The 62,631-nt window shown below is 40.6% G+C and overlaps 1 protein-coding gene across 3 annotated transcripts; it reads left to right on the top strand.

Annotated features, from left to right (window-relative positions):
• The first annotated feature begins 463 nt into the window (after positions 1-463).
• Positions 464-48,248, top strand: OGDHL (oxoglutarate dehydrogenase L). Of its 3 annotated transcripts, XM_038141006.1 has the most exons (24): positions 635-689; positions 4,247-4,693; positions 5,006-5,240; positions 11,840-12,013; positions 15,170-15,272; positions 18,542-18,657; positions 20,380-20,534; positions 23,149-23,295; positions 23,888-23,978; positions 24,484-24,663; positions 25,042-25,170; positions 25,541-25,720; positions 25,990-26,142; positions 27,499-27,601; positions 28,207-28,335; positions 30,321-30,471; positions 32,508-32,635; positions 38,853-39,031; positions 42,665-42,736; positions 43,552-43,677; positions 44,305-44,377; positions 46,440-46,603; positions 47,140-47,294; positions 47,997-48,120. In XM_038141006.1, exons 3-24 carry the CDS (start codon positions 5,034-5,036, stop codon positions 48,118-48,120), a joined length of 3,039 nt encoding a protein of 1,012 aa, XP_037996934.1. In that variant the 5' UTR covers positions 635-689; positions 4,247-4,693; positions 5,006-5,033. The 3 variants fall into 3 exon arrangements, with proteins under 3 accessions (XP_037996935.1, XP_037996933.1, XP_037996934.1); XM_038141007.1 differs by lacking the exons at positions 635-689; positions 4,247-4,693 and adding an exon at positions 464-599; XM_038141005.1 differs by lacking the exon at positions 4,247-4,693 and having other exon boundaries at positions 590-689; positions 47,997-48,248.
• Positions 48,249-62,631: the final 14,383 nt, after the last annotated feature.

Consider the following 62,631-nt stretch of genomic DNA (forward strand, 5'->3'; position numbering starts at 1 on the left):
TGTGTTTCCTTGAGACACTTCGTACGTCCCTTGGCAAACTTCCCATCTTCTTCCCGCCACACTTCTGCACAGGAGCGCTGCGAGCAGCTTGTCCATCGGACGGGTTTCCTTAGGCGTTCCCTGGCGCAGGTGCTCGCAGGTGCTCGCCGGCGCGGTGCTCTCGCCTGAATTTACGCGTTCGGGGAGGGCTCAGGGCCGGGAGCATCGAACGCGTTCTGTGCCCCGCGATGGCGCCGGGGGCTGTGAGGGAGCCGGGGCTATAAGGGGACCGGGGCTATAAGGGGACCGGGGCTGTGAGGGAGCCGGGGGGCGTGGAGGGGCCGGGGCTGTGAGGGAGTCGGGTGGTGTGAGGGAGCCGGGGGGTGTGTCGGGGGGGCGTGGGTGTGTCCCGGGGTGTGTCCCGGGGCGTTCCCCGAGGGGCGGGGGCGTGTCCCGGGCTGTGTCCCGTATCCCGGGCTGTGTCCCGGGTGCGTCCCGGGGTGTATCCCGTGTCCCGAGTGTGTCCCGGGTGTGTCCCGAGTGTGTCCCGGGGCGGTGGTGCCGGTGCAGCGCCCTCGGCCCCGCCCCGCCGTGACCTCAGCGCGCCTCACGTGATGCAGGTGCGGCCCCCGCCCCGCCGCTCCCTCCCTTCCCTGCGCGCCCTCCGTGCCGCGCTCCGCGGATGCGCTGGAGCCTCCGCGCCCCCGCAGGTCTGTCCGCGCCGGTGAGGGGCGGGGGGCGGCGGAGCCAGGCCGGGCCCGGCTGCGGTGCAGGGCCCGTCCCCCGCGCAGGCCCCCGGCGCGGCGGGGCCTCTCGCCGTGAGGCTGAGGGGGTCGCGCCGCAGGCCGGGCCGGGCCCCGGAGCGTGGGGTGAGCGGCCTGGCCCGGCCCGGGCTCCGGTGATGTCTCAGCCCCGTCGCAGGCGGGAGCGCCTTGACAGCCCGGCAGGCTCCGGCCCCCGGTGGCCAGGGCGACCGGGACACCGCGTCCTGGCGTTGCGGGGAGGGGCCTGAGAACAAACCCGACCCTCCCAGATCCTCCCCTCTGCTCCGCTGGTAGCCTGGAGCCTGTGGTGGTGTCATCCCTCGGGTAGCCGCTGAAGGCGTTTCTCAGGCCAGGGTAATAAATCCGTTAAGTTTCATTGCACCGAGACGCCTCCAGTGCCCGGGACTCGCGCGGTGCGCCCCGGGGCGAGCGCGCCGCTGGAAAACCTCCTGCAGGTCAACTTTCTGTGTGGAGAGTTAGGATTCCCCATACAGCGCGGCATGTCTGTGCTGGGGGAAAAGAAACATGGAGCGCGTGTGTGCACATGTAGTGCAGGAGGTATCCCTGAAGTTGCCTTATTTAATAAGGATATTCCCTGTATCTGTAATTTAAATTATCTGTGATAATCTTCTGGAGCAACTTTATCATGTTCATCCTTTTTTTTTTTTCAATGTCAGCCTTGTTTTATTTGACATACTCAGTCTTAAGGAGAACTTTAGGAGTAAGCTGTGTGGGGGATATTGTGGGAAATGACCATGATAGTGGATGAAGAACTATTTTTATGAAATATGGACCAGATTTTTTAACCATCACTTTTGCAGAACATAAAGAACATTAGCAGCAGGGCTTCACATGGATTAAGAAACTCAATGAGGACACTGACAATACCAGGAGGATATTAATTCATATGTGCAGTGTATTTATTCTGAAAAGAGCTGGATAAAAACTTTATTATCAGGATTGTCTGCTGTCTGTTTTCCACATGCTTCTATGACCCTCTAGAAACCCGGGTAGAATAATTCCCAAGGCTATCAATGACATTAGGGCACTTCTGGAGGTGGAAGTGCCAAGGTGAAAGCTAGGTCGTTGTTTGAGACAGAACAGCTGCAGGAATTTTCAGCTACTCAGGGCTTCCGTTCCACCATTTTGAAGGTGCTGTGGTGCATTAAATATCAGGTTGTCCTTGTGGTTCACTGCTTCTTTCTTATTTTTGACCTCTGGTAGAGATTTAATTAATGCCATTCTTTATGTTGCTCTTAGCTCAGCTTGATCCCTTTCCAATCACTGTTTTCATTTCAGGGTTGGTTTGGGAAACATAGTGGAGTGGAACAGGTCTAACTGCTCCCGGCTCCTGTGCGCTGTCCTGGGTGCTGATTTCTGACTGACAGTCTCAAGGCTGAGTGGGCTGGGATGGTCTGTGATCACGCTGGTGGTCTCTGGTTTGTTTAGCTGCTGACAGCCTGACATCTGTGCTGAAGAGTGATGTGTGCAGAAGGAAAAACTAAGAGGAAGTCAGGGCTTTTGAGTCATATTAATCTAACTGAAATCTGGCTGGAATGACTTAGCTCCTGTATGCTTTTATAGATTGCATATTCAGTAGTTATTGCTTGAAGTATGGCTCTGACCCCATTTTGAAATTTAAATGGAACCAGAGGGAAGTGGCTGGTACCACTTACAAGCTCTTTTTTACCCTGTTATATATTATGTCATTTGCACCCACTTTCCAATCTCCCTGACAAATTTTTCTTATTCTCTTATGTGTTCTTTACTAACTTCTAGAAGAAATAACTACACATTCTTCAGGCAGACATATGGAGAAAAAATGTAAAATTACCGGCGCTTAAGAAGCTTGCTGCTGCAGTATGATAAACTAGGGAAAATGTTCCTCTCTTTCTCTTCTCTCTCAAGTCTGTACAAATTTAAGTGAGAATAGGTAATCCCTTAGGGGAGTTAGTGTATGTGTGCAGAGGTTTTGTAGCAAAGGGTGAGATTTGCATGCAGTAAGGTAGGTGTAGTAATAATAATAATAATAATAAATTTCATGACAATGGGCATAGACAAAGTTGTAAGTGCCATGGTGATCTCTCTGTTCTTACAGTTATAACATGTTGAAGCCTCACCCAGTTTTACAAAATGACATCATGAATGCTTGCTGTTAAATCTTACAGAGAATTATGCGTGCAGACAGTACTTGAGTTCTGTCAGTGCTCTTGCAGTCACTGAGCTCTTGCAGGACTTAATCTGCTTCCAAAATGGTGCTGCTGGTGTTCCTGTTCCTCCAGTAGCCCAGGAACCTTGGGCAGAGATGGGTATTGAGACAGGTGTTGTAATAAGCTTTGAGCCTGTGAAGTGGGAAATGACCAGGGAATGTAAGCAGGTAGGAAATAACCCTGATGAGTAGGGAATCAGCATACCATGGCCCAGCTGTTGCAGATTTGCTGCAAATGCCAGGTGGAGAGAGAAGAGCGTGTGGTTTTGAGGAGCTCATAGGTTTAAATGAGGACTGGGTGCTGGTTTCAGTGCTGCTGCCTTAGAAGAATCCTTTCCATGTGGCTGGGCACATGGAAAATGTGGACAAGTGCTTGTTTAGAGCTCCCAGCAAGTGGATGATGGCTGCTGCTCTCAGGAGCTACAGCTCAGGTCTGCTGGTGAGTGGGAGTGAAAAGGCTGCAGAAGCCTTGAAAGAGTAGACAAGGGAATCTAGTATGATCAAGGACAGTTCACTGCTGGGATGATAGGTAAAGGTAGTGGCTAAGAAAAGGATCTAGTTATCAGCTTTTAAAATAGACGTTGAGCTAAAAATGTAATGCCAGAGAAGAACAAGCAGTAATACTCTTTTATTTAGTAGGAGCCCTTTTTCTTTTTTTCTTTTTTAGGATCAATATTAACTTTTGAATTGGATGATGAAAAATATAGCTATTCCTGTCCCTTAGAAAATTAGGCATTTTATAACCATGTATTTTGGTTTTTGAAAGGAGGCTGTAAGAGGAGAAATAGTGAGAAAATAATTTAATGGGATTTATACACAGAAAATGTTTATTAAGTTTTTTCATAGTATCTATTTTTGAATTAGAGATGAAGAAACTTTAACATGTAATAGGTAGCATTAAAAATTTTTCTATTACTCAAAATAGCATTATTGTTTTAAAAAAAACTTTTAAGTTCATTTGGCAGCTCAGTACTTTTGTTTTTAGCAATTGTTCAGTCATGCTAAGCAATGAAAGATCTTAGGTTTTACCTTGGACCAAATAAATTATTTCTCCAGATGGACAGCTAAACAAATGAGAGATACTTTGGAGTTAAATCTGAATTTTACTTGTTCTAAATTAATATCTTATCCTTCATGATTTTGTAGCTTTCTAAAAACTTTCAAAATGAAAGCAAAATTAATAATTTCTTTTCACCCTATTGCTCTTTCTTTGCAGTTTTAGCAATTTCAGCATTAAGATTATATTATTTTGGGACTAATTTGAAGATGCATTTGTTCTTTTTTAATTTTGAAGGTGAGCACTGATTCCCTTTGCTAGCACTGGAGCTGATCGTGTTCAGCATTCAGAAGATTCAACCCTTATTGTGGGAAACCAAATTGGAGAATTGAATTTCTCAATTCAAAATTGCATGGAATCTGCTGTCCTTGTTACAAAGCTCGTACGAGATCATTGGAAGCACAAGATAAACGTTGCCAGTTAAGAAAACAAATTAAAGTGAACCTTTTCTCAGTGTTTCACTGTTTGATTGAAGGCTAATGTCAATATGAACACTTAACTAACACTTCTAATTATTTGGTCAGCTCCGTTACTCGTGGCAGAGATTCGAGGTAGCGGCTTCTTGTTTTCCGCAGCACCTGTGGCTGCCGCTGTTTGCTGACCCCAGCCCAGCGTGACTGGGTAAAAGGCCACAGCTTTCCAAACAGAGGGAAAGCACTCGGGGTTGCCTGGAGCTCCGGAGAGGTCAGTGATTAGCAGCCCCATTTGTTGCAGGGAGCTGGGCCCGGGGGCAGGCGGTACAAATGGCGATTGCTGCAGGGAGCAGGTGGCGTTACCAGCTGCAGGAGCTGGGAGAGGAGCTGGCTGCTCTGGGGATGGCCAGCAGCAGCCACTCCACTGCTGTGGCTCTAACTCTGAAGGGAGCTTCGTGCCTAGGCCTGAGCTTTGTACTAGGGCACCGTAGCCAGAAACCTCAGTTTTTGCTGTGAGGCTGAAATGTGTCTACAATTCATTGGCTTTTTTTTCTGATTAAGTTTGGTTTTATTTTATTAATAGACTTGGATCGTCTGGCTAATAAACAAACATGAGTCATCTGAAGTTGTTTGCAGCTACGCTGAAGAGGCATGGCTTTAAACTTCTGGAAAATCAGGATATAGCCAGAAGGGCATTTTTACATGGCCAACGGTATGTTTCATCAGGAACCTCAGAGCCATTCCTGAGTGGGAGTAATTCCAATTACGTGGAGGAAATGTACTGTGCATGGCTTGAAAACCCTAAAAGCGTACATAAGGTAAGTCTAAAACTCGACTGTAAGAGTGGAATAGGTTTCTTTTACTTTTTCACATGCTTTTTAATAAAAAGTTCAGGAAAAGGTGTTGTGTGAAATGAAAAACATGAAATTAATTTCCCACCTATTGATTGGTGTAAGACGTGATATTGCCACTCTGAAAGTACAGGGGAGGCACAGACATGGTGAGCAGAGTAGAAAGAAGGATAAGTACAGACCAGAAACAGCTGCTCTGAAACTTTATTCCTCCATGGGAATGCTGGTCAAGCAGTCAGTTAAGTAATTCGTTACATCCAGAAGAAGACCCAAGAATAAAATATATTTAATTTTTTTGATTATAGTAAGGCTGCATCAGAAAATATATTTAAATAATGTGTTGGTGTTGGTACTTCTAAGCTGTCTGAAGAAGACGAATGTTTGGTTGTCTTTGGATTAAACTATCAAAGTTGTAACCTTAAAACTGAATCTGAAATTGTCAGAATATTCTTCTGAAGTATCTTGAAAAGTATTTTGTTTTGTATCTTCCTTCTCTCTCCAGGCAATTGACATTTGTTTGCTTTTCTAAAACCTCTATTACCCAAATCCTTTCTTGTGGGCAAAATACGTAGGCTTATTTTTTAACAAGCTTTCTGCTGACAAAGAGGGCTCTGTTGTGGTGATACCTGTATATAACTTAAGAAGTTGATGAGAAGTCTGATCAATTCTAAGACAGACAAGTTGTTTTCCAGGAAGTAATGTGAATTGTGCCCAAAATGTTTACCAAATTGGTTGTCCGTTCCCTTATTCTCAAGGCAGGTATATCAAAACGTCACTTAGTAGTTGTTGTTCTAAGTCTGATAATCTGCCTAGAGTGTGAGGAAGGCGTGCATGCCAAGGGCAGAAGCTAAAAAGGAAACCAATAAAGGTGGTTTTGTAGCTGTTTTTTATTTTGGCTATTGTGTATGAACTTAGTCTTGTTGGAAGAGGACATGTGCAGTGCCAACCCTGAAGACTGACTCTTATTCACATAGCAGATTGATCCTTGGTCTTTTATGTTACACCTGAGCTTGGGATGGAGAAACCTTCTCCGGGAATGGCTCTTTCTAGTCTGACTTTGAGTCCTTGTCCTGTAGCTGCCAGCTGAGCTCCACCAGTGTGGGGTGGGATAGCACGTTGTGTGAGTGCACTGAATTTCTGCCAAGCCCTCATGGTGTGTCAAGGCTGTAGATCGATACCAACCCTTTCATACTGGGGATACTGAAGGGATGAACTCATGCATAAGGAGTGTGTGGTGACATCAAAGTGACATCTTGTTTTTATTGTAGTTATGTTATATTGGCGTCTGGCTAACTTCTTTCCTTTTAGATGAATGAAATTCCTGGTTGAGCCCCTTTGCAGCGGAGTGCATTTTGCTGCTGGGAAGCCCTGCAGGCGTCTCTGTGGGTGGGAAGTTCCCCTCGGTGCGGGCAGGGGAGTGCGGGGCCCGCCGCAGCGGGAGCGGGGCGGCAGCGCTGGAGCGCTCCGCCCGGAGCTGGCCAGGGTGCTGAACCAGGCTCGGGACAGTCAGAATTGCTAAAAATCCTGCCGGAAGGCCATCCAGCTCTTCTGGCAGTTCAGGCGCAGTCTGATATGGATCCTGTTGAGGTGATGCAGGTTGTGGGTTGAACAGCAAGCAATTAATGAGTTTACTGGGGAATGCAGGATGTGGCTTAGGGAGTGGATCCCAGGTGATTCAAGATGCATTTTTGTCGTGGTTTAACCCCATCTGGCAACCACTCAGCCACTTGTACTTTCTCTCTCACACACATGCATGAATGGGAGAAAGAATTAGCAGAGTGGAAGTGAGAAAACTTGTTGATGGTGATAAAGACAGTTTAATAAGGAAAGCAAAAGCTGCGTGCACAAGCAAACAAGCAGAACAAAACAAGGAATTCATTCACCAATTCCCGTGGGCAGGCAGGTGTTCAGCCATCCCCAGGACAGCAGGGCTCCAGCACATGTAATGGTGACTTGACAAGACAAACACCATCACTCTGAATGTCCCCCCTTCCTTCTTTCTCCATGCTGATCATTATGTGCTTTGGAATATCCCTTTGAGGGAACATTCTTTGAGGGATATCAGTTGAGGTCAGCTGTCCTGGCTGTGTCCCTCCCAACTCCTTGTGCACCCCCAGCCTCCTCACTGGTGGGGTGAGGAGCAGAAAGGCCCTGACACTGCGTAAGCTCTGCTCAGCGATAACAAAAATGTCTCTATATTGCCAACCCTCTTTTGAAATCCAAGCCAGTTACTGTGAATTAACTATCCCAGCCCAAACCAGCATGATTATAAAACTGTGTGAATTCTTTCCTAGGTTAACTGTGTTTAATACACTTGCGACAGTAGCAAACTGAAATAAATTCACTGTGTCCCTGATTTATGAGGATTGAAAGAATATGATGGATGGAAATAATGGATTATAGCTATTCTTGCCTAAATTATTAGTTTTTTCGCAGTCTGTGAGAAAAGGGGAGAAGGAGAAGAATGCAAATTAATTTTACTTTGTTTCATCAACAAAATTAATTTTTAGTTTTAGTTTCTTGAACTAAACTGAAATTTTAGTTTAGTTTCTTGAAAACCAAGTTTTAGTTTCTTGAAAACCATCTCATTCAACTGGCTGAAAGCTGCAAATACCTTCCCAAGATTTTTTGTTGACAGAAATTGTTCAATTTGAGCTTTCATAAAACAAGTTTTAAAATGTTAAGGGTTGAAATCACCCTGTTTTCTTAAAAATGCAGAAAAATTTGTGCTGTGATTTTTGACTGTAAAGTTGTGCATTTGTCATTTGGGTATGGAGAGGAGAGGAAGTGTTGGAAAATAACGTCAAGAGATGCCACATGGTGTTGATTATGGTTTTGTTAATGATTTGGCTCTCTTCAGGCCACTCATTTTCATTGTTTTATTCGGTATGTCCAGCATGATTTAGAGAACCAGCTTGTGCATTTAGACATTGCATTCTCTTTCCTCATTTTCTTTTTATACCTTATTTCTCCTCATGTTTTTTCTTCGACAACCCTTTTTCAGAGGAGATGTGCTTCCTCATCGATTAGATGGAAAAGCTTGATTTTTCCTGGGCTTTAAAAGTCCTACTCTATTCACTTGTACTTAGAAACTCCAATTATCAGGGCTCCTGAACTGATTTCCCTCTCAGAAGATTTGACTGGGCATGTCTTCCCATGTATGCTTATTTAGAGATGTTTGAAGTATGGCTGTCACATTCCAAAGCGTTTCTAACATTTTCTTCTTTCTATATATATCATGGTTGTGTATCAAGGAATATGCATATATATTATACATGTTTTATATATATAAGAGTTTTTATTATTTGTACAAATCCATTTCAGATGATTTCCTGCTTTTCCTTGCCTTTTGAATTTCCTATCATCAGAGTAGCCAAAACAACAATCAGAATAAAGTGACGTGTGCTCTGAAAAAGGCATCATTATTTCTCCTTGAAGCTTGGTGTCAGGGCCATAGATCATAAGAGAGAAGCTTGACAAGGCTCAGTTATTACTATCACAAGATTAATTACAAAACTGCATGGTTTGCTATGGAGTACATGATGCCTGCCATGTTGTCCTGTGTGCAGCTGCTCTGCCCTCAGAGTGCGATCACCTCCTTGGTTTATGGTCTAGGAAAAGATGTGGGGGATTGTTTTGCTTTGACTTCATTTTATTAATTTTCTTTTTTAAATGATATAGTGGTGCTCAGTATGTGCCTTCTAAGGCTTTCCTGTTCTCACTGTAATTGATGAATATTGTGATGGCACTAGGAAAAACCCCAAACCATCAAGATAAAGCATATGTTACTTGTTATTCTAATTGCAACACTGTTTATTATATGACAGTAAAATATTGACACTGAATCACTTGAATTGTGTTATATTACTTGAGAAAATAATGGTTAACTACAATATAGATTTGCTGGCAGAAGGAAAGAAAATGTATCATCTATCACTATAGTAATTTTTTGTGACTGTATTTCTGTATTATAAATCTCCTCTACCATTTTCTTGACGAACTTTACTAATTTAGTAGAGAAGCTGCAGGTTTGCAGTGAGAGCAAGCTGGTCTTCTATCTGTTCAGTCACATGGCAAATGCTGTTGCCAAAGACTGACATTGATACACAGAACTTGAAGACTATAATCTGGTATCAATCTTGAAAGACACTATAGAAATTTGTAGAGGCTTTGATGGATGTGTATCTAGTAAAAACTAATTTTCTGTAGCCAAATGATGTATTTTCCCTCCCCTCTGATTAAATGTCAAGCTTGTCCAACAAATCAATAAGTTCAAAAATGTGATAGGAAAAAGTAGTCTGGGTCCATTCTGTCTCAGCTGGCTGCATCTTCAGATGGAAACGTTTTCTTTGTATTTGTGAATTTGCATGAAGAAAGAGCCCCATACTGATTCTCCTTAAACAGATCACTTGTTGGGCAAGTCTTTTTGGAGTTTGTTAACAACTCTCTCAGCACAGCACTTGTCTAAAAACACATTCAGTTGTTTGTGGGACTGTGCTGTGATAACTTTTACATGTAAATGCCAAGTTTTAGTCAAAAAAGGAACAGTTATGTTATTATCACCATTGTGTATGTATCATGGTATTATAAAAAGTTAGGAAGAAACCTTAACATAAGCAAAGCAAATTCTTTTTTAAAACTTTGAGTGTGAAGAGATGTCATGAATCCAAGTGTGTGTTAGGAATTTCCTAATTTATTGTTTAATGATAATTTGTTACTGTGTATTGCCCAAATAATTTCTCCAGTCTAAGTAGCTTTAGTGGTTAAAAAAGGGATTATGATTGTTTTTCACAGTCAGGGGTCTCCAGGCTCTCAGACTGGGTGCTGTGTAGGCATGGAATAACAATGCTGTCCTTAACACAGACCAGGAAGGTGTACAGAGACAATCCCAGCTGAAATACAGTCACACTAATAGGCTCTTGTAGACCACTTATAGTATGTAAATTCAGACTTCTAATCTCAGTGTGGCTGCCAAGATGTCAAGGTAAGAAGCATATAGGAAACAAGCATAAATAAGAGAAGGGAGGAGGAATGAATTCCTCATCAGTGTGTCTGGAACTGGCCACCACACATGATCTGTCTGCCTTAATTTGTCAGGACATGTAAAAGCCAGGCTATGTTTAGATAAGCCTGTGTAAGAGCAGGGTGATAAATTAAGTTTACTGTATTTGTATTGATGCAGCTTTGTATGAATAAAGAAGTAAGAGGGGTGCATTAAAACAGTGTTTCTTGGGCAGTGACCTCATGCTAATGATGAGATTCCCACCCAGAGATTCAGTGAATCCCCCCCACTTCCACAACTGGAACCTGGATGGTTGGGTGATGTTTGTCTCCTTTATGCTGCTCTTCTCATGGTGTTTCTGAACACCTTAGAGCTTTTAGAAATTTCAGTATGAATTTTATTTTGTTAAGGAAAGCAAAAAGGATTTGTAAATATTTTTCCTTATGTCATGCTTGTATTATGTTATTTTGATTCTTTTGTGGGTTCTGTAATGCATATATTAAGTAATCTTTTAAAAAGAATTGCTTTGGACTACTTTTTCTTTTTTTTCTGGCACTTGGTTCTTTGAAATGTAATGGAAAGCTGCAAGGCTCGCAGCCTTGCAGAAATTTATCTCTTGAAGTTCTTCTATTCCAGTCACAAAGATATGTAAGTTTTAAAATAGCTTCCTTTTTGTTTTCTGAAGTTAGCCAGCTGAGAGAAGTGTTTTACACAGACTTCCTTCTTTCTGAGTACAAGTGTCTCACATGTTTAGTCCCATTCTGCTCTCTGTTAGCATTCATATATCTGATACCGTTCTAACCTGGCACGGTGACCACCTCATCAGAATGAAAACAGTTCAGAAAAACAAGATTGGGGCATATGTGAATGAAGAGGCTTGTGTAAAAGCACAGAAGGAAATAAAAGGATCTCTTGTTTGTTGTGATTCGGTTTCTGAGATAAGGACTTTTCAAAACTTATGACTTGTATCTGAAACCAGGCCCATAATTTCTTTCATGGTGAGGTAACCTAACCTAAGCTGGTGAGGAAAGGATCTTCGAACAAAAGTCTCACTCAAAAAAGCTTTAATTGAAGTTTCTTCAAGAAAAGCTGTTAAGGACTGATTCTTATTTAGCATAATCAGTGGGTGTCTTGAAGTACCATAAATTCTACAAGTATCGTTAAAGGAATGGATTTAGTTTGTTAAGGTTCTTTGTTTTATGGGCTTGATAGCTCTTTACCAGCAGCATTATATTGTAGCCATTCTTGGTTGTCTGAATAAACAGCACAATTAAAAAGAGCTGTGTGATTGGATAATATATGAAGATGCTTTTACAGTGCTGTGTGCTGCAGAGTTTTCTGCTGAGCAAGCTTGATGTAAGAAATGAGAGGAAAAGTGTTCTGTGTAAATAAAACACACAGTTCTACTGAGACTGGGACATACCAGTGCTCTTTTTCTTGCTGTCTGTGAGCAGAGTTTAACACTGTAATGCAGTGAGGTTCCATTTGCAGTTTGAAAGAGCTGCTTTGGATGAGACTTTTGTTTGAGTTTTTGAATATTTCTCTTCTCTGTACACATGTCCAGTCCTGGGATGTGTTTTTCCGGAGTGCTGCCGCTGGCCAAGCAGCCCATCTGCCAGCTCAGCAGGAAGGCAAGGGATCGTTTCTGCAGAGCCACGGCCTGGCCCCGACACCGGCCACGGCTGAAAAGGTTGTTGAAGACCACCTCGCTGTGCAGTCACTGATAAGGGCATACCAAGTAAGTGCATTGTGGGGTAGGGCTGGGAAGGCCTCTTCCATGCAAACACCCTTCTTCCTTTTTATGTTCTCATTTGTACTCTGGTTTTAACTACTGTCTTGCTTCTAATCCAAAAGGCCTTGAACTAGACAGCTTTTCTTTCCAGCACAGTGTCTGAACATGGAGGTGTTGGATTCAGACTGGGTTGATCCTCTGGTTTAGCAAACTCATAATCCAGATTACCCAGAGACCTGACTTTGGTCATCTGACTTAGCCCAGAAGGACTTTATGGAGACAGCGATTTGTGAAAGTCTGTCTTCACCTCTGGGAACGTTCGTACTGTGGTTCTAAATGTTACTGCCCTTCTTTAGGAAAGGATGGAATGTCTTTGCCTTCTCATACATCTAAGGTGAATCTTCAGATTCCTGATTTGAGAAGGATTATAGGTAAAAAGAGAGAGGAGAAATGATGAATTAACTAGAAACTGAATTTTGGGAGGCTGACAATACTGAGTTTGGGTTAACTTTGATGGATTCTTTTAGAGAGCTGTTCATCAAAATTGATTTTGTTTCACACTCTGGTTTTTAACCCTTTTATTAAATTAAGAAATTAAGTCTAATTTCATTATTTGTCCTCTAAAAGAAGAAGGAATTTGGAAATAGGACAGTGGGTTTTGTTAGATGGCTTCCAAAAAAAAAAAAAAAGTTTAAATATTTTTGTTTAGACTTGTATTTAGTATCTTACTTTCAATAAAATGCTTACAAATGATGTAAAAAAAAAAAAAACAAAAATAACCAACCCATAAAACTAGATCTATGTTTAACAAAATATTCCACAAGTATTTTTAAATTAGTAACTTCCCAGGAAGTTTCCTACAGTTTGATTTGAGCAGATCTATCTGTTCCTCCCTGCCCTAAATACTTTAAATCTGGTTTGGTGTCATGAGAGGAGTAGAAGAGGAACTCCTTAAAAGACCTTCTTTTGTACACAAACCATTGTCACCATTGAGTTGTAGGATTGTTGTAAAAGAGTAGAAATGGTTGTGAATATAAAGAATATGTGAAATTTGCTTAGAAATAGATATGCAGAAAATAACCAATTTTGCAGTAAAAATTTGGTGAAGTATCAGAGAAAATTGGAGAACATTAGGCGGCTTTGAATCAATTTACTTGAAAATAGTCCAGGGATTGCCATTTTGCTCTCTGTATTTGTCAAGTGATGGAACAGAAATGTCTGTAGAAATGGCAGGCACCCATGTGTCTGCAGCTAACAGTCACAGAGGATTGCCTAAGGCAACTGTCTGCTTTTTAAAAGGTATTTAGTACCCTCTAAATTCAGCGCTGAAGGGGTATGATAATTTGTGACCTTCCTTTGCCTGATAATGAAATGGAGAAGGATACAGAATTTTCATTTCTCAAACTGTCAGTGTTTTATGGTTTTGTGGTAAGCTGCTTTGTGTTCTGTTGAGCTGGACTTTAAGAAAGCAGTTAATCTGTTGCTTGTTCTAACAGAGAGCACTGGACACACTGAAAGAAGGATTTTCAGTGGGATGTGTGTGCTTAACAGAAGTGAAGCTGAGAAATCAAGGTCTAGTTTCTGGTAGTCTGTACTTGCATTTATCATATGGCAATCAATGAAAATTTTCTATGTATGTGTTTTCACAAGGTTGATCTCTGATTTTTGCAGATGTTACTTTCACTGAATACAGAAAATAGTATCAGGACTTAGTAAAAATGCCTTGATATTGAGGGAAATACTGTCTTTTAGTGAAAGACCAACCTACTCCTGGAATAATATGGCACAGCATTTACTGCTCTGCCTTTCTGGGTTTTGGCAGTCCTGCTGATCCTCTTCCTATTAATACTGAGGAGCAGATGTAACTTAGGGAGGTGAATTCTTTCCTGTTGATGATGTTTGAGACCGAATTGTTTGCTTTGTAAAGTCAGATAAACTTAGTGCTGCTGTAAACAGTCAGATGGCACAGATGTTGCTGTGGGCATCATTTGACCTGTCAGAGTTTCATTACTGGTGATTCATGAGATGCAAAGAATCACAGAAATCAGGCTGAGATTAGAGGGCTGGTAGTTCCAAAAAAGATGCCATATTTCTGGTTTCTTATGACTGGAAACCATTTTGTTATAAACTCTCCTGCAAATATACAATAATTGAACAGTGTTTTTACAGGTCCCTTCTTGATGAAGCACACTGTAATCATATTCTATTACTGTGTGATGCACTTCACTGTTAATGTGGCCCTTGATAATTTTGGGGTTTTTTTCAGGGACAGCTAGGATACCAGTAGTGTGAATGAAATTCTACCCAAGGGATGCAAATTTGTTGTTAAAAAGAAGAAGTATAAGGATAAATTTTTAATATATTCATCTATACAAAGCTTTTAATGAGTTAATTTGGTATATGAGAGTCACGTAAGAGGCATATTAAAAATGGTTTTATATTTGTGGCTCTCTGGGATCAATTAGTTATTTCTGCTGTAGCAATATTATATGATAATTCACTAGTTTATAGCAACTTCTGGCATGCATTAACACCAATCACACTGATCATTGAAAGCTGGCTAAATTCCTCTCTCAAATTGTGTTCTTCAGTGTCTTGAATATCAATTCTATCAGATCAGATTTCTGAAATTTCATGAATAGATGCTGTCAGATGCTATCTGATTTGGAGCAGAGCTCGGGAAGACTGATCCCTTCACTTCCAATATAAACTACTTTAGCACCAATCTGGTTTAAGTCAACAATTCTGTATTTTAATATAATGCGGGTGCAGAAAGGAGGATTTAGGCAAAAATACAAAATAACTGAATTGGCAAATGGTAAGATCTCTTAGGCTCATCATAGTTACTTAATTTTACCCAGAGACTGAGAGGGTACTCTCTAGTAGCCTTTTTCACTAAAACTCCAGTGTAATCCCAGTTATAATGGTGTGTCAGACATAATGAAGATTAGGTTGTAATGTGTAATTTTTGATAGAGGTATATATGTAATCAGTGGTATAATGATTATTTTTTGTTCTCATGGGAAAACTTGGGAATATGTACCTTGTCATCACATTAGTGGTGTTTGCCTGTTCAGCTTAATGGGAGAGATATCACTAACTTTTTCCCTTTGTCTGACTTTTAGTGTGATTTCATTTTACTCTACTTTCCTCCTTTTTCAGATCCGTGGCCATCATGTGGCTCAGCTGGATCCCCTTGGAATTCTGGATGCAGATTTGGATTCGTTTATTCCATCTGACCTTATCACCACAATTGATAAACTTGGTGTGTAAGCTGTGTGCCTCCTTATTGAAATGCTCATTTGTGTATCCCTGCACTGAGGAGATTTCCTAAGACATTGCACAGATTGCTAGAAAGGCTTGAGTTGGAAGAGACCTTAAAGATGACCTAGTTACAGCTCCCCTCTATGGGCAGGAATGCCACATTTCAGGGATGCTTCTACCTTTTCTGCTTGCTGATATCATGACATAGAGCCTTTGAGCATCTGTAAGGAGGCTAAAATTTCAGGATGAAGGAATTGCTACTCTGAGATCACAAGTGAGGTTCCTGTGATTTCGTCTTCTGATGAAGTGATTGTTATAAATGCTCTATAAACCCTCTAAATATTTTATTTTTGAACCACACCAGAAATTAATACTAACCAGTACATTCTGATAAGAGTAATCTATAAGAGAAGTCTTAATTACTCTTACAGCATTACACTTCATACTTGTTTGAACTGGCGACATCTGAAGGGTAGTCAGGGGGGAAACCAAGCAATAAATAAAGCACTGGACAGAGGAACTTAGGGTAAATTTCATACCAAATTTGGAATCTAATGTCTGATACTGATTCCTTATATGTGTCTTGAAGAAGTGTCTTTGAAGTTAACAGAAGAAAATATGGAAAGCATAGAATTCTTCATCTGTGGATAGAAGCCAAGGGTGATTATATCTTCTATTATAAACTTCAGTTTACTGCTAAAGAGGGTGCACTGGGGTCTGCTTTTGCAAAGGTTGTTCTCATTGTTAGGAGGGCTTGTGTCTGAGAAATCGGCACTGATCAATTTCTTTGCCTCTCTCTACTTGAATAAAAAAACACCTGATTGATTTTTCTCTGCTCTTCAATCTACCTGGTTAGTTTAAAATGTGGTTTTCAACTTGATGAAGACACTGAATCAATTTTTCTTTGATGTGTAGGGAAGCTTTTTCGATAAGACATAAAACATAGTGCAGGAAGTAAATAAAACACTCTCTGCTTAATTTTACTATAAGCATATCTACTCTTTGCTGCTCTATTTTCTATTTCTGGTGTAGGGAAAGAAGCAGTTCTGATCATGTAAAGAAAGTGGATGCCTAGGACTAGAGGGGTGCTTACACAAATTGGGTCTTCTCTCTGAAGTTTGTCAGCTTTAATTAAAGAAAAGTACCTACTAGGAAACACATGAGGCATTTACTGAGCAAATATAATTAATTTGGAGCATGGGTGACTACTAGCATGTCAGTACACATTTCTTTACACTCTACAGATAATTTAGTACAGGCTGTTGTGACTGATCAGAAGGCATCCACTGAAGCCCTCATGCCCATAGGAAAAATATGCCAGACCTCTGAATGAGATGGGGGGGATGTGTTTTAGAGTGTAACTGAGGAGATTTCACTTTGTGAAGGGAAGCAAAATTTCTAACCCAGTCTTGGCACAGCTAAAATAGAAGAAGATCTCAAATGCCTATCCTTAGTGTTCCAGGCAGGAAACTTTTGAAACGTTTTTGGCAGGACAGAAAGTATTTTAATATTTTATTTTTCTGCGCATTTTCTTTGTCCCATCTTCTGGGTGTTTTTTGTTTTGTTTTTTTTTTTTCTGAGAAACCTTGTGGTAGGAAATTTCTTCTGAGAGTTGCTTCTGAAATGCTTCTAAACATACCTACTGCTTGAGTCACAGTATAGAATTGCTTTCAGGATTTCAGTAAGGGTGTATCTCTTTAAACACAAGATGATGCTTCAGTAAATATGTGGTGCTGTGGTACAAAGCACAGATGTTCTGTGTGTGCCCAAATTACTCCTGTACGTGTTCTGCTTTATGCATGAGAGGACATCAAGAGCCTTTGAAGTCTGAGGGAAAGTCAGCAAAAGTGAAGAAATAAATGCATTGCTTTGTTTCAAACAACACTAAAGGCCCTGTCATCCCCTGTGTCACTCTCCCCTCCTGCTGGGAAAAAACCTGTTACGATACCAAAAAGGAGAAGTAGTGGTACCCATGCTTTTTTGGCCGCTCTAGGTTTGAAATCTAAATACATTATTAAAACCAAAATTACCATTTTACACTTTTTTATTTTTAAAGCAGAAAAAAGTGTTATTTACTAACAGTGCTGTATAGTAAAAGTGGTAGCAATGCATTCCTATGGCCTGTCTTCAATTCTTTCGTGCCATTATTATTTCATCCTTAATTTGCTGCTTTGCTTTTATCATCAGAGAAGTCACTTAACATTTAAGCACTTTATTGATTTAAGAGTTATGTGCATGCTGTTTTATCAGTGTTCAAGTGGATGTCTACAGCTTATCTGGAACCAAGATAAAGTGTTCAAAATTAAAAATGGAGGTGTTTTTAATTTTTCAAATATTTTTACATCTGTAGTTTGAATGTATATATAAGCTTCTATAACTGTGAGTGATGTGTATTTTAAGTGTTGTACCTTTGCTTTTTACGATTATAAGAAACTATTTTTCCTTCCTTCCTTCCTTTATTTAACAGGTCTAAGGTAAACTTGTATCATACCAGGCCTTTAACTTGCATTCACACCAGTCTTTCAGTCTTGTCTGTTGTGTAGTTTGGCTTTTGAAACTGCATAATAGGTTAAATATTTTCTTAAATAATATTCTCAGCCAGAACAAGTTTAGATGTGTCCAAATCAAGATAGGTCAATGTAGTTAAACAAGTTTCAGGTGGTGGGGGTGTGGAAATCTGTGTGTTTTATAAGGGGTCACTGCCTGGGAGCTAGAGCTGTATAGGTCATTACACAGCGATTTCAAACTAATTTCCCTAAAAAGAGAGAGTGAATGGAAATACCTTGACAGTTCTCCAGAGTGCTTGTACAGCATTTTATTGGACCTGTTGTGCATTCTCTCGGTCTGCCTATTAATGTAAAATGCTTCCAACCAGCTGGTTCTGTTGGTGAGAAGGGATTCTTTTTGGGTTTGTTGCTCATGATAGAGTTGGTTATTTTATTAAACAGTGAGCTGTAAGGAGTAGTGTGGAAAATTGATGATGTGTGTCTTAATATGGTAAAATATAAAAAAGGCTGGAATGATTCTAATTTCAGTTGTTTCATTTGAGCATTTAAGAAAGAATCAAGTAATGACTATTTAATTCAAACACTCTTTTTAAAATCCAGAATAAAATCCATTTTACTAATGGATACCTTCAGAATATTCACACTTTCAATTTTTAAGTACCTTCTTTCTTAATACTGCTTTATTAAATACAATTGAAAACCAATGCTGGTTTCCTTTTTGTCTCCCGTTCTGCTTTGCAAATCAATAATGAACCTGTTGCAGGGTTTTATGGTTTGCACGAATCAGATTTGGACAAAGTCTTTCAGCTGCCAACAACCACCTTCATAGGAGGAAACGAGAACAGTCTGTCTTTGCGAGAGATCATCAAACGCCTGGAGGTCAGTGGGACATGTTTTCATTTTGGAGTCTTTTCATTCAGACCAAAGGGAACTTTTTCCAGGTGTCAGTCACAAAATTCCCATATCTTCTGCTAGTTATTAATGGAGCATGTTATGGATTCCAACGACATTAAAAATAACCTTTGGACTATTTCTAGAGGTTGCAGCACCACTGGTGCAATTAGCTGGATATTGGAAATACATAGATTAAGGATGAGTATAAAAGAAGTGAATATGGTAGAATATTAATGCCAGCCCTCTCTCTGGAAAGAACTGATATTGTTTAAAAGGAGAAGAGCCTTTAGAAATTGTCTTTTAAGTGTTTTAACACAGATAAAACACCTGTGCACACAGTGTTCAGGACATTCAGGGGTTGCTTTCAGATCCCCAGCTCTAGTGAGACCTTTACTTGAGGAAAAATATGAAGGCTGGGTACCAAATTCATGAAAGCTCACCTGTAGCTTGTAGACTGTGATGGTCCTTGTTTTCCATCCCCAGTCTTTTTTCTAGAGTTTCATTATCTGGCAGGTGACATGGTTTATGCCATAGGAAGTCATCAAAGCTAAAATAATTCAAAGAAAAACTAATTGAAGGAATAAATGTAATTAGAGGTGAACTCCAAATAGCAAAGCAGCAAAGAGGAATGGTAATGAATTTGTAGGCTGCCGAGTGAGTCATTATTGGATATTCCCAGTTGCTTGACTTTTATGTTGGCTTAGCTGAGGCATGGTAAATTGTTTAACCACATTATCTTTGTTGTGCATTTGAGCTCTATATTTGGTTGGGGGTTTTTTTGTTTGTTTTTGCACTTCTAGCTTATCTGTGTAGCAATAGTCCTTAAAATTGTAACGTGCAAATAAAAGGACAAAATCAATAGCAAAATATAAAAGCCTTAGGGAACTGATTTGTGTTAAGGAGAAATAACTCTCTTCTTTCCTCTTGTCTCTAGAGCTTTGGATTTTTTTTTTTTTAATGGAGGTTAACATTCAACTCCTTAAAGGCAGTAGAGAACACACACTATGTTGAGAGTAGTTTTGTCTCAAACTCACAGCAGCTCTTATTTCTGTTGACTTGTGTTTTGGAAATATTTTTTCTGAGGAAATACTCTTTTTAAAGTAAGAAATGAAATTTAAAAAAAAGAACAAGGAGATAAAATTACTACTGTGTCTTTGCATTTCTCTCTGTCCTTTCTCTGCTCTCAGATGCTTGGATCTTTTTTCACTTTTCAAGTTTTCTGAAACCTGACAGTTATCAGACAATTTGCATTAGACTTCATAGCTTTCTTCTCACTGTCTTTATTTCTTGGTTTAAGGTTAAGTTTATAAAAGATGTGATAAATACACAAATTTTGATAAATTACTTGAAATCTTTGCTGGTGCATCCAAAGAGTCTACTATGCCTGTAAGAAAAGCACTGAGTTAGGTGAAATGTGCCAGTCAGAGTAATGCAGGTTTGTTGGCCTACTTTGAGTGTAGCATAAGATGAGAATCTTCCAGTTTAAGGATTTTGAAATGTTACTTTGTAGAGAAAGCTTTGTGATACAGAACTAGATTCAGTTAAACAATTTATTCATTTATAGAATTACTTTGGGGGAGATATTGTGGAAGGGGAAGACACGGTAGCTTTCAGGAGATTAACAGAGGCTATAATTAAAGAAATATATTAGTTTCTTTGTGGCCCACTAGCTCCTAAAGCCTCTCTGTTGGTGTTTTCACTTGCTAGCATACCTACTGCCAACACATTGGCCTGGAGTTTATGTTCATCAACGACGTGGAGCAGTGCCAGTGGATCCGTCAGAAGTTTGAGACGCCGGGAATTATGAAGTTCACCAACGAGGATAAGAGGACTTTGCTGGCAAGGCTGGTGCGCTCCATGAGGTACGCCGGGCTGGGCTGGGCTCTGTGCCTGCTGCCTGGGAGCTGGGGGGCCTGGAAGCTGCTTATGTTGGGGGAACAGTCTCACTGAAATCTGGACTACGGGTGGGTGTAGTTAACCTGGCTGCCTTCTCAAAGGAAAGTGTGTGCTGTGAGGAATCTGTCAGGGTCTGAGTTGTGACTTAGTATTCTGTTATCTTAAAGGGCATTTAGTGGCATGCCTGGCAGTGTTTTCATTGGCTTGAGGAGGTAAACTAGGAAAAAGTTGTTTCAACACACTAGTAATATACATTTTTATTCAATATTTGTAGCCTGTTTCAGAGAGTAAGTGTCAGAACAATGTTGGTGTGTGATTTCAAGTCCTTTCTGCCTTTTTCATTCTGAGATGTGCCAAGATGTGTTGTGCTGTTGCATGACCTGGCAGCAGCAGTTTTAGTATCTACAATAGAAAAAGCACATTTGGAAATAGCTTATCGACTGCTCCCATTGTGGCTATCTGTGTGGAAATACTGTGATCCCAGAGATGGAATTATCCTCTCACCCCCGGAACAAGGCTTTTCAGACACAAGATTTATTTCAGTCCCTACAATCTGAAACAGTGTGTATGTCCTTTGTTAAACACAAGAGTCAGAGATTTGGAAAGGCACACTTTTTTGTTAAGATTCTATGTTCAAAGATCTAAAAATGAAGCGCTCATTGGAGGTGTCAGAAGATGCTTTTGCCAGGTATTTTATTTCCCAGTGTTATAATGTCTCATTAAAAGTTTCATTTAAAGAGAAACAAAAATGAAACTTACTGGTCAATTGAATATTACACTTGAGTAAGTTTGTTTAACAGGCCCTCAGGATGAACCATCTCCATTTATCCTAAGACAGGAATCTGTTCTTTTATTCCTGCCTAAGCTGTGGAAAGATCTGGGGTTTCTAGTGGCATGAAGGAGCCTAATGTTCATCTTCTGCCAAATTAACTGTCTGCTGAATGGGGAAGAAAAAAGTTTTACAAAACGTTCTATCCAGCTATCCTTAGAGTGCTTTTTACTTTATTGTTTGAAAATGACCTGGGAAAAAAAGTCTGGTTTTGTGGAAAACTGGTTGTCCTCTTGAGATTTTTGGCTTTGTAAAGCAGGTTTTCATTGTTTTGCTCAAGACTGTTTTTAAAAATGTTAATTCCAAGAACTACAGAGTTCAAGTACTTGAAACTGAATTTTAAAGTTGGATTTCTCATCTCATGCTTTTCACTGATAGATTATTGAACGAAGAGTTGTTTTAAACTCCTCCTTACGTAAAATACTCATTGTATATTTCTGAGCTACTTTGTAATGCATTAGTAAACATGTTAGACCCTGATGTGGAGCCTGCTCTGGGCAGGGTCAAGCATTTCCAGATTAATCTCTTCTGAAAGCAGCCACCTTTCACCAGATGTTTTCCTCACTGGGTACTGAATGCATGCAGGGGCAGAGGCTGAGGCTCTGTGACCCGCAGTGGCATGTGGGGGACTGGCAAGGTGTGACTGTGAAATACTGTAGCTCTGCACACTTAGTGGCACTTGCCTCAAGTAATGATCTGGCTGCTTGTCTAGTACTGGCTGAACTTGCTGCTGCAAAGAGGAAGAAATCAGTGTGTGCACTGCTTTCCTTTGCCCTGTGGGACCTTCTCATGGCACGCTGCTTTCCCTTTGTAAAGAAACTGGCATAGCCCCCCAGACTTCCCTCAGGAATTCTGGCAGAATGGCTCAGTTGAGGGTCTGGTTTGTTGCTTAGATGGCTGGATTGATTGTAAGGTATTGATGGGTGAGCTAAGAGAGATTTTGGCAACAATTCATATCACTGCCTTTAGGACTTCAGTCTAAAGAGGTAAATGTCAGGATTCTAAGTGAGGAATAAGCTGAGTATTAATGGATTATGGCAGTGTTGTCAGGCGAGGCACGGCTCTGATGATGTAACCAATACAGTTACTTTCATGAAGATGTATTTTCTTTGCCTTTCCTATCTCCAAGCTTTACAATGTATAATCCTTTCCATGTTTGTTAAAAGGTACTTTTTAACCACTCACATTGCCTCTGGCTCAAATGCATTAAAGAATGAAAGAGCTTAGAGCTGTCAGGGATTGACATCATTCTGCTGCTGAAGCTGAGGCAGGGTTACTAGTGTCCAGCTTCTTGGCTCATTCCTAAGTGTTACATCACACAGTCTGAGGAGCCTTGCTGTTGAATGAGACCTATGGACTAGGTGTGTTTTCTACTCTGGTTTTGTTACAAGTATTAGAAAACACAGGTTCACTATTTCCTTCAATTTATAGAAGAGACTTCTTTGCTCTCACTCTGCATTCCCAGTGGTCAGATTTGTATACATGAGAACAGTTTTGTCTGAGGTAGGGACCCTTAATTGTTTCAAAGTCCTAGTAAACAGTTTATAGATGGGGGAGAAAGAAGACTGAATTCTCTCCTGTGTTTCCCTCCCCATGTGTGACTGAATTCCAGAGGTGTATAACTTGTATTCATGGATGTTTTAAAACAGTTTAATGTAACTTTATTTGCTGTAAGATGGTAAAATTTTGTATTTGCTACATTACCTTAGTGCAAATAATTTCTTTTGACTTTTTGTTTCTTTTTGGCAAAGATTTGAAGATTTCCTTGCTCGCAAGTGGTCTTCTGAAAAGAGATTTGGTTTGGAAGGATGTGAAGTAATGATTCCTGCGCTTAAGACCATCATTGATAAATCCAGTGAAATGGGAATTGAATATGTTATAATGGGAATGCCTCATAGGTAATGCCAATGGAAACGCCCCAACAAATGGGCTTACTGTGTTGGGACAAGTTTTGGGTTCTAGAAATTTATTTTAAAAATTGATATTAGAGAAGCTGAGGTAGGAAGAGTCAGTCATAACAAGAAAGGGGAACACAGAACTGTAGCAAATGCCTGTCAGTAAGAGGACACAGGCTTCAAAAGTAAATGATGGAGAAACTCTCCTCAGTGTACTTTGAAGCTACAAGCAAATGTGGCAGCAGCCATGGTAATCTCTGCCATTGCATAGAGTCTCTAGAACTGGGAAAGCTTGGTGAGGTAGTTTTGAACTTACTTTTGCAGTCTGCCTTAACTAATTTATAATGTGATGATTTGAAGACTGCTAGGAAGCTACAAAATTCACTTGGATAACAAGGTGTTCTAAAATGTCTGAGGGAATGCATTGGAGGAACTTTGTAATGGGAAAAAGGGTTGAATCAAGGGTTTCAGGCTCAAAAGTTTGAAGAGAACATTTGCAAATTTCTTACAGGGTGGTTTGCAGATTTTGTAAATTTATGCTGTTGACTCTGTTAGTACCATGTTTGAGACGAAACTGTGTTTGGAATTTTCTTAGAGGTCGGCTAAATGTATTGGCTAATGTAATCCGAAAAGAGCTGGAGCAGATCTTCTGTCAGTTTGATCCCAAACTTGAAGCAGCTGATGAGGTAAGTTGCTTTTTGATTAGATCTGTATGGTGAGGTCAACATTCAAGATAGTTTTCAGTTGTTTTGGTCATGGTTACTATGAAAACAATATTATCAGCTGCAATGCCTTCTTTTCTAGTTTGAGGAACATGATTTGGTGAAATTTCTTAACAAATTAAAAAATTATATTATACTTCTAACATGCAGAAGGTCTCTCAGGAGTGACTGTAGATAAATAAGTTCCATTTGACAGAGTTCATAACCTCTAAGCATCTCTTTTTGTTTTATATGAATGAACAGAGTATTAATATGCTGTAAGTATTTATCTAACATTGATGACAACAGTAAGATAATAGAATAGGAACAGTGTCCAGGTTTGAAATTATGGTGTCAAACCCATAGTGCAAACTGATGTTCAGGTAACCAGATGCAGTTTTCAGGCTGAAGCACAAGCTTTAGGCCTAATGAGTAAGATGAAGCAGGTCCGAATGACATTCCTGAATTGTGATTATGCCTTTGTTGTTAGGGATCTGGGGATGTAAAATACCACCTGGGAATGTACCATGAGAGGATCAACAGAAAAACAAACAAGAAAATCACTCTGTCTCTGATGGCTAACCCTTCTCACTTGGAAGCAGTTGATCCTGTTGTACAAGGCAAAACAAAAGCTGAACAGTTCTATCGAGGAGATACAGCAGGGAAAAAGGTAAGGTTGTTTAATATGGTAACTTAAAATGGTAGTTTTTCATGGTCTTTCCAATAAAAATAGTTTGCCAGTAGTTTCATATCACAGAATCTTCCACTTTTCCTCCTTCAAAAGGGATAAATTACCTGTTGAATTAGGTAAGGTTCTTGACATGAGACCTCAAGGGTAGCTTTGGGAAGTAGGCTTAAAACTTTATTTTCTTTGCAAGCTGAGAAAAGGCAGCAGAATGCTGGGAAATTTGTGGTTTATTATAAAATTACTGTTTTATTTTATAAGCACTATAGAAATATGGAGCCAAGAAATCCTGCTGAGAAGCTCGAATTGCAGCTTTTGTTTCTAATATATATGTGAGTATATGTGTACAATTCTCCCTCTTAGGTTATGTCCATATTATTACACGGGGATGCTGCCTTTGCAGGACAAGGAGTGGTTTATGAGACATTTCATCTTAGTGACCTCCCATCCTACACCACAAATGGCACTATTCACGTTGTGGTCAACAACCAGGTAACAAGTACAGCCTTTTGCAATCAACTTCTCTGCTTAATATTTGCCCATCTGTCTCTTTTTATTGTTTGTTATTTACTGGGTTCCTTTCCCCCTCCGGATATTAGAAGGGTTGAGGTGTTTCTGAAAATGATCCTAATATCTAGCAGCTCTTGAGTGGATAATACTTTATCACCTGTGTGTATTCCATTCAATTTGTAGTCCTTAATTGGATTAGGCTTGCTTTGGTTTTTAAGGGAGCAAAAAGAAGCTAGCTAGCCAAAATGAAAGCTGATGCTGTTGCTGTGTGGAGGGCTATTAAATGCAAACTTCAAAACAGCGTAGAGGGAGGTGCCAAAACTATTTTAATGAAAGTTTCTGGAATTTTTAGATTGGCTTCACCACAGACCCCCGTATGGCTCGTTCATCTCCGTATCCCACGGATGTTGCTCGTGTGGTCAATGCTCCCATTTTCCACGTGAATGCTGATGACCCTGAAGCAGTGATGTACGTGTGCAGCGTAGCTGCAGAGTGGCGAAACACTTTCAATAAGGATGTGGTCGTTGACTTGGTAGGTCTTGGTTTTCTTTACTTTTCATTCTGTGCATTATGTACTACTCCTTATTTTTTTGTGGCTTAGAAGGTCCAGTCGAGAAACATATTTGATTTTAAAGGCCTTTAGTTTCCTCATTTTAAAAAAATCAAGGAACAAACAGGCCAACAAGAAGCTGTGAATGTTTTTTATACAATAAACCTCTTAAAATCTCTGTAAAATGATGAAAAGAAAATATTCCATTTTACGTTTTTCCTTATCAACAGAAGCAATCTTTCCCTTTGCAGGTTTGTTACCGTAGGAGAGGGCACAATGAAATGGATGAGCCCATGTTCACACAGCCTCTGATGTACAAACAGATCCATAAGCAGGTGCCAGTGCTGAAGAAATATGCTGACAAACTGATTGCAGATGGGACTGTGACACTGCAGGAGTTTGAGGTACATGCCAGCAGAGTTAGAGGGAATCTAAGGAGTTGTAAGGAGAACGTTTTCAAGCAGGCATCATACTGCCTGTTGGGTCTTTCTTACTGTGATAAGTTTTTAGCCTTTGACAATTGGTCATTCAGTTTGGCTTGGATTTTAATGTAAAATACTATTGTTGTAACAAAAGGACTGGAAGTGCTCTGAAGTAATTAAAATATATTGGTCATAAAAAATTGCTTCAGTTCTCAGGGAGAAGGTGATTAAATGAGAACATTGGAAAACAGAAGCATTTGTCAGCTGTTCTTCATCTCTAGAACCTTGATTCAGCAGCAAGACTGTATTTGAGCACTCCTGTTGATAGCTTCACATTGATAACCTTGGCAGGCTTGTGTCCAGCAATGATGAAATAGCATCAGTTTAACATTTTCGTTTTCTTGCAAGAATTCAACCAAGTTCAGAGATCATTCTAAGTATTCCAGAACGGTGAAGTGTAGAGTCTGGTATCTGTATTAAAGTGGTTAGGTCTTTACCTTAATTTTTTTGAGAACGGGTGTTCAGAAGGTTTCATCTGCACTCTAAAGAGCCTTGAAACATTCAAGGACCTTCTGAGAAGGTGTAGGGACGTGATATTGCAGATCAAGAAATAAGCAGTTTGGGGTAGGTGCATTCTGTGATGGGTAAGAAGCATCACGGCTCACGCAGAAGTAGCGTTCCTGAATCATGTCTTGAAGGAGTGTGCCAGTAGAGGCATCATGGGGTTTGGTGACTGGATCTAGGCTCCTGGGTGGCTGTTCGGCTGCACAGACTGAGCTCAATATTGCTGGTAATTCCTTTAAAGATTAGCTAGCTCAATAACTTCAGTGTGATTCTGGGTTGAAACACAGGTATTGCAGAGGTGTTCTGTCTCTATGGAATATGGCATTCTCTGTTGCCATTGAGAGGTGTGGCCAGCAGGTTCTTTGCTAGACTGTCCCAGACAGACTAATTTTTTGGAAACTTCTTTTCCAGACTTCAGTGGCTTTCATAGCCAGCAGTATGAGAGCTGGATGAATTTGATCTTAGAAGTATGACAGTAAATTATATTTGGTATTTCACCTTTGTCTCCTTCAAGAGCAATACTTGCAGCTTCAGCTCTTGGTACACTCCTCTGTAACATCTGTCCAATGAAAGGATTTAGAGTAATGTATGTAAGCATGCTTCTAGAAGGCAGTTTGATCCTAGATAAAAATTAATTTTATTTCTTCATATTATTGTAACTAAATTTTCTCATGGAGTTAAATATAGCTGGTTTTGTCATGCTGAATGAGAGATGTCATCTGTAAGATATAAGGGTGTTATGTTTATCCATTTTAAAATCTTTTTGTTCTACAGGAAGAAATTGCAAAGTATGACAGAATATGTGAAGAAGCATATACTAGATCTAAGGATAAGAAGATTCTTCATATCAAGCACTGGCTGGATTCACCTTGGCCTGGTAAGGAGTGTCCTTTCACTTATTGTAGTGTTACCTGAATGTGCTTTTCTTTTGAGTCCAAAATCTAGGATTTAAATAGATTTTATCAGACAACATTCCTTTAAAATGGAATATGTGACCTTTGATTTGCCCCTGTTAATGGTAAATATAGCATTCTGCCAGATTAACATGAATTAAATACTTTTGTTAAAAATGTGCAAAGTAAGCTGTGACTTTGAAAAAGCCATTTTCCAGTTTAGCAGAGAAGAGGTTTTCCTGTACTGTTAACTGTCTGGGCTGTCAGGAAGAAGTATGTCTCATGTTATTTATTCACTTACTTATTTTTATTTGAGGGATTGAGGTGCCATATGCCTTTTATTGGCAGCCTCTGCCCACATAGTTGGACTTCACAGGGAGTGAAAGCAGACACAGAATAGATCATTGTGTGCCTGGAAGATCAGCTTCTGTTGCCATGCAGACAATCAAAATTATGGTTTCCCAGCAAAAGGGGAAGAACTAGGCTTAGTCTGCTGCTTAGCATGTCACTTGAGTTGTTGAATAAATTGTAGGTAATATACATATCTCCTAAAGAGTCCTTGAACATCTCACCAACCTTGTCCTTTCAGGCTTCTTTAACGCGGATGGAGAGCCCAAGAGCATGTCTTGTCCCCCCACGGGCATTTCGGAAGAGCTGTTGACTCACATCGGCAATGTCGCTAGTTCAGTGCCAGTCGAAGACTTCAAAATACATTCAGGTCAGCTGAAGGCTTTGTGTCTCTTCCTAGCTTTGTGTCCTGCTCCGTTTTTGTATTTCGGCACAGAAGTTATTCTTGGGCCCTTTCTCAAGAAAATGCCTGTGACATTTTTTACTTTGACTCTTCCATGGCTGAGGAGAATGTGACATTTAAGTTCCTGCTGCTTGTTCTCAGCATAATATTCTTTCAGTATCATACTACTTCTGTTTCATACCTCATTAAAATAGATTTTCCTCTGAGGGAGGTAGAAGTCTCTTTGCAACCTTAAGTTAATAATTCATTTCATTCTTCAAGTCCTTGCTATTTTTCCCCCCAAAAAGTCTTAGTTTTTGTTCTGAAAATATTTGGTCCTCAGTTTGGCATCTATTACAGTAAGTGCCTGTGTCACTGGGGAGCCCCAACCCTCTGTCAGAGTTCTGAGATAGTTTTATTTTATGGGCAGGTTGAAATCTAGCTACTATTGGGAGCAATAACCTGCTCATTCCATGGAGAAACATGGAGGCCCTTTGTTTAGGAATCTTTTTTCTTTTGTTGACTTGTAGTATACATACTAAGGATAAGGAATAAAGAGATTTTTCTCTTCAAAATCTTTAAACAGAGAAAGCTAATCCTCTCTGGAGTCATCCATCAAAGAATAAGGTTTGTCTTTTGTAAATATGCTATGTATTTCAGTTCCTTTGGGAAATGAAACACAAGTAATGATGGTGGGGCATTCCCAGTTATTAATTACAGGCTTGTTGAGCAGATACAATTAATGGATATATTTAATTCTTCTACACATTTGTGCACTTCGTTGTGACACTGATAAATTAAAAATTGTAGTTGCCCAATAAAATTTAGTATTAGACATTCTATTTAAAAAGGTAAATTGGTCTCTTGTTAGTAAGTTGATTAACCATTGACGCTAGGGAACCCTTGCCAGTATATAAGGTAGATTTATGGTTTAAAACAATTATGGTATGCTTGATCCTTTTATGCAGTTTAAAAGGCTGTGAGAGAGGATTTGTAGAGAAACACAAGGGGAGAGAAACAGAAATTTGAAGTACTTTATCCTTTCACTAGAATCAAAATGCTTCTTATCATATTTGCAAAAAAACAACGGGAAGATTTTTTTTTATCAAATGTTTAGTATATTCTAAAGGGAAAAATGTCAAGTTTTTTTTTAACTTAAAATGAGACAATTTCCATGAGAGTTTCATGTGGAAAGAAAGTGGGATGTTTTTCTGTAAAATTGTGGAAAGTAAGGAAAGGGAAATATGGGAAAATAACATATGGGACAGCTTACCAAAAGTGCAGATGTGAAAATAAGATGCTGTCAATTGATAGTGAATACAGGAGACTTGTGGCCTCAAAGCTTGAAGCACCTGTGTGCAGCTGTGAAGTTTTGTTCCCCTTAAAATTGACAGTGTTGTAATTTGTGTTTTGGCTCACAAGGTTATAAAATCTTCACTGAAAAGTCAGCCATTGATTGCCAACTGCAAATCCATTGGCAGCTGCTACAGTTTTTCTATTTATAGGATATGCATATTATTGATCAATCCAGCCTGTTTCACTGTATAACATCTCCAGAAGTGCAATAAGACAAATGCCAACAAAAAATGAGGAAAGGAAGGAAGACAAAAATTCAGAAACCAAATTGCTCTTTTCAGTCTCTTATAAAACAGTACTTGGTGTTGGAGATGTGAAAATAAATCTTGAGGAAGAAGAAATTCACCATGGGTCTTTTTAATTGTCCTCTCCTCAGTAGTTTCTGACACAGTCAACCTTACTTCTTCAAACAGAAGATATGAACATTACACAACCATTTGCTTGAGCAGCAAGTTGTTTTATTTTGCCAGCAGTTCAGTTCTAGAAAAACAGTTTGTAGACCTGATTTGGTATCTATGCTTAGCGTAGGCAATGAGGAATGAGAATGGTGAATGCAATGTGAAGAGAGAATTTCTCTGAAATAGATCCATTCATTTCTGATCCTTATTCTGATGTAGGACTCTCTCGGATTTTGAAAGCCCGCTCGGAAATGACCCGGAACAGGCTTGTTGACTGGGCCTTAGCAGAGTACATGGCTTTTGGCTCTGTTCTCAAAGAAGGGATCCATGTCCGACTAAGCGGGCAGGATGTGGAGAGAGGTACTTTCAGGTCAGTACTGAGATAACTGTTAAATGTTGTTAAAACTCTTGAAGTCCCGCACTTAAAGAAACAACTTGGCATTTGTTTAAAAAATAAGGTCTTCTGCAGGGAGGGGGAAGTTGGAGCTCTTTCTTCAGCATTAATCTGAATGTTATAGGTTCTTGCAGTCAATAATAATCAAATTTCCTGTGTATCTGTAAGTAGCATTTTAAAGTATAATATTTAAGCCAGAACAAACATTCTTTGACACTTTCTACCTTCTCTTGCTGAAAAGCAGAAACGGCATCTTTCCCCCTGCTTTCTAACAAGAAATAAAGTTGCATTCCATCTAATTGCTGGGAAGTAAGAGAGGATACTTGCTGCAGCAGATCCTGAGTCTCTTAAATTCCAGTGGGGGCTGCTTGGGACTTGTGTACCTTGTGAACACACATGTTGCCAGTTGGTGAGGCTTTTAAAGTGAAACAAGGTCCTTTATACTGAGACTTTTAATGCCTGTGGGGCATGTATGAAGGCAGGATCTCATCACTTGGTAAAATATGTACAGTTTGCTGCCTTACCTGATCCTCTGTAGAGTAAAATGTTAATGATGGATTTAATTGAAACCTTTGAAGTGATGCCAGTTCCTGGGGTGAATGCAGCACTGTGCTTTGTTGTGAATGCTTGCAGGAGAGAGAAATGAATTTTGATGCTTGTCCTCTCTGGTATAGCATTGGCTAGAATTTGGGAAGAACTGAATATACTATGTTGCCATAATAAAACAACACGATGGGGTGCTTTCACTGTTTTGGAGCTTCTAAAGTGATGTCTAGAAAATAGTTCTTTCTTTCAATATTCCATGTCATGGCTTCTTTTCTTCCTGTTTCAGTCCTCAACCCTGTCAATAGATAGAAGCTAGATAAAGCTGCTGGCAGAAGAACCAGACCCCTTCTCCTCTTGGAGACAAACTCTTGAGGACAGAGGGAAGGGGGTTGTCAGTAAATCTGACAATTGCACATGTGCAAATTGTATGTCTGTATATTTCTGGCTGGCCATCTATGCTCATCTTAATCACCTTTTGCTAGGGAAACACAAAACTTTGTACTCAAGAAGCTTAACAGCTAGATCTTCTGTCACTGGCTTAATGACAAAATCAGAATTACAGTTGCAAAAAGGATTTCTGCCAAACAGCTGTCTGGTGTGTGCATTTCCCCCTTTTTTTCTACTTCCATCCCTGTGCTGCTTTTCAAGGGTCTAGTTTTTTTCTGGCTTTACATTGTGGAGTTCTAGATACATTTCAGAGCTCTTTTGCTACCATTCATTATAGCAAAGGGAAGTGCAAAAAGATTCAGACTTCAGTGTTGGCAGCTCTACAACACACAGTATTGTTAGCAGTACAATAACTGCCCTGATGTTAGTGGTTGTAAAGCTGGACATATTGCTGTGATGCACTCAGTCTGCTCAGAGAGTTAATGGATTGCAGTAATTACTTCAGTCATCCCTGTTTTGGTAGTATTCCTTGGTGCCCTATTCTAATGCTGATTAATGGTGTTCTAGAGAACTGTAAATGGGGCATGTGAGTGGAAATAGCAGGAAAGAGGATACAGGGCCTTCAAGTTTCAGTGCTGAAGATGGCATTTTTTTCCATCAAAGACAAACAACAATTATTTCAAGGAAAATTTCAGAATTTGTGAGGAAGGCAGAAGGAAATGTTTTTAATAACAATTTTGTTCCTCTGAATTTCTTTAATAATTCTACTTTATAGCAAAAACTTCCCCATCCTTTTCTCTTTCTCCCCAGTTCTACTAGTGATGAGTTATTTTCAGTTTCTGTGAGTGCTTGAGAAACCTGGATAGTCAGTCAAAGTCCTTACAGTGCAGCAATTGTATTTAGACATGAGACTGCATTTCCCATGGCTTCAACCAGACCAGGGTGTTGTGTGTAGCAGAGATAACCATGGTGCTTGCTTGCTTTCCAGACCACAATTTTGATGCTTTAGCTTTGAAAGAGCTCTGTTAAAGCCCAAAATTATTCTTGGCTAATCAATCTCTTTCAACACCTCTTTGCAGCCATCGTCACCATGTGCTTCATGATCAAGAAGTTGACAAGAGAATTTGTGTCCCCATGAATCACCTGTGGGAGCAGCAGGCCCCCTACACCGTGTGCAACAGCTCCCTGTCTGAGTACGGGGTCTTGGGTACGTCTCGATCTGCCTGGGGTTTGCTAGGGCTGCTGCACAGGAAGCAGAGCTCAGCAAGGAAAAGCACATGGGAGGGAAAAAAAGCTATGAAATGGTCATATATGAAACAGGTATCAGAGCTCTTCCTCTCAGGTTCTGGCATCCCTTTAACAAGCATCCCCACATTGTACAGTTTTGGGATTCAGTTAAAAGCATCCATCTGCTGTTGTTGATCTTGGCAGTGCTGGAATGTGCACCTGATGCTTTCTTAAGAGGAACTGACAAGAAAACCAGAGACACTTTGTCACAGAGATATAAAAATCCACCCTGGCCTTATCTCAACTGCTATTCTGAATGTGCTATTTCAAGAAAACAAATTCTTTTTAGTGATAGCATTAATCATAGTGAATTATTTTACCTTCAGCCACAGAGAATGGATAACCTTACTCTGACACGATGAGGGTGGCAAGAGGAATGTGGAACATGAAACAAATACATCTAATAATTTATCAAAAGCGTTACTGATTCTATGGATAATAAAATATTGTGAAAGGAAGGAAAAACTTGAAACATTGTAGTAGATAAAGGTGGTAGTTGATAGCTGCTTGTTTCAAAGTTCAGAAATATTTGGTTACTTAGTAATTTTTGCAATGCTATATATTGCCCATTGCTAATAATATTTAATATTAAAGTGGTATAAAACTCTACAGTTGGAGCACGGGCTGGAGACCAGATTTTCTAGGTATTTTTGTTAGCTCCTTGGCACAATTGGTGTGGACAGAATCACATTTTTTGTATCGCTAACATATAATGGTGAACTCTAAATAGGAAAGTGCAAGCAAGTATGTATATAAGCGGGAGAAAAATAATTGGCATGGATAAAATTCAAGAACTTAATTTCAGAGAATGATTGTTTTCAATTTCCTATTGTTTCTCACAGTGTGTTCTGGGTTTTCTTAATTTGAGCCTATTTACAGTGTTGCTGCAAAACTTGTGGGTAAGTAGGTCATAGGTTTCTGCATTTGGTTTTTTTACATTCCAAAAGAAGTGACAAATGTCTGGATATGGTTGAAATCTGATTTTGTTTCAAAAATAACACCTCAATAGGAAGCCTAGTGTTGATATGGTGTGAAGGCAATTCTATCTGTCACAATTCCCTTCTTTAAAAACTAAACAAGTGGGCTCTCTCTCTTTCTCAATGTCATTCTGCTCACTATTGCCCTTACCCAGCAAAAGATAGATGAAAGTTGATTTAATAAAATTCATCAAATACAAGCAATAGGGTAAAATAGGGTTTTGTTTGTATGCTGAAAACAAGAGTACCATTTCTGTGCACTTCTGCTTCAGCAGATGGGATGACAGGTTCTCCAAAGCTAATAATATTGATACTTTTAATTTTCAAGAACATTAAATCCCTTATGCTTTCCCTTATGTCCGAGATGCTTTCTAACAGTAAAGGAGATTAAATTTGTACAAATAGTTGGTGTGTGTTTATCGGTTTGGGTTTTTTAAACTAAAAATGCCATGTTCTGTGTTGAAGTGATTTCATAATGAAGTTTTCTCTCTCTTGTTGGCTGTTATATATTGACCTTTTCCAACATGTTTACTCTTGTGTATTGCCTCCATAGAGAGACAGTTTTGGGATAAGCAGCAGTGTGTGAACATGTCCCTTCTAGTTAAGGCTCTGAGTCAAAGGAGCATTTATATTTATTTGGCTGGAAACATCACTGGGTCTCCTTTTGAATACATGGAAAAAATGAAGGCTTACAGCTATGGAATTGGTTTTTCAGGAGAACCAAAACCCCTGAACACTTTATTTTCTCTAACTGCTGTTTCTACTATCTAATTCTGTTAAAAGAAGCAGTTTAGAATTAGCTCACTGAAGTGTTTGGTGGCTGTAGGGAGAGTTGTGAAATAATATAAAGGGGGAAAATGGTGAAAAAGTGTTAGGAATTTATTTATGACTGTATTAACATGCAGCATCTAAGAAGCATTTTAGTAATTTCCTTTGTTTCGGTGAGGGAGGGCTAAATAAAAATGGATTAAACAGCCCAGTGTGATACAACTACAGATTATTTCCTTGGCAGGTATGTAAGCCAAGAGCTGGTATCTGTTCAGAGCCATGAGTTTTGCACCAAGTTATAGTCAAGATATTTAGGAACACCTGGGGAGCCACTGCTCCATTAAAATGATACTCTGGCAAGACTGATTTCACTTAGAAAGAAAACAAAGGCAGTCTTGTTCAATTGTAGTTCTGACAACTGCTTATGTTTTGCCTACAGGAAACTCTGGAGTAGGTGTAACCTGGGCATTAAATCAGAGTACTTAACAATCTCTGATAATTTGGAGTATTTAACAACCTCTGATAATTTTGTTTGACATCCTAAGTCTACTATTTTTAGGTATATCCAGATTATAATAAATTTAGTTGTGCATCCACTTGCCTTGCTATAATTTTTTCCTTTGTACTGAAACTGAATATCTGGAAATGTAAGTGATGGCCATGAGAAGTCATTTAAGCAAAAGATGTTTGTCTGAACTTATTTGCTGATTAGGATAGAGGAAAACAACAGAAGTAACTTACAAATGCTCCATTCTAGTTCTTCGGCATTTGTTAAATACTTGAAAGTATTTCCTGTCTTTCTTTACGACCCTTAGAATGACTTGTGTAGTGTTGAGTCTCTATCCAAGAGGTGAGGTTCTTTGTCAGATTCAATACTGCCTTTGAGAGATCTTGGGCTGGGGCATCCCAGACTGGGAGCTTTCAAAGAATATCAGACAAGACAGACTTGGAACTAGTGTGTAGTTCAGGAAATTCCTGAACCATGGGACTTGGAGTATATTTTTTTCAAGGGAAAAAGTCAAGTTTTAAGCAAAAGATGAAAGGAAGAAGACAGGTATTAGGGTAAAATTACTTTTTTGCAGTACACACCTAGGATGAAATAAGCAGTATTACTGCCCAGTCAGAACAATGTATTTTTAATGTTGTGGGTAGCAAGTACAAATACCTGTCAGAAATTGTGTTAGGAACTAGGACAGACTGTAGTAATCAATGGCATCTGCATGGAGTTCTGAGAGGGCAACAGTCTCCCTGTTTAATAGAATTAGCCACCAAATGGCTACTAACTTCACCTTGTCCTGATCTGTGTTTGGGTTTGTGAAAGGATACATACTACCTCTGCAGTCCCTGTGCTTAGAATTTCTGTTAAAGATAGCCAAAATCTGTCTTTGAACCTTTCTTCATTCTGACACAAAATCCTTGTACTGGTAAGCCCTTTTAACCATTAGTTAACATTCATGCCCTAAGTCACTTTAAAATCATATTGAATTAAGTTATGGCTGTAGCCTTACTTACATTATTGAGAAGCAGCTATTCTGATGACAATCATGAAAATGCTGTGGGGAAAAACACAGCACAGTATGCTGTGTAAGCTGCCACTTTGCCTGACAACACTTCTTTCTGTGCCAGAGTGACAGAAGAACAGTGAGGGAGCACAGCAGGCACTGGACTAATAGAAACAAGCATTTCTTCTAGGTCTGTCATCTAGGGACCATAATGAACTCCAGCAATTGAAACATTAGCTTTGCAGCCTTAATCAAGTGCAGTGTATTTTTCTTCCCTCTGTCTCCTCAGTGTAGAAGTTTACCAAACTGCTGTGCTGGTTCCTGGTTCCCTGTGCCCTGGTGGGCTCTGAGCCCTGAGCAGCTGCCTGCTGTTTGGAGTTGGCTGGTTGCTCTCCAACACCCTTTGGGTGTGCAGATTCCTTACCTGACATTCTTTCAAAGTGGTTTTGCTGCCTGATTGCCTGGGATTTCCTCATAGCTTCAACCTGTTCTCTGTTTTTAGCTGTGTAAGAGTTAAACCTTTAAACCCACAATATTTGCACAGGATTTCAAAGAAACGTTCAGTTCTTTTTTCTGCAGATGCAAACAATAAAGTTTGCAAGGTCTCTGCTGTAGTTTTTCTTAGAGGTTTTTTTTTTGTTTTATTCTTTTTCTTTGTCTGAGGTTGAGCCCTCATTAGGAACTTGAGTAGGAGCTTGCTCCCCTGCAGTTCATGTCCCATCTCTAGAATGGTGGAGACCTTCTACTTCAGGTCAGGTTCCCTGATCTTTCCTCTGGTGCCTAAACAATTCCCTTTCAAGAGAATATCTCACTCTCTCCTGGGCTGTTTACCTTGCATCTGTCTAGATCTCTCTTCACCAGCACTTTTTTTTTAAATTTAGCAGTTCAGATCTTGCTCTTGAAGTGATTTTCTCTTCATGAAGGTAGTAGTAGTAATTCTTCACATTCTTCTTGGTCTGACAAGAGTTAAAGCTATTCCACTGCTACAATCACGATTGGAGTAGTTTAATTTAGTAACTCTCATTGTCATTTCCCTGGTGAAAACTGAGTTCTGGTATACCAAAGATGTATATACCACAGACATATGTGCCATGAAATAGTAGTCTCAGCAACTTTATTCTCAAAATACTAATCAGAATGTATAGATTACATTTGGATATGTTTTCCTAGACATTTTTATAGCTGTCAGAAAGCTTGCAAATGTTATCTGTATTAAGATCACATTTTTTGACGCAGCTTCACCTAGAACATTTTTACCCTGTAAGAGATTAGTGTGAAGTTGTCAATAAGATAGGAAATGAGAAATTATACTCCTTTTTCCATGTGAATTTTAGGGGTGATCTTTCATACATGAAGTAGAATTATGTGCGTGCTGTGACCAAATTTTAAGTATGCACTGAGCTCCATACTCTTTGAAAAGCACCATTTGATTATTGATAACTCTTGTGTGGTCAAGACTCCAGTTTGTGCTTCTCTAAAAGCTAGATTACCCCACCCTTACAGAGAGCAGCATATGCACAAATAAGTCTTGAACATATTGCATATTTTCTCAACCATGTCACCCAATCAGTAGAAATGGTCTCTTAACGGTTGTGTAAAATTAGAATGGGATTCAAGCCTATCTAGGGAAATCTATTTTTCAGGTACCTTTGGGAATATGATTGAAGGAGTTGTGTAAATTTTTCTCATGTTTTCATTGTGTTAAGAACCATGGAATTACACAAATGTGGAGGCCGGAGATGGAGGGAAGGCTGAAGGAAAGGCTGTTCAGGCAGGCAGGCCAAAGGCAAGGCCAGCTGAAGTCATTCTCTTTGGTAATGACCTGTTACAGGTACTCACAAAGGGCTGTCTGTCTGACTTTGCAGTCTTTTTTTGCCCTCTGATGTATCAGTTGCCTTTTGGTGGGACCATGAGCATCTGCTGGAGTCATGGATGGACTGTTCAGAGATACTGGTCCAAAAGCCAGGTGACTCAAAGACTCAAAGACTTTTCATTTGCCATAGGGATGGTAAATGAAAAACTGGGTTGGAATGACCAAGGAGTAGACTATGAAGACCCAAAAGTTAGTTGATCTGCTGGGGTAAACTTCAATGAGAGTACTCCCATATTGGAGTTCTGTATTTGAAACCAGATCCTTAAATCTGTGTAGAGCTTCAACATGAAATGTATTTATCAATTAAATATTTATTCTCTGTGTGTATTGAATCAGTTTTGCCTCTACACCCAGAGCACTGATAGATAGCTCTGCTTTTTACTGAGAGTTTTAACCTTTTTGGTTGTAATCACTCCAAACTATAGGTGAAGAACCTGAGTAAAGGTATTCTTTCAGCACTCCACACTCTGCTATATCAAAAGAAAATATGAACAGAGATCAAATACTTTAACACTGAAACAGAAACCTAAAGGATCCTTAGCCCTGCCTAAGAAAGGATTTTTTTATCTAAGTCCCAGATGTGTTTGCCATGCAGTTGTTATATTCAATTTTTTTTGGAAGATCTGAAGGTGAGGAGCATGTCTGTAGACTGAAAATTGATGTCACCAGTAATTTTCTTTATTATCTGCATATGAGAAGGGGAAAGAAAGACAATGTTGTGTAGAACTGTGGAAATATTAGAGCTAATAAATAACTCTTTAACTGGGCTGTAAGTGCATTTTTACAGGAGAAGATAGTAGTGAGCTCTCTATTGAACTGTTTGAGGAAAAGTTTGAAGGATTGAAGTCAGGCTTGGAAATGGTACAATTCAAAACTGCATTATTTATAATGAGGCTCCAAAAATCCAGTTCATGCTCTAATTTTGGGTTTGTTTTATTTTTAATTTTTAGCAAGGAATGAACAGAATTTTCAGGAAATCTGTTTATTTTCTATTTCTCCTCCTTGTTTGCTTGTCAGGTTTTGAGCTTGGCTTTGCTATGGCGAGTCCCAATGCCCTGGTGTGCTGGGAAGCCCAGTTTGGGGACTTCCACAACACGGCTCAGTGTATCATAGACCAGTTCATCAGCTCCGGCCAGGCCAAGTGGGTTCGGCACAATGGGATCGTCCTGCTCCTGCCACACGGCATGGAAGGAATGGTGAGCGCGCCAGAGGGGAGGAGGGGAGGGCTGGCTGCACTGCCTTCTCGGCAGCTGGAAAAGCCAAAGGTGGCTTGGGGATCCCAGGGGAGGAAGGCACTGTTAAGCATGTGGCACTGCCTCAGTGTTACGAGAAGAATTCAAATAGATTGACTGGTGAAAACCAGAAAACCCTGCGAAATACTTCTGAGCTCTTAGCTTTGTGTCCTTGTTAGTGGCATGTACCACTTCCCCCCATTTTTTCCTCTTTTTTTTCCCTCTTTTTTTGGTATCTTTCCCTAAGACACTGCCTTCTTTCCCCAGAAAGCTGCATTCTCAGTGTACAATAAGAAAAAAAATCATGTCTGAGAGTGCTTGCTGGGTTTTGTTTTGCATAAAGTATATCTGTGTAAACTCTGCACTAAATTCTCTTGCTATGAAATTATATAAAACAACTTTAAAACATGTTCAAAAATCATTGACCTTGGTTAATTTTGATATAATTAGAAATCTCCCTCTTTCTGGAAAGGAAAATGTTTCTACTAGCTGTTGATTATCTTTTCTTTTGTGGCTAGTAGGAGGAACTAGACAATGTCTTGGAGAGAAAGGGCGTGGGCACACACTATGTGTAAAGTTACATGAAGTTCATATCAGCAGTGGAATCGTTCTTCAAATATCTTAAATTCTTTTTAAGATTACATGAGCATCATGTCAGGCAAGGTTAATTTTCTCCTTTTCAAATATATTAACCTTCATGAATTGTTGCATGCATGTTTCTAGTTTTCTATTTAAAAAGCATACTATGTGCCACAGTGGCAATCTCCATCTGTATAAATGCTTTAGACCTTTTCACTGCAAACTGTGTCATTTCTATTCTCACAAACAATTTCGTTTATTTCCATTCAATTATGATCCTGTCCTGATACACAGGGGTGCATTCATATCTTATGAATGGCTTTCCACATCCATTGTGCTTAAAGAATAATGGGTCTGATGCTGTTCACAAGGGTTTTGATAAATTCATTTTTTTAACTGTATCCTGAGGGGACAACCTGAATGAGCCCTCAGCAGGAGGTGTGGTCCTCTGCAGGGAAGCACTCAGCTTAAGGGGCTGGTTCTCTGCTACTTGGAATACATTTAATCTTTCTTTTCCCATAGCCACTTGGCAGAGAAGATTTGCACAGGTCTTCTGAAACATGCTTACTTTGCTACTAGTGTCAGCTGCTTTTGGAATATTTAAGAATCCCAGGCTGCTGAAATCTTTTTCTCTTCCCAGAGGACCTTTTCATTACAGGAGGACTAGTCTTTCTATAACTACAATGTTGGGGACAAGATGATTTGGGGAAGGATTCTTAATGGGATATGGATCCCTTCACCTCTAGGTCATGCATTCACAGGCAAGTTGGCTGTGATTGAAAGACTCTGCAGCCTAATGGCTCCTTGGGGACTCATCTGAAAGTAGCTAATGGATTCAGTATAGGTCTCACTGGATAGGTGGTCACAGTAGAGATAAACCCTACCCCATCCCACGCGGTAGTTGCTGGCAGTCTGATTGGTGGTGTCAGCACAGAAACCGAAGATGGATGTGAACATCGAGGCTCTGGACTGAGGTTGTTGCTGGGGCAGTGTGTGAGTGATGGGAAAGCCTCACCTGCCTCTCCTGTAATTGTTTGCTGGTAACATCTCTGTTCCCAGTGTACTGACTGCAGTGTGCTTGTGAAGCACTGGGTTTTGTGCTGTGTGTGCCATGCTTAGTGCAGGATTTGATTACAGCAAACAGATGTGAACGGCAGAGGTGCTACAATAAACTGGGCTGCTACTGTGCACCACAGTTTTGTGCAGCTTTGCTCCTTCCTCCCAAGCCCTTTCCTGTCTGTGACTAGATTATTTGGCACCTCAAAAGTGGAGGCAGAATTCAAAGGAGGAGTGATACAAGGCACAGTTCTAGGCTGTATTATACCTTTGTTGCCAATGGAATGTTTTTTCCCTTTGAATTCCCTTAGTTCATGAATCATGGAGTCATAGAATGGTTTTTGTTGGAAAAGACTGTAAAGACCATCCAGCTCAAACCTGCTCACCATGGCAGGGAGCCTTTCACTAGACCAGAGGCTGCTCAAAGCCTCATCCAGGCTGGTCTTGAACACTTCCAGGGACAAGGTATCTACAACTGCTCTGAGTAACCTGTGCCAGTGCATCACCACCCTCACAGCAAAGATTTTCTTCCTTGTACCAAACCTATACTTGTTCTCTTGAAGCCTAAAGCCATTCCCCCTTGTCCTATTGATACTTGACCTTGTAAAAAGTAGCTCTTCAGCTCTCTTGCAGGTCCCCTTTAGGTACTGTCAGGTGCTGTAAAATATTTCCCTGGAACCACCTCTTCCCCAGGCTGAATCATCCTGACTCTCTCAGCCTGTCTTCATAAGAGAGGTGCTCCAGTCCTCAGATCACCTTTGTGTCCTTCCTATGGATCTGGAATCCTGCACTAGGAATTAGGAAGGAGGATGTATTCAATCAAGGGGGACTACCAGTTGTCAGACTAATGACTGACTTTGGAGTTCATGAATTAAGATTTCAATAGGGGCAGTTACTATTAGAGATAGCCATATAAGGAAGAAATCTCTTTACGATCATTATTAGCTTAGGAGACATGGAGAGAGTTGAGACGTGTAATAGTTTGGGTTGAAATACTTAACAGCTGTGTGCGAAATGAAAACCCTTCCTAAGGGCACCTGTCACTTGAACCAGCCAAGGCTGTCAGCAATAGCAATACATAAAAAAGCACATTGCATTCTCACACTCCTCACAGCTTTCTCTTATCCTTTATGAACAGGGACATGAAAAGGAAAAACAACAGATTCTGCAACATTCCTTATTCCTGAAAATGTCTGTGGCCAGCATCCACGTTTTGCTAATGTAAAATGGAGCTAACAGCATTTGTGCAATTCAAGTAATTGCCATGGGTACTGCTAGTGAGACAGTGGATGGGAGTGTTCAGTAATGACAGAACATAAAATATCTGCTGAGGAGGCAGAAATTAATCATAGGTTAGTCTGACAGATAATACATGTGTGTATTTTGATCCATTTTAGCTAAAACATTCATCTCAGTATTTGGTCCTGTACTGAACAGTGAACAATAGTAGGACAGAGCCTTTGCCTGCTTTTGTTGCTAATACAGCAAAAGTAGTCAGCAGTTAACTTTGTGTTTGCTCCTGTTGAGCATGCACAAAGTGTGAGTCACTGCAGTTCTCTGAGGCACCCAGTGAGTCACTGAGGTGATCTGAGTGCTTCTCTTCCTGACATTCCTTGTGCTCCTGTTTGCTCTGCATTAGCAAGGTGATTGTTGCGCCCACGTGGACCCACTGCCTTTCCTCTGGTCTTCATTCTGCAGCTAGTCTGAGGGTAGAAATCACTTGCAGCTGGTGGAAATGTTGGAAATACAAGTGAAACCCAATCTCCTATGAAAACAGAAGATGAGGAATTCTGTCCTGTGGTGTGTCCTCTCTCCCAGTGCTGTTGTTGATGCCTTTGGCTGGGGGGCAGGTGTGCAGCTGGTGCAGAGGGGACAGGAGGTACTCATGCAGTGAGTGATCTAGACTGATGTCTAACTGCTCATTTGGCTCTTTAACATTGTTTTAAATGATACCTTTACCAGGGTCCAGAGCATTCATCAGCCAGGCCTGAGAGATTTCTGCAGATGAGCAATGATGATTCTGATGCCTATCCAGTAAGTAGTTTTGTCCTTTTCTTGCTTTTCTCATCCCAAAGGTTTTTTGTTAGTAGCATCCTTTTAGCTAGATATAGCAGGTTAGGATTTAGCTTCAAGTCTTGGTGTAACTTTAATTTGATCCCAGTAAAAGTAATGGAAGTATGCAGCATTGCTGCTCATTACAAAGCTGAGGTCACACACAGTTCTCTGGCAGCATGATCTTTTTATGGCTGTTCCTCAGGGCCAATGATCCCACTTGTTTATACTGCTGTGTGTACTGCAAATAGGTGTCTCTAGCCAATTTCTAAAGGAGGTCAAGTGAGACTACCCTGGCTCTTTGCAGTGGAGATAAATTGTACTGCTAGGAGCATGAAAATAAGCAACTTCTAATTTTGATTGGGCTAAGACTTTCATAGATTGGTCACTCACTTCTACAGATAAAGTACACAGCTCTACAGGATGGGAAAGAGAGTGAAAGCCTGTAGACTGAAAAACTGAATTACAGTTTAATGTTCTTTCAAAGCAGTTCTATTTTGTTTCTTCCATCTGCTGATATCCTAGTCCTTCTCACTCTTCCTTCCTGGACTTCCCATATTTTCTGAATTAATGGAAACTTTTAATGTTCATTTGCATAATTTTTTAGGAAGAAATAGAAACAGAAAGGAATGTTTTGTAGGGATGCTTCCCTAGCCAATAAAACAATCTCAGCTGAGAGCTGCTAAATAATTTTTTTGAGGAAGGGAGTTGCTGAGAGTCAGAAATAGAAGGATGGTTTTCAAGCCTTTTATCTGATCTTTCAGATGTTTTTCTAATGCTTTTAATGTTTCTCTCAGGAGTTCACTGAGCAGTTTGAAGTTTCTCAGCTGTATGAATGCAACTGGATTGTGGTGAATTGTTCAACTCCAGCCAATTACTTTCATGTCCTCCGAAGGCAGATCTTGCTGCCATTCAGAAAGCCGGTAAGGTTACCTTAATGGGCTTGATTGTTCCAGGTGAATTAGCCATCAAACATGAAGTGGCCTTTGCATATGACATACTGCTAAAAAAAAATGAGGATTTCTGGTTAAATACCTTAACTGAACACAGGTTGTAGTTGCCAGTTTGATGGAAAGAAGCTCAGCTCTGAGCCATAGCTCAACTCTATGGCTCTAAAACTTGATTTTCAGCTTTGTTTCCATCTGGCTATGCAGCTCTTCAGATGAGCTTGTCAAGAGATTAGCGATGAAGCTTACAAGTTGCAGAACTGTCATCTGCATGTCTAATTGCTGGAACTTCAAAGACCCAAGATACAACTGTTGAATGTTTCACTGGTTCCTAGCCTGTGATTTGATTTTGTTGTCAAAAAAAAGCATAACCAGTGAGTTTTGAGAACCTGTAAAGGGAATAGGCCACCTAAATCTTCTGAATAATTCTGAAACTTTCATGGCTTTCAAAACAGGAAAAAATAATTTACTATGTTTGCTATTCATATTAATTTATTCTATAGCCTATTCAGTTAGTGGGTTTTGTGTGCACAGTGTTACAAATGATGCATGTGTAATGAAGATAAAGCAGCTCCTGACTCTTGGAAAATTTCTGTCTTACAGCTGATTGTTTTGACACCCAAGTCATTGTTGAGGCATCCAGAAGCTAAATCCAGTTTTGATGAAATGGTATCTGGTAGGTCACCTCAAAGTATTGTGGGGAAATAATTAGCTATACCAAGCTGCATGTCAAACTCTGAATCTGCTCTGCAGAGTTTGTCTTTTCTTTCGGCATAATTCCTGTGGAGCTGCCATAGTGAGAGCTAGCAGGGACTTTTGCTGAAAACTTTGCTTTCACATATAAATCCTTAATTTTAACAGGTTTATCTTGTAACCTTAACCCTTAAACTTAATGGTAAGTGCATTCCCATCTCTGCAGGGAGTTTCCCCTCAAGAGGCTACTATGTCCCTCTCCTCTTTTTCTCTTCATATAAAAATGCAGCTGTTCTTTGTATGGCCCATGCCTCCTGCCCTCCTGATGAGACATAGGTTGTAATTACACTGGGCCCATTTGGAAGAATAATGTGCCCAGTTCTTGTTACAATGCTTGGTTTGGGACTGCTGTGTCACACCAGTGATCTAAAGCGAGATCAGTGAGTCCAGAGCTGTTGTTGGCATGCCATCAGCACCAAGATGTACACAGTGACTGCACGGGGAATACCAAACACTGCAGTAGTTTTGTCCTGCCTTGCACTGGTTAGTCTGTATTGGAGTGGCATCAGGAAATGCAGTGACATGTAATGAGTGAGGGATTAAAGTGACTGTTCAGAGTGAGAATGTGGGCATAGGTGTGCTGGTCTATCTCCAGTTCCAGTGAGGGTCTTGACTGCTGTCAGAAGAGAGCAACTGCTCAGTTTTTTCAAAGCAACTTACACTATATAAGTGTGCTTAAATATAATATTATCTTATTTTTGTAAGTGTGTGTAAAATCTGCTTCTCAAGCAAAGGTATTTGCATTTTTTTATTACTGTTTAAAAGCTCTGTAGAATGGGTCAGATTAGAAATTCTGTAGGCTTTGGGATTTGTCACTTTGTTTTGGGAGTCCCCTCTACTTCAGGCTAACCTCAATAGTGACCAAACTCCAAATCAACATTGAATTTTGGCATACTTTCATGTTTCTGCTGAAGAGGACAGCAGGTAATAAAGTGTTTCTGACTCTCAGCTAACCCTTTTTGCTCTGCTTTTAATAGAAAGCTGAGAGAGAGGAAGATTGACTCCAGCTGACCCAATGAAGCACAGATTCAGTCTTTTTTAATGATGAATTCTGCTGTTCAGTGGGACAGGATAATTCTGACATAAATCAGTTCTTCTTTGATATGTTTGTGCAGTTGCTTTTCTTCCCCAAGATAAATGATTCAAACAGCAGCTTATTCTCCTGGTAAGTGGGTGTGCTGATTCAGAATAGGAGGTCGAGCTGCTGTTTGCTACCCTGCAGTTGTTTAATGTGGAAATAGTTCTACTCAATCATGTATGAGAGCAAAGAAAAGCATCTTTTAGACCATCAAGTCCCTCTTCCAGTATCCCAAGCAAATTGTACTCCTGGGAGGTGGTAGCAGTGAAGATATGCATCTGAAATGGTACTTGTACATTAGCATTTATACATATGGCTCAGCTCTGTGCTAATTCTTGCTTTGGTTATTGCTGTTTTAGCTCTCAAACAGAAGTTTAAATCAAATATACAGCAGTTATGTGTGTGCTTGGGTAAATATTTCTGCAGTTGCCAGATTTAGTTGCATTACGGATATGTGTTCTGTTTTTACAGAATAGTCTGAAATTTGTAAAGATGTATTAATGTTACGTGCTTGAGATAATCTTGGAAATAAGAGAGTATTTCAGGTGATTCTCTGAAAAAAAAAAACCCCACTGGAAGCAAAGTTGAGCTGTCCAATCAATTTAAAAGTAAATATGTAATACACAGCAGAAAACTGAAAATCAGTCTACTGTTGATATGATTCTGTCTGTTAAGTGTGGTGAAAGACTGGATTATTGGAAATCTTCTAACTTCTTGAAACAGAACTGCTGAAAGTCACTTTAGCCAAGTTACCAGTGGGAAAAGTAGGACCAGAGAGGCAGGAGAGCCCTTTGATCACTGTAACCTGCTGCTTGCTCAGTATAGGACTAAAGGACTGTTTCTTGGGCTGCTTTATTGAAATGTCAGGTCCACTGAGAGCACTTTTTCTAATTTGTGCTCCAACTAGGTACCACTTTCCAACGTGTGATTCCTGAGAATGGGCCAGCAGCTCAGGCACCCCATGAGGTCAAGCGAGTGATTTTCTGCACAGGAAAAGTCTACTATGACCTTGTGAAAGAGAGAAAGAACCAAGACCTGGAGAAACAAGTAGCTATAACCAGACTTGAACAGGTGAGCTCCCTGATCTCAGAAGACAAGGTGATGGGGGTTCCTGTGCCTTCTCCTTGAATGGATGGTGATAGCATTTTTCTAGCACTTAGCATCTTACAAGACATACTCTAATCCTTTGTGGCCTTGTGGAGAAGGAACACATCAATAGCATACTGGACAATGAGATCCAGAAAACTTGATCACTTTGTTATGTTGTTGTGGAAAAGTTAAGATTACAATATGATAGCACCTTAAGTTTGTATATGCAGTCTGCCAGCATTAAATGTTGTGAATAGTGCACTTTGAAGCTATATTGGCATTCACTGATTAAGGACATGCTACAGCTACTTGACTAAAAAAGCCATAGGAGTGCAGGTAGTCTGGACTATGACCTACTTCTGTTCATACTAATACAACTATAAAATACTTGTGTAGTCATTTCTGAGCATTAAATCAATTAGAGAAACATGAGTCACTCTCCATGGAAAAGTAATGACTCACCATGGGCTAATACCACATAAGAGAAAGCCTTGACAATTATTACCCTCCTCTTCCAGATCTCACCATTCCCCTTTGACTTGCTGAAAGAAGAACTTGATAAGTATCCAACTGCTGATCTAGTCTGGTGTCAGGAGGAGCACAAAAACAGTGGATATTACGATTATGTCAGACCTCGTTTCCGCACAATTGTGAACCGCACTCGACCCATCTGGTATGAGACTTTAAACAACTGCTCTGTCTCCTGGGCTGATGTGTTTGCTTTTAAATTTGGTTGGGGTTGTTTTCAGGTATTTATGGGTAAGTCAAGTTCTTCACAAATCAAAACCTCTGAGTCTGGGTTCTTGGGTGAAGGAGGGAAAAATCTAGACTACTATTTCTCAAATATAAGATGCAATATTGCTCCTCCTTGTAGATCTAAAAGAAGATCAGTAGCAACTAGGTCTGTATTTATTGCTACTTAGCACAGCACTTAGCTCTCTTTTGTCTAAGATTCTGACATTTTAAGAATTTCATTCCAGATGTTAGGCTTCTGCAGGAAAGAGCTGTTGTAAGAGCTCAGTCCAGGCACCTTTGCATTTATTTTAGATGGTTGACTCTCAGATGTGCCCATGCAGCTGTGAGTCTTCATTGCCAAAAGCATGTCACCTAATTATGAGACAGTGTACCTGGTTGCCCTGGGAGGGATGGGGAGAAGACACAGCTTAACAATGATGGGAGGAAAGAGTGGGAAGCTGACCAGAAGGTATAACTTGGTACAACTTAGATTGATTTTTATTTAAGCAACATTGATGACTAAATATCTAAACCTGCCAAGCTGACTTGAATGCATTAAACAGCATGCTCTCGTGCTTGTTATTGTCAAAATAGTGTCTCTTCTTGCCTCACTGTCTGCCCAATTCTTTTTGTCATGAAGGTATGTTGGCCGAGAGCCTGCTGCTGCAGCTGCCACAGGCAACAAGAACATGCATCTGGTGTCACTCAGAAGGTTCTTGGATACAGCTTTCAACCTGGAGGCCTTTGAGGGAAAGACATTCTAACTGCAGGGCCCCAACCTGTCTCTGCCTGGTAGTCTCTCAAAACACTGCATCCAAAAGGAAAGTGGGGAGAATACTGGAAGATATGTATTTTGGCTTTACCAAATAAAAGGAACGAGCAGCTGACTTCATTACTCTGTACATGGCTTCCCAGTTTATAAGGAAAAAAAATTCCAGCTTACCTTCCACCATTTTTTGTCACTTGTCTGTTTAAATTGGGACCTCTTTGACACAAGAAGCTTCTCCTGTCCCAGAATGCAATGTGTGCTTGGTGAGGCTCATATCTCAGTCTGTGGGCACTGTCTAATTATTATAAGTAGAGCAGGCATGGACAGCACCATAGTTATGCACACAAGACTCATTACCACAAGGAAAAGAAATTACTTATTTCTGTCTATATATCAGAGAAGAGTAATGAAACTGAAAAGCAGAGCTGGTAGATGACTTTGGCAGAGAAATGTACCAGCTGTGTTTGTTGGAAGGGCATGGTGAGGTAACCTGGAGATGTGAGGAGGAGGATGGAAACAGGGAGTCACATTACAAAGTTGTTCAACTGGGGATAACAGAAAGGTGAGGTCAAGAAGGGCAGAAGTAAAAGGGACCAAGAAAAGGTGGTTTGGGGATGCTTGAAGAGGGAAGAAGTGTACATGAGATCACAGCTGACGGAGCAGTGGTTGATCACCAGGAGAATTTAGCATCAAATGACTTCAGAAGTAAGAGGTGCTCTTGCTCCCTGGGCTGCCTGCTTTGATGCTGTGTGGTATGAGAGAACTGTGGGGTCCTGTAAACATCCTTGTTTTGGATGAAAAGTCTTTCCCTCACCATACTACTAAGATGCTTTTCCTTGACCACTGCAAGATGGTGTTTGGATGAGAAATCTGTTTTTGCAACAAGCAGTTTGGTTTTCTGCTTTGTCGAGTGGTATTCTCTACCTCACATCTCCTTGCTGGTACTAATTCAGCTCTGAAGTGGCTATTCCTGATTTACTCACCCTTTTTTTTTAGAAGAAGGTGGGCAAGCAACAGCTGCTGATTTACCAAAGGCACATATTGTGGTTTTGCACAAGTAGTGATTGATTTTTTTTTGGTCCCTTACGTTTATCTGTCAATTAGGATCTCAATTGCCACGTACTTTGAGTGAACCACCTCAAGAGCTGCTCTGTGTCAGGGAGCTGATGTACAGCAAGTGCTGGAGGGGAGAGAGCAGCAGGGGCTATCTCTCTTGCTGGGAAGTAGTGCTTGGCTTCTGGGGAAGCGCTGCATGGCAGGGTGGTCTGAGAACCATTGCTTACGCTTCCATGGTGCTAGAAGGCAGGCGAGCCCAGCTTTCCTCTCCCCTCTTGACATAAGAACTAGTATTGTCAGAAGTCCTGTTCCCTCTGCTGCAGAAGAACTTGGCTCTGAGTGGACCTTGTGGCTGCAGGTTTTTGCAGCACTAACCTGTGTAGTGGCAGCAGGCTTTCTGCCCTCTTTGTACTGCCTGGCAGAGGGAATGGTGAGGTGAGTGCTGTCGGTGGGGTGCAGAGGGATGGCCATGCCTGTGCTGGGGCAGGGAGCTGGAAGCAGCTGCACTAAGGCCCTGTGCCCCAGCAGTGCCCTGAGGGTCAGCATACCAAGTGACTGGAAAACACAGAGGTGATGCTTCACCCCATCTCCACCTCCCTGTCCTGAGCATGCTTCTTGGACATGCTTTTGCTCTGGGAGTACTTTGCCCTGCTGCTGCTGTATGGACTGTGACATAACGAAGCATGGCAGTTTATGTCTGATTCAAAGAGTCAGGTAATGCTGGAAAGCTTCTTGTCTCATCAAAATAAAAAGCTGTAATTAAAAACTTTAGCTATGATCAGGTACTGCGTACCCAAGCAGGTTTCCAAAAAGGCCTGTGTGCCTTGTATTGTCCTTTTATTTGGCTTAGATACACCGTGATGGTGAAGAAACAATCCTTCTGTCAGAGCAAAGAATTGATGTAGTAACGTACTTACCATGGAATCCAGAACTGAGCTTATTCGAATGTTTGTGAAACTCTGTAGCATCCTTTTAAATCAGGCTGGTTGCCCTGGGCTTTTTCTCTCACTGAAGCATTTAAGCTAATTCAGTCTTTGAAAACCTAATGAACTTGGAAAGTACTGCAGTTGACAGCCACAAATGTTGTTTCCTATCCCTTTCTATAGCTCAAAACATTAAGCTGATAGACAGTAACCATCACCCAAAGTATTTTAATGCTTTTATGAATGCTTGTTTCTGTAGCAAGAATTGAGTGCAGCTAAATATTGCTGGCTCTGTTTATTGTATTCTCAGTTTGCATAAGGCAGTCAGCGCTGCATGAAATATGATAAATGCACTTTTGCCACAGTAGATGCAGAGGTAGAAAACAAAATTAACATAGAAATATAAATGGTAAATGACAGATTTTCACTCTCATTGTGTATCATAGATTGTGGCATAATACTTGCATAAAAATTCCATCAAAGATGCAAAAACCCCAATAAAATAAAAGTACATAAGAAGAAAATTCTCTGTTGTGGCTGTTCTTTTTGACAATTTCTCCTTTGAGTGGGAAAATTAACATCCTATTTGTAAAAGTGTTAGGACAGCTCATTTTTCTGTTTTCCATTTGTTTCCTCAATGTTGGCTTATTTAAACATAGAAGTGTTGAGGTAGACAGCATTTGGACTAACGAAAGATAATTATTCAAAACCGTTGAGTCAAAATTGACAATAACACTGAGGTTATATTAGAACATTTTGTTTTATTATTTGCTAATTTTCTGAAATAACATATTAATGCATTTTATTTCAAGGAGAGTTTTTAAAATATTTGAACTAGGCTGGAATTAAAATCTCTAATTTCTAAACATGTGTCTCATCTTTGAGATGGTATATGATTAAAAGATTCATCTCTGTATAATGTTTGACAAGGACTGAAGTATTATATAGACCTCTTGTGAAAAAAGTTGGCACTGAAATTCAAATGACAGCTTTGCAATTTGGAAGAAACAGCAAATGTGAGAGTGAATTGACTTCATCTACTTGGGGATACACCATGCTGTGCATGCTGGCAGCAGCAAGACTTGCTAAGATAATCAGCTTCTGTCACTGTTCTTCATTCCTGACAGACAGCAGGAATGAGCTTGATGGAAACCTCTGCTCTGCCCATGGTACAGAGTCTGTGCTAGAGCAGAGGAGGAACCTGTTCTCAAGAAGAGAAAACCATCCTGTTTGTTCCAGGAGGTAAAAATTAATGTATGAGACTTGACAAAAGCCAGGAATATGTGTGCATTGTTTGAACTGAGGAGATGAAAGTGTGTGCCTTGGGGGGTGTTGTCTGTTTCTTTTCTTTGTTTGGTTTTCAGTATCCCTTGCAAGACTCTCTGGCTGCTGTTCCAAGAGCTCTCGGTAGCTCCTACCTCGGTGCACAACCAGCAGCTGTGCTGCCTCTGATACAGAGCTGGGAATACCCACTGCTGCTAAGGATAACAACAAAATGAAAGCTTGGGAACCTCTACTCTATGTTTTCACACATGAAAAAAAAAAACAACATATATGTATGAATATATATATATATATGTATGTATATATATCTCTTCTTTTAATTGCTGCTGGCATAGATGACATTGAACATTGTTTAAAACATGAACCAGTGGCACACTCAATACTCACATAAAGCCAGAATGGCTGTAAAACAAGATAGATTAGATTTGTAAGGTTGAAAAGTCTGGTCAAAGATGGAAGAGTCCACTGTTGTCTCTTACAGAAAGGTTCAGTGAATTCCGAATGTTTTGATTTTCCAGGCGGCTCCTCAGGCTGGTGCACTGTGCTCTGGGATGTCATGAGGGGCAGCAGGGCCCCTGCCAGCTAGCGAGCAGCCCACTGCAGGTGGGGGTAATTAATGATGGCTGATGGGACTGGCCTGTGTGCTGTGGGGCTTAAAGCCCAGGCTGTGGTCACAGCTGACCCATCATTCTCTGATGTGCTGCCCTGCCCTAAATACCTCAAGAGCTGTACCTTGTTTTCCCAGACTGGCGGGCTGTGGCTGGGCCCTGTGCAGGCCCTGTGTGGCGCTGCCGCCATTTCCGCAGCACTGAGGAGTTATGGAGTCAGGGTGAGGGGAACGAGGCCGAGGATGGCTGCTGGGAAACGCTCGGGAGGGAGAAGCGGCCTCAGGCTCCCAGATACTGGACTTTGTGTGGGCAGGTAAGAGACTGGGAACTGGGTGGGGACGTGTTGTCCTGCCCCTGGGGCGAAGGGAACGCTGAATTATTGTCAGAGCTGCTGAGGGCTGTCAGGCCTGGAGTCAAGTCCATGGCGTGGCTGTGGATCTCTGAGGGGAGCCAGTGGGGAAAGCCACTCGGGCTGTAAAATGCTGCCACTTGCAGTATGAGTGCAGTGGGGCTGGCTTGGGAAAAGCAAGGGGACCTCTCAGTGGTAAAGAAATGCATTTTGTTCTTTTTGCAAAAAAAAACCCTGAACACTTAAAAAAATTAATTCTCCTTCCCTGGGGAGAACTATAGAATAACCTGGATTTTTCCAGGCTGCAGCCATCATCCCCAGGTGAGATCTGCTGGGATGGACAGGCACCAAACCTCTACTTCTCCCTCCTTCCATGTCCTGTGGACAAAATTGCAGGTCTTGGAAATTTTGTCAGTACCTGTCATACAACCTTTCTGTGCTGATGATCATTTTAGACACCAAACAAACCCTTGCAGATGTGGGCAATTTTGCATGTATTTTTCTGCCCTTGTGCCTGAATTGTAAAGGTTACTGAGCAGAGTAACTACAATATGGCATTCAAGATTCCTATTAAGTCTGATAAAAAAAATTGTAGGTTTTTTTTTTCTCTGCTCCTTTTGACTGTTGAGTAGTTCTGCAAAGTCCAATTGTGTAGCAAGAGAAATCTTGATTTCCTGGCCTCTACTGATAAAAAAGACAATTGAAAGTTTTTCTTCATGTTTACACAGAACGAGGACTGAGATTAAGAGAGTACATTTTCCTAATCATTGGTGTAAGATATCAAGGAACAGCATGTGGTCTAAAATAGAAATTCAGCATACTTGCTGGAAGGAAACAGATTAATATTTTTTTTCTTTTCTAATTTGTGCTTTTTAACATTGAAACCACTTCTGGTTTTAGATACCTCTTAACAGTTACTTCAGGTTTTTTAAATGCCTTTATTTAAAATGTTGCCTATTATCCAAAAGGAATAAAAGAACAAAAGGAGTAATTATTCAGGAAAAATAATATTTTAGAGAATTATTAGCTTTGATTGAAAATGTTTCGCGGATTTCCTCAAAGTTTTCAATTATTAATAAGCGCACCAGGCAGTTCCTTTGTGACGCTTAAGTGATTCGGTCATTAATGGCAAATGGAAATCTAATTTGTTTAGAGGGGAAAACAGTTGTAGTCATCACTAAAGATGCTGCATGTAACCCTGATTTACAATTTCAGAAGTCTTTACTTGCTGCTCAATAGCCCATAAATCACTGATACTCTTACAAAAACAGCACGTAGACCCTTTCTGCCCATGTCATACACAGCCAATGGGAGATTCTCCTCCCCTTCAGGACAGGGTGCATTCAGCCTGCCACAAGAGGAGGGGTCTGTGTGACAGCTCAGCTTGGCTCTCAAGGATGTTCCTTGGGTGGCTATTAGATTATCCCTATAATGGGTTTGTATTAGTACTGGTTTAAGTGGCTGCATTTCACTTGGAATTCCACCTGCAGTGGAGTAACAGCTGTCTGCACACAGGCTTGGTGGAAGGGCAGTGATGTTTGGTGCTCTCACAGAATTCCCCGTGCACCTGTGATGCTACCTGGGTGGCAGGAAAAAGTGCAGATCAGTGCTAAAAGCTGCCTGAAAACCCACCCCTGCTGCCCTGTGTGTGGGGCTTGGCTGTGCCATAGCGGACACCTGGTTCTTCTCTCTCTGGCCCAAAGGGGCCTTGCCCAGGCTGTGAGGTCAGTTCTGCAGTGATGGTTGGTTGTGTCCCCAGGCTGTGAGGTCAGTTCTGCCCTGGGTGGTTTTGCTGGAGTTCCCACTAAAGCTTCCCTCTCTGGAGTGAGTCAGTTCCACAGGAGAGGCTGGGAAGTAGATGCGAGCAGCCACTGTGTGCTGGCCAAGACTTTGCAAGGGTAAAGTGAATTAGTAAAAGCCAAAAGACATATGAAGGAAGAGTATGTTCAGATACATTAGAGGAACGATTTTATTTCCCCAAATTAGCATACTCACTGCTGGGGGTAAAATAAAATAAAATGGTCTAATATAGAATGTGACAACATGACCGTACATAATTTCCCATGACTAGAGATAAATGTTTAACAAACTGCTCCCGGTAGGCTTGTTAAAGATGAAATATTTATTACTATATGTTAATTACAGGGTTTAAGCAGTACTTAAGTAATTTAAGAGGATTGGCTTCATCTTGCTTCCAATAATTGTATGTGATTAAATCCTCCTTCATCAGTTGTTTTTTGTGCTACAGCAGTTTGCCCAAACATATCCCTAATTAGTCCATGTATGCATTGTTGGTTATTTTGTATAGGATGAACAGTGGACAGCTTTCTTTGTGAGTTTCACAACCCAAGCAAAATCAAATTCCATCAACACTGCTGTTTTTGCATGTGGACTGAAACACAATAACTTGTGAAGTCTCAAAAAGTCTTATTACTATGGCAAAGATGTATGTTACTCTCAGGATGCTAGTCTCTGACACTACAAATCTGTTTTGAAGTCTTTATATACTTTTTTTAGGCTGCAGTATGTGAGACAAATACATACTTAGCATTAAAGTTTTTCTCTTTCCCCTGAACATACTGTAAGGTAGCTGTAAAGATTTTGTAGTTCTACATCTTAAAATACCGGTTTGTGCCAACCTGTTTTGCACAAAATTACATTGAATAAAATTTTTGGCTTATCCTGACTTCAAACTGGTGTTGACAAAACTGTCATCTTAGAGCTGATGAAGAGCTGAAGCTCTGTGTTGCTTAGGGACTCTTCATTGCAACGACCTACTGCCTATTCAGAAGGAAAGATAAACAGAAATAAAGCAACTTAATCTCCAGTGATTCTAAACGGTTCCTAGTTACACTCTCAGATAATTAACTTCTCCTGTGATGTGCTCATTTAATAGATACCTGGTCATATGTGACCATGTTTATTTAATGTGCTCTGCAATATTTATACCACAATACACCCTTCTCATTATAAACCAGACAGCCTTTAATTTATTTACACACACATATTCTAAAGCTTTTGCTTAGACAAAACTCTACAGGCTTCAGGAAAATATATCTGAGTGTGCATGTCAGTTTATGACTGCTCATAAATAGCTTCTGAAGGGACTGCCAGGAAAAAAAAATCTAATATTTTTTCCTTCTTTTCAGCGTTACTGTTCTGATATTTATGTACATTTAAAAATTAGGGACATGCTATGTGAAGTATCATTATTTTTGTTACTTCTATTTTTATTTCATCTTCATTCACCACAACCCTGAGGTCCCTCATTAGACTCATCAGTAAAATAATATTTGTCATAGTGAGCATAATATTGCACAGCACAGGAGCTCAACAGATCTATGCAGATTTCAGCTCTGCGGTACCTGTCTCTGTAACAAAGCCCAAAGGGAAGGAGATCTCTGTAGCCACATTCTGTTCCCCAGAATTAATTCCAAAGCCTACAACAAAGACCACTTGTTTGTGATGTTTCTGGCTGTACTTCATACAGCCTTGGTGGGTCATTCCTGGGCACATTTGCATACACACCTATCTGAGAGCAAATATCGATGTGCCTGAAAAGTGCCTGTGTGTTGGTGCAGAACAACCCTATCTTTTCTTAAAACTGCCTGGCAAAACTGATCAAAGCTGTAACAAGCAATGGCTGCATTTCAAATAAATTTTAAATTAACTTTAAACTAGTGAGGCCTCTTGTCTCTCACTTGAAGGAGCCTATACTGAGGATTACCTTCGTAATTCCCTTCCCATGCACCACTTCCATCTCCACAGAAGAGCTCCCAGACCTTTGCAGGTCTGTTTTTCTGCTTGATCAAACTGATAACCGTGAAAGTCCGTATGTCCTGCAGCAATAACTGTGCCACTTTTGCATTAGGCTTCTGAAAATCAGCTGCTTGGAAATTAAGTGTCTGCTGTCTTTAATAGGATAATGCATGGGATAAACACCTAAAGGCCTCCTGTGGTAAGGGGAACTGCCCTGTGGCAGGGTATGGCTTGTGCAGCCACTGGGAGTGATGGCCAAGAGCAGTCCTCCTGTTTGCTGAGAACAAAGAGAGCCCATCGGGTGTCTTGGATAATGCCAGTTTGCTCCTTTTTAAATGGACTCCTTATTTGAGAAAGAAGCTTCATCTTTACTAATATTGTTTCAAACCAAACACCAATGAACTACCCAGATGAGGAGCCCAGAGATGCTGCAGTCTCTACACAGAGATCTGAGCTGCTTCCTGGAGGTGTCTCTCTCCACCAGTTACAGACCTAGCCCAGGGCAAGCCAGCTCCTAAACTAAGGTTCACTGAAGTGCCAGCAAATAACTGAGCCAATGCCAGTCTTTGGAGGTGTGTTCTGCGAGGGGGAGTGGACTGGGTGCCACACAACCATGCTGCTGTGCAGCCCACGCTTGCTGCAGTTGTTTTCATGTTATTCTAAAAATTTATCGAGTCTTTAAAATTTGTTTCGAGATAGCTAATGAATTTTATATTTTTTTTCCCTCTCCTTTTGAAGAAGTTACTGGAAAAATTGTCAGTTTTTTTGAGCCATTTGCAAAACACAAGGAAATGCACATGATGGAGCTTAATCATGTTACAAGAGATTGTTACTGTGAAAGGCATAACTATTTTAGTTATATTGGGTTATTGTGCCATTAGTAGCGTTTGACTGCCAACTGTGCAGCAGTGGGGCTCCAATCAACAGGAGTCTGTGAGCCTTTTCCATTGCAAAGAGTGCCAAGGATAGGAGGGAGAGAGGCTCTTAGTGGTGCTGTTTTTTCAGTGATTAATAATACTTGAGATCCATTTCAGTGATCAGAAATGTGCCTTAATGAGACAATTAGTCAAACCATAAAAGCTGCACAGCAATTTAGTTGGTGTTACTACTGGAATAATTTGCTGCGGCTGCTTTCTTCTTCCTGATTTGACTTTGTCACAATAGTCTGGCTGAAAGTTGCTGTAGAGAAGACTTGGAGGCTAAATTCAGTTTTGAATGGCCGTGATTATCCACAGGGCAGATAATCCCCTTATAAATGAGGAAAAAAGTGAGGGGGAAAAAATGGATATTTCATTATAAAAAAATTACATGAGTTTGTCCACGTTGCTACTGTAGTGCCTTTCAATATCCATCTCCCTGCTAGTGCTGTGGCAACTGACTGCAGGTAGTTTGGGGGCAGGTACCAGACTGAAAGGGCCACTGCAAATTTGTGTTTATTTCTTCCTTCTGTAACAAAAACACAGTAACAGGGCCTGAGATCTCTACGTGGAGCTATGAGATCTCTTTTAGGTGCAGCTGATTTTTTGCCTCACTCCTACAATTTGATCATAATATTACTTTAAAGCTAAGTCAGAGCAGTTGTTCTCAACTCATGCTTGTCTTCAAAGCTTGCTGTTTCAAATCTGCAGCTTTGTGCTCCTCAAAGCTTGTTTGTATTTACTCCAGTTAAACATGTTGATTTATTAAGGCCTATATCTCCCTACAAAACTGCTGTTATTCTGACTTGGAATGTCAGAAATGTCCTCAGAGTGATGGTAAAGAGGGCACCAAATATAGCAAAATTAACCCACCCAACAAAGGAAATAACAAACCAAAAAATCTACCCCAAGACTAGTCACAGTAGTGAGCTCATCTGCTTGCTGTGTTTCCAGTGATGTTCACAGTTTTCCCTGCTCAAGAGATCTGGGGAGTTTATTCTGCCATTTTTGGGATTAAATCCTGCCCAGAACTAGCATTATTTAAACTAATTTATTCTAATTAATTTGCATTTACCTAAGAGGCCAAGAAACAATTTACTGCCAAAGCAGAAAGCCATTTGTTGGTGTCCCAGTGATGAATGCAGTAGGTGTGTTAGAGAAAGCCCTGCCTCTGCCGAGAGCTGCACTGGAGCTGCTTTATGGGCAGGACAATCTGCTCAGTAGTGGCAGGGAGGCTCAGGGTGACAGCAAGGTGTGAACAAACTCCCTCTGTCCAGGGCAGGTGCTGCAAACCCAGTTTGCTGTCTGTGTGAATGCTTCCTGCAAAAAGTGCCCCTGGCCAGCTGTGCCAAACTTCATGGTATTGATCATCTCAATCCAGCTCAAGCTGGATGTTCCCACTTTCTAATCTTGTTATATCAGAGTGGTAGAAAGCAAAGATGTTCCAGTCTTCTAATGGAACAACACAATTGCTGCTTTGCTCAGCTTTAACTCTGAGTATTGTTTTTGTTATTAAAGAATATTGGTTTAATGCCTCTGTCACCTGGAAGGAAGGGGACTGAATCTGGACATAGTGAGAGTGTTATTTTGACACACTTTAGTGTTGGATCAGTGTTACTGTAAATGTGGTTTGCTATCTCCCTGCAGATTTCAGCTGGTAGGAGATACTGAGTGACAGGTTTTCTTTGGGTTTTAGTTTTGTGCTGGGCAGCCTGCTCTCCTGCAGCCCTGCTGGAAATTGCAGCTTTGCTGCCTGCTGCTCCTGGGCCTCAGCAAATCCTTGTGTTTCTTGGCTCAACCCCCTTTGTTAGGATGCAAAGATTAACCACTTTCTTCTTTCATAACTAATTATGGGCCAAACTGAATATTGCTCAGGGCACCAGCATTCTGGCACATGATTATTCTCACACTGCTGAATTTACCCAAGTGTAAATTGTTTTTAAAATAAAATTGAAGTTGAATGTGTGTTGACAAATAAGGAGCAAAAAAGAAGCTTCATACTCTAGTTACTTTTGAGGTACATGGAATAGCAGCTGTGATAACACGCAGTCAGTTTTAATCCTGTCCTTATGGCTACTCCAACTTCTTTCTCTCTACTTTTGGGCTCCCTAGTGATGCACAAATGTTCTCTGAGATATTTATGGCCAAGAGAAGAACTGAACTGTAAACCACTATAACTGTAAAAAGACGTATTATCAGCTATTAATGACTTTAGAAAGTATCTTTGATATAAAGTTTCTTACAAAGTTGAAAAAATTCAAGATATGCAGAGTTTCAGTCTTGTTTTAATTTAATTCAATTTATTAAAATGCCATACAAGTCAGTTCTACCCGAATTTGCAATATTCAGGGTAGTAACATACAACTGTTTCTGGAAAAGGTGTTCTATTCTTATTTGGTTGACATGGGGGTGTAACAAGATTATCCCCTTCATTAAGAGACCTAGAAGTGGAAAGAACCAATTGGTAATATTATTGTGATGCAAGTAAATTGCCTGACAGAAACCCAGAATTAAAGGGGAAGTGTCCCTGTAAATTGTTAAGAATTTAACAATTAACTGCTTTTAACTGCTTTTCTGGCTTATTGACAAAGTAGATCTAACTTCCATCACTTCCTAAAGGAGAAAACTACAGCTTACAAAACATATGCAAGTAAATATATTTACCTTTTACATTTCTCCTTCTTACCCCAACACATATAGCCCTTTGTGCTTTCCCTCACTGTACTTGGACCCAGTTTGGCTCTGCTGTGGTTAATTCTGTAATCTGAGATGGATTCAGTTAAAGCAAAAAATAAAAATTCTTGTTTTGAAAGCAGAGGGAAAGCCCTAATACCTCTGTGGACCAAAACCTAGCAGGTTTTTCTGTGCTTGTGGGATGGCCCCAGACAGCGCTCTCCCAAGCATGGCCTTAACTCCCAAGCCATTCTCTGTTGCTGACTGTGCCTTTCAAACTGCCTTGAATGTAAAGCAGTACAGAGCTTAAAAGTGTAAATGCTGATAGAACATGGACTGTTTATGCCTTAGGAAGTGCTCATTTCAAAATGCAAGTGCTTTTGGAGAAACTGCAAACAATAAAATTCAGGAGCTACCAAAATCCAGGTCACAGACGTTGCAATGAAATGCCATCTCCCTGTCAACCACCAGGTCTACAGCATTCCAGTTTGTTACCACATCCAGAATAAGGTGATGTCCATCTGCCTTCAGGCCAGCTGGAAAGGGCAAAGAAGCAGTGGCCAGTACTGTATTTGCTTGGTTCCCAGTGAATTTTGAGTATATCTAAGTTCTAGCACTTAGGAGGATGAGAAAAACCCCGTGTTAATGTAGTTAAGTGCTGTACAAGACTCCCTAAAAAGCCTACCAACTTTAATCTCCATCTTCACTATTATTACATTAATGGATCTCCTATGAATGAAGCCTCCAGCCTCTGTCATTTCTAGGTCTAGGGGTAAAAGGCAAGAAATTAATTTTGTACTTGTATTTGCTATTAACTGGCAGAGCAGCTGTAAGAAACAAAATGCATTTATTTGTAAGTACCACAGAATACGACTAAATTCAAGAGAATTCTCCAGTAAGCATCAAGATGGTGTTATAGAACAGCTGGAACATTAGGTGAACAACCTTGATAACCCAATTGTTCATTGACGCATAATTCATCTTTCTTCTACTGAAAGACTAATTTCTCAGGACATTAAACATTTGAGATTTTTGTGAAGCTGAGAATCAAATCAGAATGGACAAAATAATCTCTTGATCCACATATTTTTTAGATGAATTAGGTGCTTTTCAGATTTATTATGGTACATTGTATGATGCTAAATTAATCAGAACTAGTGAAATAAGAAAACTGACTGACAATGCAGTTCCAGCAACACAGAAATGTCAAGTACTTGCCTGGGCACTCCCCAGATTTGAATTTGTTTTAATTCATCACTTTCTATTGAGTTGTTCTACAAGGCAGAAGCAAATTCCTGTATAGCAAAGAATCCAGGGTCTCACCTTTCCAGGTTTCTATCAGCTGTGATAAGGTTGTACTGACACGTCAGTTTTTCTGGCAGGTGGAGGTATTTTCTCTGTCCCAGTTCCACTGCAGCTGCATGACTTGCAAGGGTCAGGATTTCTCCAACGTTTAACCTAACTGCATCCACCTGTGAGGGCTGTTTGCAGTATTTTAATTCAGCTTACTGAAAAAGTAGGAGAAGTGGCTGAGGAAAGAGTGCTTCATAAAGTAGCATGCTTTCAGCTTCTGCTGCTGTTTTGCCATTCTCATCAGGCAGCTCTCACTGCTTTCTAGGAAGCTTTGATGGTAATCTCAGACAATTAATTCACACTTAGAAAATGGGTGAGAGAGATGACAGCTCTATACTGTGGGCTCTAAATTAAAAACCCACCTGATTAGTTTCCCCAGGTTAGGGCCATGACAGGTACGTTGCAATGATCTACCAACCCCAGTGAGAAAAATTGGAATTAGTTGCTAGTAGCCCACTTATTGCATTGACTAATGCGTTTTGTAAATTTTCAGTGTCAAGCAAATAGGGATTTGTCCAATACTTAGTTTATTATTTTCTTCCCCTCCCCCCCCCTTTTTTGGGTTCTTCTATGTTATCCAAAGCCTTTAAATTCACAAAACTGTACTTATTTGAATACTTGAGATCACATGCATGCAATTTGATTTGGCTCGCAACCTTAGATGAATTTTGCTAGACAGAAATGGTTATTATTACACCTGGAGAGCATTGGAGCAGAGGAAAAGTGTTGCTCGTTCCCTCATAAACAGGAAAGAGACTACACCAGTCCTTAATGAGATGAATGAGAAAAAAATTGCTGCAACCCTTCTCTGCGGGCTGTACATCACTGCAACTTTGGGTGTGGGTAGTGAAGTTCTGCAGCACCTGCAAACTCTGTAAAGCCCCGCGGCGCTGCTCTTCTGTCAGAGCTGCCGTGGAGCCATTTCAAGCCCCGCAGCAGTGCCCCGGGCCGCACAGCTGCCTCGGTCCCCCACCTGCGCGTGGGGGAGGCCGGAGCAGCTCTGCTCCAGAACGCGGCACCGAGCCTGGGGGTACCTGCTGCCTGCTGGAAACAATAGCTGAGCTGTGAGCAGCAAATGTAACTACTGCCAAGTACTTCACTTTACAACTGCATTTGGGTTTAAATGTTTTCATCATTGGTTTATGCGTTTATTTCAGTCTGTGTTTTTATTGAGGTTTGTGTAACTGGAAAATAGATGCGCACTGTAATGCAAGCTTATTCTAGCAAGCACAGAGGATGGAGGTGCTTGTGCTTTCTGAGGCGTGTTTGAGGAGCAGCCCTTTCCCCCGCCTCACACATGGCACAGCTGCTGGAGCCCCCTTCGCAGCCGGCCAGCCTTGCAACACCGAGAGCCCCCGCTACGCTGCGGGCACAGGGACTCCGACCCGGGACCCGAGGGAACGGCCTGAAGCTGCCTCAGGGGAGGCTGAGACCGGGCATCAGGAAAGGTTCTTCACCCAGAGGGTGGCTGGGCACTGGAACAGTCTCCCCAGAGCAGCGCTCACAGCAGCAGCCTGACAGAGCTGAAGAAGCGTTTGGACAACGCTCCGAGCCACATGCTGGGACGGCTGGGGGTGTCCTGTG

The sequence above is a fragment of the Motacilla alba genome, chromosome 6 (genome assembly GCF_015832195.1).
Source record: "Motacilla alba alba isolate MOTALB_02 chromosome 6, Motacilla_alba_V1.0_pri, whole genome shotgun sequence".
Lineage (NCBI taxonomy): Eukaryota > Metazoa > Chordata > Aves > Passeriformes > Motacillidae > Motacilla > Motacilla alba.

Excerpts from the sequence above, each read along its gene's own strand:
- OGDHL (XM_038141007.1), top strand. The coding sequence starts at position 5,034 with ATGAGTCATCTGAAGTTGTTTGCAGCTACGCTGAAGAGGCATGGCTTT. Across the intron at positions 15,273-18,541 it reads CACCACAATTGATAAACTTG|GGTTTTATGGTTTGCACGAA; the intron begins GTGTGTAAGCTG and ends AACCTGTTGCAG. Across the intron at positions 28,336-30,320 it reads AGACTTCAAAATACATTCAG|GACTCTCTCGGATTTTGAAA; the intron begins GTCAGCTGAAGG and ends ATTCTGATGTAG.